This window comes from Rhipicephalus microplus, chromosome 9 (assembly GCF_043290135.1).
Source record: "Rhipicephalus microplus isolate Deutch F79 chromosome 9, USDA_Rmic, whole genome shotgun sequence".
Taxonomy (NCBI): Eukaryota; Metazoa; Arthropoda; class Arachnida; order Ixodida; family Ixodidae; genus Rhipicephalus; species Rhipicephalus microplus.
The window spans coordinates 128267674-128339762 of record NC_134708.1 but is presented as its reverse complement, the minus strand read 5'-3'; the positions used below and the strand labels follow the sequence as shown (position 1 = coordinate 128339762).

Genomic DNA, 72089 nt, shown 5'->3' with positions numbered 1-72089 from the left:
ACGTCTTGTGTGTTCGTTCAACCCATATGTAGTGCCACGCTAGATTTGGCCAGCTGGCAGCGCCAAAAAAGAAGCGAGCCGCGAGACTCGTGTGGTGCGAGACATAAGAAATTTCAGAATACCTGAGCTCCTTGTCTGGCTGGACGCTGCAACGGCGAGTCCGCCTGCGCCTGTGTCCCAACTAAAGGCTGTGATCTCGGCACGGGCTGATCACAGCCGTCTCGCCTCTCCTTCCTCAACATCCTCTCCTTCTCTTCCTTCAGCAGCTCGCTTCCCCCTGTACGTCTCGTCCGTTCATTTAACGCATATTTAGCGCCACGCTAGATTTGGCCAGCCGGCCGTGCCAAAAAAGAAGCGGGCCGCGTGACTCGTGTGGCGCGAGACATGAGAAATTTCAGAATGCCTGAGCTCCTTGCCTGGCTTGACGCTGCAAAGGCGACACCGCCTACGCCTGTGTCTGAACTAAAGGCTGTGATCTGGGCACGGGCTGATCACCGCCGTCTCGCCTCTCCTTCCTCAACATCCTATGCTTCCCTTCCTTCAGCAGGTCACTTCCCCCTGTACGTCTCGTCCGTTCATTTAACGCATATGTAGCGCCCCGCTAGATTTGGCCAGCCGGCCGTGCCAAAAAAGAAGCGGGCCGCGTGACTCGTGTGGCGCGAGACATGAGAAATTTGAGAATGCCTGAGCTCCTTGCCTGGCTTGACGCTGACGGCGACACCGCCTACGCCTGTGTCCTAAATAAAAGCTGTGATCTCGGCACGGGCTCATCGCCGCCGTCTCGCGTCTCCTTCCTCAAACTCCTCTCCTTCCCTTCCTTCAGCTTCTCACTTCCCGCTGTACGTCCTGTCCATTCATTTAACGCATATGTAGCGCCCCGATAGATTTGGCCAGCCGGCCGCGCCAAAAAAGAAGCGAGCCTTGTGACTCGTGTGGCGCGAGACATGAGGAATTCCAAAATGCCTGAGCTCCTTGCCTGGCTGGACGCTGCAACGGCGACTCTGCCTACGCCTGTGTCCCAAATAAAAGCTGTGATCTCTGCACGGGCTCATTGCTGCCGTCTCGCCTCTCCTTCCTCAACATTTTCTCCTTCCCCTCCTTCAGCAGCTCACTTCCCCCTGCACGTCTCGTCCGTTCATTTAACCCAAATGTAGCGCCACGCAAGATTTGGCCATCTGGCCGCGCCAAAAAAGAAGCGAGCAGCATGACTTGTGTGGCGCGAGACATGGGAACTTTTAGAATGCCTGAGCTCCTTGTCTGGCTGGACGCTGTAACCGCCACTCCGCCTACGCCTGTGTCGCAACTAAAGGCTCTGATCTCGGCACGAACTGATCATCACCGTCTCGTCTCTCCTTCCTCAACATCCTCTCCTTCCCTTCCTTCAGCAGCTCACTTCCCCATCCACGTCTCGTCCGTTCATTTAACGCAAATGTAGCGCCACGCAAGATTTGGCCATCTGGCCGCGCCAAAAAAGAAGCGAGCAGCATGACTCGTGTGGTGCGAGACATGGGAATTTTTAGAATGCCTGAGCTCCTTGTCTGGCTGGACGCTGTAACCGCGACTCCGCCTACGCCTGTGTCCCAACTAAAGGCTGTGATCTCGGCACGGGCTGATCATCACCGTATCGCCTCTCCTTCCTCAACATCCTCTCCTTCCCTTCCTTCAGCAGCTCACTTCCCCATGCACGTCTCGTCCGTACATTTACCCCACATGTAGCGCCACGCAAGATTTGGCCATCTGGCCGCGCCAAAAAAAAAGCGAGCAGCATGACTCGTGCGGCGCGAGACATGGGAATCATTAGAATGCCTGAGCTCCTTGTCTGGCTGGACGCTGTAACCGCGACTCCGCCTACGCCTGTGTCCCAACTAAAGGCTGTGATCTCGGCACGGGCTGATCATCACCGTATCGCCTCTCCTTCCTCAACATCCTCTCCTTCCTTTCCTTCAGCAGCTCACTTCCCTCTGTACGTCAAGTCCGTTCATTTAACCCAAATGTAGCGCTGCGCTAGATTTGGCAAGACGGCCGCGCCAAAAAAGAAGCGAGCCTTGTGACTCGTGTGGCGTGAGACATGGGAAATTTTAGAACGCCTGAGCTCCTTGCCTGGCTGGACGTTGCAATGGCGAATCCGCCAGCGCCTGTGTCCCAAATAAAAGCAGTGATATCGGCACGCGCTCATCGCTGCCGTCTCGGCTCTCCTTTATCAACATCCTCTCCTTCCCCTCCTTCAGAAGCTGACTTCCTCCCGTACGTATTGTGTGTTCGTTCAACCCTTGTGTAGCGCCACGCTAGATTTGGCCAGCTGGCAGCGCCAAAAAAGAAGCGAGCCGCGAGACTCGTGTGGCGCGAGACATAAGAAATTTCAGAATGCCTGAGCTCCTTGTCTGGCTGGACGCTGCAACGGCGACTTCGCCTACGCCTGTGTCCCAACTAAAGGCTGTGATCTCGGCACGGGCTGATCATCACCGTCTCGCCTCTCCTTCCTCAACATCCTCTCCTTCCTTTCCTGCAGCTCACTTCCCCCTGTACGTCTCGTCCGTTCATTTAACCCAAATGTAGCGCCCTGCTAGATTTGGCCAGCCGGCCGCGCCAAAAAAAGAAGCGAGCCGCGTGACTCTTGTGGCGCGAGACATGAGGAATTTCAGAATGCCTGAGCACCTTGCCTGGCTGGACGCTGCAACGGCGACTCCGCCTACGCCTGTGTCCCAAATAAAAGCTGTGATCTTCGCGCGGGCTCATCGCCACCGTCTCACCTCTTCTTCCTCAACATCCTCTCCTTCCCCTCCTTCGGCAGCTCACTTCCCCCTGTACATCTCGTCCATTCTTTTAACCCATATGTAGCGCCACGCCAGATTTGGCCAGCTGGCCACGCCAAAAAAGAAGCGAGACGCCTGACGCGTGTGGCACGAGACATAAGGAATTTCAGAATGCCTGAGCTCCTTGCCTGGCTTGATGCTGCGAAGGCGACACCGCCTACTCGTGTGTCCCAAATAAAAGCAGTGATCCCGGCACGGGCTCATTACCGCCGTCTTGCCTTTCTTCCTCAACACCCTCTCCTTCCCCTCCTTCAGCAGATGACTTTCTCCCGTACGTCCCGTCTGTTCGTTTAACCCATATGTAGCGCCACGCTAGATTTGGTCAGCTGGCCGCTCCAAAAAAGAAGTGAGCCACATGACTCGTGTGGCGCGAGACATGAGAAATTTCAAAATGCCTGAGCTCTTTGTCTGGCTGGACGCTGCAACGGCGACTTCGCCTTCGCCTGTGTCCCAAATAAAAGCTGTGATCTCTGCACGGGCTCACTGCTGCCGTCTCGCCTCTCCTTCCTCAACATTTCCTCCTTCCCCTCCTTCAGCAGCTGACTTCATCCCGTACGTCTCGTCCGTTCATTACCCCAAAATGTAGCGCTACGCTAGATTTTGCCAGCTGGCCGTGCCGAAAAAGAAGCGAGCCGCGTGACTCGTGTGGCGCGAGACATGGGAATTTTCAGAATGCCTGAGCTCCTTGTCAGGCTGGACGCTGCAACGGCGACTCCGCCTACGCCTGTGTCCCAAATAAATGCTGTGATCTCGGCACGGGCTGATCACAGCCGTCTCGCCTCTCCTTCCTCAACATCCTCTCCTTCTCTTCTTTCAGCAGCTCACTTCCCCCTGTACGTCTCGTCCGTTCATTTAACGCATATGTAGCGCCACGCTAGATTTGGCCAGCTGACCGCACCAAAAAAGAAGCGAGCCTCGTGATTCGTGTGGCGCGAGACATGAGAAATTTCAAAATGCCTGAGCTCCTTGCCTCTGTCGGCGCTGCAACGGCGACTCCGCCTGCGCCTGTGTCCCGAATAAAAGCGGTGATCCCGGCACGGGCTCATTGCTGCCGTCTCGCCTCCCCTTCCTCAACATTTTCTCCTTCCCCTCCTTCAGCAGCTCACTTCCCCCTGCACGTCTCGTCCGTTCATTTAACCCAAATGTAGCGCCACGCAAGATTTGGCCATCTGGCCGCGCCAAAAAAGAAGCGAGCAGCATGACTCGTGTGGCGCGAGACATGGGAATTTTTAGAATGCCTGAGCTCCTTGTCTGGCTGGACGCTGTAACCGCGACTCCGCCTACACCTGTGTCGCAACTAAAGGCTTTGATCTCGGCACGAACTGATCATCACCGTCTCGTCTCTCCTTCCTCAACATCCTCTCCTTCCCTTCCTTCAGCAGCTCACTTCCCCATGCACGTCTCGTCCGTTCATTTAACCCAAATGTAGCGCCACGCAAGATTTGGCCATCTGGCCGCGCCAAAAAAGAAGCGAGCAGCATGACTCGTGTGGCGCGAGACATGGGAATTATTAGAATGCCTGAGCTCCTTGTCTGGCTGGACACTGTAACCGCGACTCCGCCTACGGCTGTGTCCCAACTAAAGGCTGTGATCTCGGCACGGGCTGATCATCACCGTATCGCCTCTCCTTCCTCAACATCCTCTCCTTCCTTTCCTTCAGCAGCTCACTTCCCTCTGTACGTCAAGTCCGTTCATTTAACCCAAATGTAGCGCTGCGCTAGATTTGGCAAGACGGCCGCGCCAAAAAAGAAGCGAGCCTTGTGACTCGTGTGGCGTGAGACATGGGAAATTTTAGAATGCCTGAGCTCCTTGCCTGGCTGGACGTTGCAATGGCGAATCCGCCAGCGCCTGTATCCCAAATAAAAGCAGTGATATCGGCACGCGCTCATCGCTGCCGTCTCGGCTCTCCTTTATCAAGATCCTCTCCTTCCCCTCCTTCAGAAGCTGACTTCCTCCCGTACGTATTGTGTGTTCGTTCAACCCATGTGTAGCGCCACGCTAGATTTGGTCAGCTCGCCGCTCCCAAAAAGAAGGGAGCCACATGATTCGTGTGGCGCGAGACATGAGAAATTTCAAAATGCCTGAGCTCCTTGTCAGCCTGGACGCTGCAACGGCGACTCCGCCTACGCCTGTGTCCCAAACAAAAGCTGTGATCTCGGCACGGGCTCATCGCCACCGTCTCGCCTCTCCTTCCTCAACATCCTCTCCTTCCCCACCTTCGGCAGATGACTTCCTCCCGTACGTCCCGTATGTTCGTTTAACCCATATGTAGCGCCACGCTAGATTTGGTCAGCTGGCCGCACCAAAAAAGAAGTGAGCCGCGTGACTCGTGAGGCGCGAGACATGAGAAATTTCAGAATGCCTGAGCTCCTTGTCTGGCTGGACGCTGCAACGGCGACTTCGCCTTCGCCTGTGTCCCAAATAAAAGCTGTGATCTCTGCACGGGCTCATTGCTGCCGTCTCGCCTCTCCTTCCTCAACATTTCCTCCTTCCCCTCCTTCAGCAGCTGACTTCATCCCGTACGTCTCGTCCGTTCATTACCCCAAAATGTAGCGATACGCTAGATTTTGCCAGCTGGCCGTGCCGAAAAAGAAGCGAGCCGCGTGACTCGTGTGGCGCGAGACATGGGAATTTTCAGAATGCCTGAGCTCCTTGTCAGGCTGGACGCTGCAACGGCGACTCCGCCTACGCCTGTGTCCCAAATAAATGCTGTGATCTCGGCACGGGCTGATCACAGCCGTCTCGCCTCTCCTTCCTCAACATCCTCTCCTTCTTTTCCTTCAGCAGCTCACTTCCCCCTGTACGTCTCGTCCGTTCATTTAACGCATATGTAGCGCCACGCTAGATTTGGCCAGCTGACCGCACCAAAAAAGAAGCGAGCCTCGTGATTCGTGTGGCGCGAGACATGAGAAATTTCAAAATGCCTGAGCTCCTTGCCTCGCTCGGCGCTGCAACGGCGACTCCGCCTGCGCCTGTGTCCCGAATAAAAGCGGTGATCCCGGCACGGGCTCATTGCTGCCGTCTCGCCTCCCCTTCCTCAACATTTTCTCCTTCCCCTCCTTCAGCAGCTCACTTCCCCCTGCACGTCTCGTCCGTTCATTTAACCCAAATGTAGCGCCACGCAAGATTTGGCCATCTGGCCGCGCCAAAAAAGAAGCGAGCAGCATGACTCGTGTGGCGCGAGACATGGAAATTTTTAGAATGCCTGAGCTCCTTGTCTGGCTGGACGCTGTAACCGCGACTCCGCCTACGCCTGTGTCGCAACTAAAGGCTTTGATCTCGGCACGAACTGATCATCACCGTCTCGTCTCTCCTTCCTCAACATCCTCTCCTTCCCTTCCTTCAGCAGCTCACTTCCCCATGCACGTCTCGTCCGTTCATTTAACCCAAATGTAGCGCCACGCAAGATTTGGCCATCTGGCCGCGCCAAAAAAGAAGCGAGCAGCATGACTCGTGTGGCGCGAGACATGGGAATTATTAGAATGCCTGAGCTCCTTGTCTGGCTGGACGCTGTAACCGCGACTCCGCCTACGGCTGTGTCCCAACTAAAGGCTGTGATCTCGGCACGGGCTGATCATCACCGTATCGCCTCTCCTTCCTCAACATCCTCTCCTTCCTTTCCTTCAGCAGCTCACTTCCCTCTGTACGTCCAGTCCGTTCATTTAACCCAAATGTAGCGCTGCGCTAGATTTGGCAAGACGGCCGCGCCAAAAAAGAAGCGAGCCTTGTGACTCGTGTGGCGTGAGACATGGGAAATTTTAGAACGCCTGAGCTCCTTGCCTGGCTGGACGTTGCAATGGCGAATCCGCCAGCGCCTGTATCCCAAATAAAAGCAGTGATATCGGCACGCGCTCATCGCTGCCGTCTCGGCTCTCCTTTATCAACATCCTCTCCTTCCCCTCCTTCAGAAGCTGACTTCCTCCCGTACGTATTGTGTGTTCGTTCAACCCATGTGTAGCGCCACGCTAGATTTGGTCAGCTGGCCGCTCCCAAAAAAAAGGGAGCCACATGATTCGTGTGGCGCGAGACATGAGAAATTTCAAAATGCCTGAGCTCCTTGTCAGCCTGGACGCTGCAACGGCGACTCCGCCTACGCCTGTGTCCCAAACAAAAGCTGTGATCTCGGCACGGGCTCATCGCCACCGTCTCGCCTCTCCTTCCTCAACATCCTCTCCTTCCCCACCTTCGGCAGATGACTTCCTCCCGTACGTCCCGTATGTTCGTTTAACCCATATGTAGCGGCACGCTAGATTTGGTCAGCTGGCCGCACCAAAAAAGAAGTGAGCCGCGTGACTCGTGAGGCGCGAGACATGAGAAATTTCAGAATGCCTGAGCTCCTTGTCTGGCTGGACGCTGCAACGGCGACTTCGCCTTCGCCTGTGTCCCAAATAAAAGCTGTGATCTCTGCACGGGCTCATTGCTGCCGTCTCGCCTCTCCTTCCTCAACATTTCCTCCTTCCCCTCCTTCAGCAGCTGACTTCATCCCGTACGTCTCGTCCGTTCATTACCCCAAAATGTAGCGCTACGCTAGATTTTGCCAGCTGGCCGTGCCGAAAAAGAAGCGAGCCGCGTGACTCGTGTGGCGCGAGACATGGGAATTTTCAGAATGCCTGAGCTCCTTGCCTGGCTTGACGCTTCAACGGCGACACCGCCTACGCCTGTGTCCTAAATAAAAGCTGTGATCTCGGCACGGGCTCATCGCCGCCGTCTCGCCTCTCTTTTCTCAAACTCCTCTGCTTCCCTTCCTTCAGCTTCTCACTTCCCCCTGTACGTCTTGTCCATTCTTTTAACGCATATGTAGCGCCCCGCTAGGTTTGGCCAGCCGGCCGCGCCAAAAAAGAAGCGAGACTCGTGACTCGTGTGGCGCGAGACATGAGGAATTCCAGAATGCCTGAACTCCTTGCCTGGCTTGACGCTGCAACGGCGACTCTGCCTACGCCTGTGTCCCAAATAAAAGCTGTGATCTCTGCACGGGCTCATTGCTGCCGTCTTGCCCCTCCTTCCTCAACATTTTCTCCTTCCCCTCCTTCAGCAGCTGACTTTATCCCGTACGTCTCGTCCGTTCATTACCCCAAAATGTAGCGCTACGCTAGATTTTGCCAGCTGGCCGTGCCGAAAAAGAAGCGAGCGGCGTGACTCGTGTGGCGCGAGACATGAGAAATTTCAGAATGCCGGAGCTCCTTGTCTGGCTGGACGCTGTAACGGCGACTCCGCCTACGCCTGTGTCGCAACTAAAGGCTGTGATCTCGGCACGAACTGATCATCACCCTCTCGCCTCTCCTTCCTCAACATCCTCTCCTTCCATTCCTTCAGCAGCTCACTTCCCCCTGCACGTCTCGTCTGTTCATTTAACCCAAATGTAGCGCCACGCAAGATTTGGCCATCTGGCCGCGCCAAAAAAGAAGCGAGCCGCATGACTCGTGTGGCGCGAAACATGGGAATTTTTAGAATGCCTGAGCTCCTTGTCTGGCTGGACGCTGTAACCGCGACTCCGCCTACGCCTGTGTCACAACTAAAGGCTGTGATCTCGGGACGGGCTGATCATCATCGTCTCGCCTCTCCTTCCTCAACATCCTCTCCTTCCTTTGCTTCAGCAGCTCACTTCCCCCTGTACGTCTCGTCCGTTCATTTAACCCAAATGTAGCGCCGCGCTAGATTTGGCCAGCCGGCCGCGCCAAAGAAGAAGCGAGCCTCGTGACTCGTCTGGCGTGAGACATGGGAAATTTTAGAATGCCTGAGCTCCATGCCTGGCTGGACGTTGCAATGGCGAATCCGCCAGCGCCTGTGTCCCAAATAAAAGCAGTGATCTTGGCACGGGCTGATCATCACCGTCTCGCCTCTCCTTCCTCAACATCCTCTCCTTCCTTTCCTGCAGCTAACTTCGCCCTGTACATCTCGTCCGTTCATTTAACCCAAATGTAGCGCCCTGCTAGATATGGCCAGCCGGCCGCGCCAAAAAAAAGAAGCGAGCCGCGTGACTCTTGTGGCGCGAGACATGAGGATTTTCAGAATGCCTGAGCACCTTGCCTGGCTGGACGCTGCAATGGCGACTTCGCCTACTCGTGTGCCCAAATAAAAGCTGTGATCTCGGCACGGGCTCATCGCCGCCGTCTCACATCTCCTTCCTCAACATCCTCCCCTTCCCTTCCTTCAGCAGCTCACCTCCCCCTGTACGTCTCGTCCGTTCATTTAAAGCATATGTAGCGCCACGCTAGATTTGGCCAGCTGACCGCACCAAAAAAGAAGCGAGCCTCGTGATTCGTGTGGCGCGAGACATGAGAAATTTCAAAATGCCTGAGCTCCTTGCCTCGCTCGGCGCTGCAACGGCGACTCCGCCTGCGCCTGTGTCCCGAATAAAAGCGGTGATCCCGGCACGGGCTCATTGCTGCCGTCTCGCCTCTCCTTCCTCAACATTTTCTCCTTCCCCTCCTTCAGCAGCTCACTTCCCCCTGCACGTCTCGTCCGTTCATTTAACCCAAATGTAGCGCCACGCAAGATTTGGCCATCTGGCCGCGCCAAAAAAGAAGCGAGCAGCATGACTCGTGTGGCGCGAGACATGGGAATTTTTAGAATGCCTGAGCTCCTTGTCTGGCTGGACGCTGTAACCGCGACTCCGCCTACGCCTGTGTCGCAACTAAAGGCTTTGATCTCGGCACGAACTGATCATCACCGTCTCGTCTCTCCTTCCTCAACATCCTCTCCTTCCCTTCCTTCAGCAGCTCACTTCCCCATGCACGTCTCGTCCGTTCATTTAACACAAATGTAGCGCCACGCAAGATTTGGCCATCTGGCCGCGCCAAAAAAGAAGCGAGCAGCATGAATCGTGTGGCGCGAGACATGGGAATTATTAGAATGCCTGAGCTCCTTGTCTGGCTGGACGCTGTAACCGCGACTCCGCCTACGTCTGTGTCCCAACTAAAGGCTGTGATCTCGGCACGGGCTGATCATCACCGTATCGCCTCTCCTTCCTCAACATCCTCTCCTTCCTTTCCTTCAGCAGCTCACTTCCCTCTGTAGGTCAAGTCCGTTCAGTTAACCCAAATGTAGCGCTGCGCTAGATTTGGCAAGACGGCCGCGCCAAAAAAGAAGCGAGCCTTGTGACTCGTGTGGCGTGAGACATGGGAAATTTTAGAACGCCTGAGCTCCTTGCCTGGCTGGACGCTGCAATGGCGAATCCGCCAGCGCCTGTGTCCCAAATAAAAGCAGTGATATCGGCACGCGCTCATCGCTGCCGTCTCGGCTCTCCTTTATCAACATCCTCTCCTTCCCCTCCTTCAGAAGCTGACTTCCTCCCGTACGTATTGTGTGTTCGTTCAACCCATGTGTAGCGCCACGCTAGATTTGGCCAGCTGGCAGCGCCAAAAAAGAAGCGAGCCGCGAGACTCGTGTGGCGCGAGACATAAGAAATTTCAGAATGCCTGAGCTCCTTGTCTGGCTGGACGCTGCAACAGCGACTTCGCCTACGCCTGTGTCCCAACTAAAGGCTGTGATCTCGGCACGGGCTGATCATCACCGTCTCGCCTCTCCTTCCTCAACATCCTCTCCTTCCTTTCCTGCAGCTCACTTCCCCCTGTACGTCTCGTCCGTTCATTTAACCCAAATTTAGCGCCCTGCTAGATTTGGCCAGCCGGCCGCTTCAAAAAAACAAGCGAGCCGCGTGACTCTTGTGGCGCGAGACATGAGGAATTTCAGAATGCCTGAGCACCTTGCCTGGCTGGACGCTGCAACGGCGACTCCGCCTACGCCTGTGTCCCAAATAAAAGCTGTGATCTTGGCGCGGGCTCATCGCCGCCGTCTCACCTCTTCTTCCTCAACATCCTCTCCTTCTCCTCCTTCGGCAGCTCACTTCCCCCTGTACGTCTCGTTCATTCTTTTAACCCACATGTAGCGCGACGCCAGATTTGGCCAGCTGGCCACGCCAAAAAAGAAGCGAGACGCGTGACGCGTGTGGCACGAGACATAAGGAATTTCAGAATGCCTGAGCTCCTTGCCTGGCTTGATGCTGCGAAGGCGACACCGCCTACTCGTGTGTCCCAAATAAAAGCAGTGATCCCGCCACGGGCTCATTACCGCCGATTTGCCTCTCCTTCCTCAACACCCTCTGCTTCCCCTCCTTCAGCAGATGACTTCCTCCCGTACGTCCCGTCTGTTCGTTTAACCCATATGTAGCGCCACGCTAGATTTGGTCAGCTGGCCGCACCAAAAAAGAAGCGAGCCACATGACTCGTGTGGCGCGAGACATGAGAAATTTCAGAATGCCTGAGCTCCTTGTCAGCCTGGACGCTGCAACGGCGACTTCGCCTACGCCTGTGTCCCAAACAAAAGCTGTGATCTCGGCACGGGCTCATCGCCACTGTCTCGCCTCTCCTTCCTCAACATCCTCTCCTTCCCCACCTTCGGCAGATGACTTCCTCTTGTACGTCCCGTATGTTCGTTTAACCCATATGTAGCGCCATGCTAAATTTGGTCAGCTGGCCGCACCAAAAAAGAAGTGAGCCGCGTGACTCGTGAGGCGCGAGACATGAGAAATTTCAGAATGCCTGAGCTCCTTGCCTGGCTTGACGCTTCAACGGCGACACCGCCTACGCCTGTGTCCTAAATAAAAGCTGTGATCTCGGCACGGGCTCATCGCCGCCGTCTCGCCTCTCTTTTCTCAAACTCCTCTGCTTCCCTTCCTTCAGCTTCTCACTTCCCCCTGTACGTCTTGTCCATTCTTTTAACGCATATGTAGCGCCCCGCTAGGTTTGGCCAGCCGGCCGCGCCAAAAAAGAAGCGAGACTCGTGACTCGTGTGGCGCGAGACATGAGGAATTCCAGAATGCCTGAACTCCTTGCCTGGCTTGACGCTGCAACGGCGACTCTGCCTACGCCTGTGTCCCAAATAAAAGCTGTGATCTCTGCACGGGCTCATTGCTGCCGTCTTGCCCCTCCTTCCTCAACATTTTCTCCTTCCCCTCCTTCAGCAGCTGACTTTATCCCGTACGTCTCGTCCGTTCATTACCCCAAAATGTAGCGCTACGCTAGATTTTGCCAGCTGGCCGTGCCGAAAAAGAAGCGAGCGGCGTGACTCGTGTGGCGCGAGACATGAGAAATTTCAGAATGCCGGAGCTCCTTGTCTGGCTGGACGCTGTAACGGCGACTCCGCCTACGCCTGTGTCGCAACTAAAGGCTGTGATCTCGGCACGAACTGATCATCACCCTCTCGCCTCTCCTTCCTCAACATCCTCTCCTTCCATTCCTTCAGCAGCTCACTTCCCCCTGCACGTCTCGTCTGTTCATTTAACCCAAATGTAGCGCCACGCAAGATTTGGCCATCTGGCCGCGCCAAAAAAGAAGCGAGCCGCATGACTCGTGTGGCGCGAAACATGGGAATTTTTAGAATGCCTGAGCTCCTTGTCTGGCTGGACGCTGTAACCGCGACTCCGCCTACGCCTGTGTCACAACTAAAGGCTGTGATCTCGGGACGGGCTGATCATCATCGTCTCGCCTCTCCTTCCTCAACATCCTCTCCTTCCTTTGCTTCAGCAGCTCACTTCCCCCTGTACGTCTCGTCCGTTCATTTAACCCAAATGTAGCGCCGCGCTAGATTTGGCCAGCCGGCCGCGCCAAAGAAGAAGCGAGCCTCGTGACTCGTCTGGCGTGAGACATGGGAAATTTTAGAATGCCTGAGCTCCATGCCTGGCTGGACGTTGCAATGGCGAATCCGCCAGCGCCTGTGTCCCAAATAAAAGCAGTGATCTTGGCACGGGCTGATCATCTCCGTCTCGCCTCTCCTTCCTCAACATCCTCTCCTTCCTTTCCTGCAGCTAACTTCGCCCTGTACATCTCGTCCGTTCATTTAACCCAAATGTAGCGCCCTGCTAGATATGGCCAGCCGGCCGCGCCAAAAAAAAGAAGCGAGCCGCGTGACTCTTGTGGCGCGAGACATGAGGATTTTCAGAATGCCTGAGCACCTTGCCTGGCTGGACGCTGCAATGGCGACTTCGCCTACTCGTGTGCCCAAATAAAAGCTGTGATCTCGGCACGGGCTCATCGCCGCCGTCTCACATCTCCTTCCTCAACATCCTCCCCTTCCCTTCCTTCAGCAGCTCACCTCCCCCTGTACGTCTCGTCCGTTCATTTAAAGCATATGTAGCGCCACGCTAGATTTGGCCAGCTGACCGCACCAAAAAAGAAGCGAGCCTCGTGATTCGTGTGGCGCGAGACATGAGAAATTTCAAAATGCCTGAGCTCCTTGCCTCGCTCGGCGCTGCAACGGCGACTCCGCCTGCGCCTGTGTCCCGAATAAAAGCGGTGATCCCGGCACGGGCTCATTGCTGCCGTCTCGCCTCTCCTTCCTCAACATTTTCTCCTTCCCCTCCTTCAGCAGCTCACTTCCCCCTGCACGTCTCGTCCGTTCATTTAACCCAAATGTAGCGCCACGCAAGATTTGGCCATCTGGCCGCGCCAAAAAAGAAGCGAGCAGCATGACTCGTGTGGCGCGAGACATGGGAATTTTTAGAATGCCTGAGCTCCTTGTCTGGCTGGACGCTGTAACCGCGACTCCGCCTACGCCTGTGTCGCAACTAAAGGCTTTGATCTCGGCACGAACTGATCATCACCGTCTCGTCTCTCCTTCCTCAACATCCTCTCCTTCCCTTCCTTCAGCAGCTCACTTCCCCATGCACGTCTCGTCCGTTCATTTAACACAAATGTAGCGCCACGCAAGATTTGGCCATCTGGCCGCGCCAAAAAAGAAGCGAGCAGCATGAATCGTGTGGCGCGAGACATGGGAATTATTAGAATGCCTGAGCTCCTTGTCTGGCTGGACGCTGTAACCGCGACTCCGCCTACGTCTGTGTCCCAACTAAAGGCTGTGATCTCGGCACGGGCTGATCATCACCGTATCGCCTCTCCTTCCTCAACATCCTCTCCTTCCTTTCCTTCAGCAGCTCACTTCCCTCTGTAGGTCAAGTCCGTTCAGTTAACCCAAATGTAGCGCTGCGCTAGATTTGGCAAGACGGCCGCGCCAAAAAAGAAGCGAGCCTTGTGACTCGTGTGGCGTGAGACATGGGAAATTTTAGAACGCCTGAGCTCCTTGCCTGGCTGGACGCTGCAATGGCGAATCCGCCAGCGCCTGTGTCCCAAATAAAAGCAGTGATATCGGCACGCGCTCATCGCTGCCGTCTCGGCTCTCCTTTATCAACATCCTCTCCTTCCCCTCCTTCAGAAGCTGACTTCCTCCCGTACGTATTGTGTGTTCGTTCAACCCATGTGTAGCGCCACGCTAGATTTGGCCAGCTGGCAGCGCCAAAAAAGAAGCGAGCCGCGAGACTCGTGTGGCGCGAGACATAAGAAATTTCAGAATGCCTGAGCTCCTTGTCTGGCTGGACGCTGCAACAGCGACTTCGCCTACGCCTGTGTCCCAACTAAAGGCTGTGATCTCGGCACGGGCTGATCATCACCGTCTCGCCTCTCCTTCCTCAACATCCTCTCCTTCCTTTCCTGCAGCTCACTTCCCCCTGTACGTCTCGTCCGTTCATTTAACCCAAATTTAGCGCCCTGCTAGATTTGGCCAGCCGGCCGCTTCAAAAAAACAAGCGAGCCGCGTGACTCTTGTGGCGCGAGACATGAGGAATTTCAGAATGCCTGAGCACCTTGCCTGGCTGGACGCTGCAACGGCGACTCCGCCTACGCCTGTGTCCCAAATAAAAGCTGTGATCTTGGCGCGGGCTCATCGCCGCCGTCTCACCTCTTCTTCCTCAACATCCTCTCCTTCTCCTCCTTCGGCAGCTCACTTCCCCCTGTACGTCTCGTTCATTCTTTTAACCCACATGTAGCGCGACGCCAGATTTGGCCAGCTGGCCACGCCAAAAAAGAAGCGAGACGCGTGACGCGTGTGGCACGAGACATAAGGAATTTCAGAATGCCTGAGCTCCTTGCCTGGCTTGATGCTGCGAAGGCGACACCGCCTACTCGTGTGTCCCAAATAAAAGCAGTGATCCCGCCACGGGCTCATTACCGCCGATTTGCCTCTCCTTCCTCAACACCCTCTGCTTCCCCTCCTTCAGCAGATGACTTCCTCCCGTACGTCCCGTCTGTTCGTTTAACCCATATGTAGCGCCACGCTAGATTTGGTCAGCTGGCCGCACCAAAAAAGAAGCGAGCCACATGACTCGTGTGGCGCGAGACATGAGAAATTTCAGAATGCCTGAGCTCCTTGTCAGCCTGGACGCTGCAACGGCGACTTCGCCTACGCCTGTGTCCCAAACAAAAGCTGTGATCTCGGCACGGGCTCATCGCCACTGTCTCGCCTCTCCTTCCTCAACATCCTCTCCTTCCCCACCTTCGGCAGATGACTTCCTCTTGTACGTCCCGTATGTTCGTTTAACCCATATGTAGCGCCATGCTAAATTTGGTCAGCTGGCCGCACCAAAAAAGAAGTGAGCCGCGTGACTCGTGAGGCGCGAGACATGAGAAATTTCAGAATGCCTGAGCTCCTTGTCTGGCTGGATGCTGCAACGGCGACTTCGCCTACGCCTGTGTCCCAAATAAAAGCTGTGATCTCTGCACGGGCTCATTGCTGCCGTTTCGCCTCTCCTTCCTCAACATTTTCTCCTTCCCCTCCTTCAGCAGCTGACTTCATCCCGTACGTCTCGTCCGTTCATTACCCCAAAACGTAGCGCTACGCTAGATTTTGCCAGCTGGCCGTGCCGAAAAAGAAGTGAGCCGCGTGACTCGTGTGGCGCGAGACATGGGAATTTTCAGAATGCCTGAGCTCCTTGTCAGGCTGGACGCTGCAACGGCGACTCCGCCTACGCCTGTGTCCCAAATAAATGCTGTGATCTCGCCACGGGCTGATCACAGCCGTCTCGCCTCTCCTTCCTTAACATCCTCTCCTTCTCTTCCTTCAGCAGCTCACTTCCCACTGTACGTCTCGTCCATTCATTTAACGCATATGTAGCGCCACGCTAGATTTGGCCAGCCGGCCACGCCAAAAAAGAAGCGGGCCGCGTGACTCGTGTGGCGCGAGACATGAGAAATTTCAGAATGCCTGAGCTCCTTGCCTGGCTTGACGCTTCAACGGCGACACCGCCTACGCCTGTGTCGCAACTAAAGGCTGTGATCTCGGGACGGGCTGATCATCATCGTCTCGCCTCTCCTTCCTCAACATGCTCTCCTTCCTTTCCTTCAGCAGCTCACTTCCCCCTGTACGTCTCGTCCGTTCATTCAACCCAAATGTAGCGCCGCGCTAGATTTGGCCAGCCGGCCGCGCCAAAGAAGCGAGCCTCGTGACTCGTCTGGCGTGAGACATGGGAAATTTTAGAATACCTGAGCTCCTTGCCTGGCTGGACGTTGCAATGGCGAATCCACCAGCGCCTGTGTCCCAAATAAAAGCAGTGATCTCGGCACGGGCTGATCATCACCGTCTCGCCTCTCCTTCCTCAACATCCTCTCCTTCCTTTCCTGCAGCTAACTTCGCCCTGTACATCTCGTCCGTTCATTTAACCCAAATGTAGCGCCCTGCTAGATATGGCCAGCCGGCCGCGCCAAAAAAAAGAAGCGAGCCGCGTGACTCTTGTGGCGCGAGACATGAGGAATTTCAGAATGCCTGAGCACCTTGCCTGGCTGGACGCTGCAATGGCGACTCCGCCTACTCGTGTGTCCCAAATAAAAGCTGTGATCTCGGCACGGGCTCATCGCCGCCGTCTCACATCTCCTACCTCAACATCCTCTCCTTCCCTTCCTTCAGCAGCTCACCTCCCCCTGTACGTCTCGTCCGTTCATTTAACGCATATGTAGCGCCACGCTAGATTTGGCCAGCTGACCGCACCAAAAAAGAAGCGAGCCTCGTGATTCGTGTGGCGCGAGACATGAGAAATTTCAAAATGCCTGAGCTCCTTGCCTGGCTCGGCGCTGCAACGGCGACTCCGCCTGCGCCTGTGTCCCGAATAAAAGCGGTGATCCCGGCACGGGCTCATCACCGCCGTCTCGCCTCCCCTTCCTCAACACCCTCTCCTTCCCCTCCTTCGGCAGTTGACTTCCTCCTGTACGTCAGGTCTCTTCGTTTAACCCATATGTAGCGCAACGGTAGATTTGGCCAGCTGGCCGCGAAAAAAGAAGCGAGCCGCGTGACTCGTGTGGCGCGAGACATGAGAAATTTTAGAATGCCTGATCTCCTTGTCAGCCTGGACGCGACAACGGCGACTCCGCCTACGCCTGTGTCCCAAATAAAAGCTGTGATCTCGGCACGGGCTCATCGCTGCCGTCTCACCTCTCCTTTCTCAACATCCTCTCCTTCACCTCCTTCGGCAGCTGACTTCCTCCTGTAGGTCACGTCTGTTCGTGTAACCCATATGTAGCGCCACGCTAGAATTGGCCAGCTGGCCGCGCCAAAAAAGAAGCGAGCCGCGTTACTCGTGTGGCGCGACACATGAGAAATTTCCGAATGCCTGAGCTCCTTGCCTGGCTTGACTCTGCAATGGCAACTCCGCCTACACCTGTGTTCCAAATAGAAGCTGTGATCTCGGCACGGGCTCATCGGCACCCTCTCGCCTCTCCTTCCTGAACATCCTCTCCTTCCCCTTCTTCAGCAACTGACTTCCCCTGTACGTCACGTCTGTTCGTTTAACGCATATGTAGCGCCACGCTACATTAGGCCAGGTGGCCGCGCAAAAAAAGAAGCAAGCCGCGTGACTCGTGTGGCGTGAAACATGCGAAATTTTCGAATGCCTGAGCTGGTTGCGTTGCTGTACGTTGCAACGGCGACTCCACCTACGCCTGTGTCCTAAATAAAAGCTGTGATCTCGGCACGGGCTCATCGCCACCGTCTCACCTCTCCTTCCTGAACATCCTCTCCTTCCCTCCCTTCAGCAGCTCACTTCCCCCTGCATGTCTCGTCCGTTCATTTAACCCAAATGTAGCGCCACGCAAGATTTGGCCATCTGGCCGCGCCAAAAAAGAAGCGAGCAGCATGACTCGTGTGGCGCGAGACATGAGAATTTTTAGAATGCCTGAGCTTCTTGTCTGGCTGGACGCTGTAACCGCGACTCCACCTACGCCTGTGTCGCAACTAAAGGCTGTGATCTCGGCACGAACTGATCATCACCGTCTCGTTTCTCCTTCCTCAACATCCTCTCCTTCCCTTCCTTCAGCAGCTCACTTCCCCATGCACGTCTCGTCCGTTCATTTAACCCAGATGTAGCGCCCTGCCAGATATGGCCAGCCGGCTGCGCCAAAAAAAAAGAAGAGAGCCGCGTGACTCTTGTGGCGTGAGACATGGGAAATTTTAGAATGCGTGAGCTCTTTGCCTGGCTGGACGTTGCAATGGCGAATCCGCCAGCGCCTGTGTCCCAAATAAAAGCAGTGATCTCGGCACGGGCTGATCATCACCGTCTCGCCTCTCCTTCCTCAACATCCTCTCCTTCCTTTCCTGCAGCTAACTTCGCCCTGTACGTCTCGTCCGTTCATTTAACGCATATGTAGCGCCACGTTAGATTTGGCCAGCTGACCGCACCAAAAAGAAGCGAGCCTCGTGATTCGTGTGGCGCGAGACATGAGAAATTTCAAAATGCCTGAGCTCCTTGCCTGGCTCGGCGCTGCAACGGCGACTCCGCCTGCGCCTGTGTCCCGAATAAAAGCAGTGATCCCGGCACGGGCTCATCACCGCCGTCTCACCTCCCCTTGCTCAACACCCTCTCCTTCCCCTCCTTCGGCAGAGGACTTCCTCCTGTACGTCAGGTCTCTTCGTTTAACCCATATGTAGCGCCACAGTAGATTTGGCCAGCTGGCCGCGAAAAAAGAAGCGAGCCGCGTGACTCGTGTGGCGCGAGACATGAGAAATTTTAGAATGCCTGAGCTCGTTGCGTGGCTGTACGTTGCAACGGCGACTCCGCCTACGCCTGTGTCCCAAATAAAAGCTGTGATCTCGGCACGGGCTCATCGCTGCCGTCTCACCTCTCCTTCCTCAACATCCTCTCCTTCACCTCCTTCGGCAGCTGACTTCCTCCTGTACATCACGTCTGTTCTTTTAACCCATATGTAGCGCCACACTAGAATTGGCCAGCTGGCCACGCAAAAAAAGAAGCGAGCCGCGTGACTCGTGTGGCGCGACACATGAGAAATTTCCGAATGCCTGAGCTCCTTGCCTGGCTTGACGCTGCAATGGCGACTCCGCCTACACCTGTGTTCCAAATAGAAGCTGTGATCTCGACACGGGCTCATCGGCACCCTCTCGCCTCTCCTTCCTCAACATCCTCTCCTTCCCCTTCTTCAGCAGCTCACTTCCCCTGTACGTCACGTCTGTTCGTTTAACCCATATGTAGCGCCACGCAAGATTTGGCCAGCTGGCCGCACCAAAAAAGAAGCGAGCCTCGGGAGCCGTATGGCACGAGACATGACAAATTTCAAAATGCCTGAGCTCCTTGCCTGGCTGGACGTTGCAACGGTGACTTCGCCTGCGCCTGTGTCCCAAATAAAAGCAGAGATCCCGGCACGGGCTCATCGCCGCCATCCCGCCTCTCTTTCCTCAACACCCTCTGCTTCCCCTTCTTCAGCAGCTCACTTCCCCTGTACGTGTCGTCCATTCATTTACCCCAAATGTAGCGCCACGCTAGAATTGGCCAGCTGGCCGCGCCAAAAAGAAGCGAGCCGCGCGACTCGTGTGGCGCGAGGCATGAGAAATTTTAGAATGCCTGAGCTCCTTGCCTGGCTGGACGTTGCAATGGCGACTCCACCTGCGCCTGGGTCCCAAATAAAATCTGTGATCTCGGCACGGGCTCATCGCCGCCATCTCGGCTCTCCTTCATCAACATCCTCTCTTTCCCCTCCTTCGGAAGCTGACTTCCTTCTCTACGTCTCGTCCGTTCATTTAACCCATATGTAGTGCCACGCTACATTTGGCCAGCTGGCCGCGGCAAAAAAGAAGCGAGCCTCGTGACTCGTGTGGCGCGAGACATGAGGAATTTCAGAATGCCTGAGCTCCTTGCCTGGCTTGACGCTGCAAAGGCGACACCGCCTACGCCTGTGTCCTAAATAAAAGCTTTGATCTCTTTACGGGCTCATGGCTGCCATCTCGCCTCTCCTTCCTCAACACCCTCTCCTTCCCCTCCTTCAGCAGCTCACTTCCCCTGTACGTCTCGTCCGCTCATTTAACCGAAATGTAGCGCCACGCTAGATTTGGCCAGCTGGCCGCGCCAAAAAGAAGCGAGCAGCGTGACTCGTGTGGCGCGAGGCATGAGAAATTTTAGAATGCCTGAGCTCCTTGTCTGGCTGGACGTCGCAATGCGACTCCACCTGCGGCTGGGTCCCAAATAAAATCTGTGATCTCGGCACGGGCTCATCGCCGCCGTCTCGGCTCTCCTTCATCAATATCCTCTCTTTCCCCTCCTTCGGAAGCTGACTTCCTCCTCTACGTCTCGTCCGTTCATTTAACCCATATGTAGCGCCACGCTACATTTGGCCAGCTGGCCGCGCCAAAAAAGAAGCGAGCCTCGTGACTCGTGTGGCGCGAGACATGAGGAATTTCAGAATGCCTGAGCTCCTTGCCTGGCTTGACGCTGCAAAGGCGACACCGCCTACGCCTGTGTCCTAAATAAAAGCTTTGATCTCTTCACGGGCTCATCGCCGCTATCTCGCCTCTCCTTCCTCAACACCCTCTCCTTCCCCTCCTTCAGCAGCTCACTTGCCCTATACTTCTCGTCCGTTCATTTAACGCATATGTAGCGCCATGCTACATTTGGCCAGCTGGCCGCGCCAAAAAAGAAGCGAGCCGCGTGACTCATGTGGCGTGAGACATGACGAATTTCAGAATGCCTGAGCTCCTTGCCTGGCTTGACGCTGCAACGGCGACACCGCCTACGCCTGTGTTCCAAATAAAAGCTGTGATCTCGGCACGGGCTCATCGCTGCCATTTCACCTCTCCTTCCTCAACATCCTCTTCTTCCCTTCTTTCGGCAGCTCACTTCCCCCTGCACGTCTCGTCCGTTCATTTAACGCATATGTAGCGCCACGCTAGATTTGGTCAGCTGGCCGCGCCAAAAAACAAGCGAGCCTCGGGAGCCGTATGGCGCGAGACATGACAAATTTCAAAATGCCTGAGCTCCTTGCCTGGCTGGACGTTGCAACGGCGACTTCGCCTGCGCCTGTGTCCCAAATAAAAGCAGAGATCCCGGCACGGGCTCATCGCCGCCATCCCACCTCTCTTTCCTCAACACCCTCTGCTTCCTCTTCTTCAGCAGCTCACTTCCCCTGTACGTGTCGTCCATTCATTTACCCCAAATGTAGCGCCACGCTAGATTTGGCCAGCTGGCCGCGCCAAAATGAAGCGAGCCGCGCGACTCGTGTGGCGCGAGGCATGAGAAATTTTAGAATGCCTGAGCTCCTTGCCTGGCTGGACGTTGCAATGGCGACTCCACCTGCGCCTGGGTCCCAAATAAAATCTGTGATCTCGGCACGGGCTCATCGCCGCCGTCTCGGCTCTCCTTCATCAACATCGTCTCTTTCCCCTCCTTCGGAGGCTGACTTCCTCCTCTACGTCTCGTCCGTTCATTTAACCCATATGTAGCGCCACGCTACATTTGGCCAGCTGGCCGCGCCAAAAAAGAAGCGAGCCTCGTTACTCGTGTGGCGCGAGACATGAGGAATTTCAGAATGCCTGTGCTCCTTGCCTGGCTTGACGCTGCAAAGGCAACACCGCCTACGCGTGTGTCCTAAATAAAAGCTTTGATCTCTTCACGGGCTCATCGCCGCCATCTCGCCTCTCCTTCCTCAACACCCTCTCCTTCCCCTCCTTCAGCAGCTCACTTGCCCTGTACTTCTCGTCCGTTCATTTAACACATATGTAGCGCCACGCTAGATTTGCCCGCTGGCCGCGCCAAAAAGAAGCGAGCCGCGTGACTCGTGTGGCGTGAGGCATGAGAAATTTCGGAATGCCTGAGCTCCTTGCCTGGCTAGACGTTGCAAGGCCGACTCCGCCTGCGCCTGTGTCCCAAATAAAAGCTGTGATCTCGGCACAGGCTCGTCGCCGCCGTCTCGGCTCTCCTTCATCAACATTCTCTCCTTCCCCTCCTTCAGAAGCTGACTTCCTCCTGTACGTCTCGTCCGTTCATTTAACCCATAGGTAGCGCCACGCTACATTTGGCCAGCTGGCCGCGCCAAAAAAGAAGCGAGCCTCGTGACTCATGTGGCGCGAGACATGAGGAATTTCAGAATGCCTGAGCTCCTTGCCTAGCTTGACGCTGCGAAGGCGACACCGCTTACGCCTGTGTCCTAAATAAAATCTGTGATCTCGGCACGGGCTCATCGCCGCCGTCTCGCATCTCCTTCCTCAACACCCTCTCCTTCCCCTCCTTCAGCAGCTCACTTCCCCTGTGCATCTCGTCCGTTCATTCAAACCAATTGTAGCGCCACGCTACATTTGGCCAGCTGGCCGCGCCAAAAAAGAAGCGAGCCTCGTTACTCGTGTGGCGCGAGACATGAGGAATTTCAGAATGCCTGTGCTCCTTGCCTGGCTTGACGCTGCAAAGGCAACACCGCCTACGCGTGTGTCCTAAATAAAAGCTTTGATCTCTTCACGGGCTCATCGCCGCCATCTCGCCTCTCCTTCCTCAACACCCTCTCCTTCCCCTCCTTCAGCAGCTCACTTGCCCTGTACTTCTCGTCCGTTCATTTAACCCATATGTAGCGCCACGCTAGATTTGCCCGCTGGCCGCGCCAAAAAGAAGCGAGCCGCGTGACTCGTGTGGCGTGAGGCATGAGAAATTTCGGAATGCCTGAGCTCCTTGCCTGGCTAGATGTTGCAAGGCCGACTCCGCCTGCGCCTGTGTCCCAAATAAAAGCTGTGATCTCGGCACAGGCTCGTCGCCGCCGTCTCGGCTCTCCTTCATCAACATTCTCTCCTTCCCCTCCTTCAGAAGCTGACTTCCTCCTGTACGTCTCGTCCGTTCATTTAACCCATAGGTAGCGCCACGCTACATTTGGCCAGCTGGCCGCGCCAAAAAAGAAGCGAGCCGCGTGACTCATGTGGCGCGAGACATGAGGAATTTCAGAATGCCTGAGCTCCTTGCCTAGCTTGACGCTGCGAAGGCGACACCGCTTACGCCTGTGTCCTAAATAAAATCTGTGATCTCGGCACGGGCTCATCGCCGCCGTCTCGCATCTCCTTCCTCAACACCCCCTCCTTCCCCTCCTTCAGCAACTCACTTCCCCTGTGCATCTCGTCCGTTCATTCAAACCAATTGTAGCGCCACGCTAGATTTGGCCAGCTGGCCGCGCCAAAAAGAAGCGAGACGCGTGGCTCGTGTGGCACGAGACATAAGGAATTTCAGAATGCCTGAGCTCCTTGCCTGGCATGACGCTGCACTGGCGACTCCACCTGCGCCTGGGTCCCAAATAAAATCTGTGATCTCGGCACGGGCTCATCGCGGTCGTATCGCCTCTCCTTCCTCAACATCCTCTCCTACCCCTCCTTTGGCAGCTTACTTCCTCCAGTGCGTCTCGTCCGTTCTTTTAACCCATCTGTAGCGCCACGCCAGATTTGGCCAGCTGGCTGCGCCAAAAAGAAGCGAGCCGCGCGACTCATGTGGCGCGAGACATAAGGAATTTCAGAATGCCTGAGCTCCTTGCCTGGCTTGACGCTGCAACGGCGACACCGCCTACGCCTGTGTCCTAAATAAAAGCTATGATCTCGGCACGGGCTCATCGCCGCCGTCTCGCCTCTCCTTCCTCAACATCCTCTCCTTCCCCATCTTCGGCAGCTGACTTCCTCCTGTGCGTCTCGTCCGTTCTTTTAACCCATATGTAGCGCCACGCCAGATTTGGCCATCTGGCTGCGCCAAAATAGAAGCGAGACGCGTGGCTCGTGTGGCACGAGACATAAGGAATTTCAGAATGCCTGAGCTCCTTGCCTGGCTTGAAGCTGCACTGGCGACTCCACCTGCGCCTGGGTCCCAAATAAAATCTGTGATCTCGGCACGGGCTCATCGCCGCGTCTCGGCTCTCCTTCATCAACATCCTATCCTTCCCCTCCTTCGGCAGCTTACTTCCTCCAGTGCGTCTCGTCCGTTCTTTTAACCCATATGCAGCGCCACGCCACATTCGGCCAGCTGGCTGCGCCAAAAAGAAGCGAGCCGCGTGACTCATGTGGGGCGAAGCATGAGAAATTCTAGAATGCCTGAGCTCCTTGCCTGGCTTGACACTGCAACGGCGACACCGCCTGCGCCTGTGTCCCAAATAAAAGCTGTGATCTCGGCATGGGCTCATCGCCGCCGTCTCGCCTCTCCTTCCTCAACATCCTCTCCTTCCCCTCCGTCGGCAGCTGACTTCCTCCAGTGCGTCTCGTCCGTTCTCTTAACCGATATGTAGCGCCACGCCAGATTTGGCCAGCTGGCTGCGCCAAAAAAGAAGCGAGACGCGTGTCTCGTGTGGCGCGAGGCATGAGAAATTCTAGAATGCCTGAGCTCCTTGCCTGGCTGGACATTGCACTGGCGACTCCACCTGCGCCTGGGTCCCAAATAAAATCTGTGATCTCGGCACGGGCTCATCGCCACCGTCTCGGCTCTCCTTCATTAACATCCTATCCTTCCCCTCCTTCGGCAGCGGACTTCCTCCAGTGCGTCTCGTCCGTTCTTTTAACCCATATGTAGCGCCACGCCAGATTTGGCCAGCTGGCTGCGCCAAAAAAGAAGCGAGACGCGTGACTCGTGTGGCACGAGACATAAGGAATTTCAGAATGCCTGAGCTCCTTGCCTGGCTTGACGCTGCAACGGCGACACCGCCTACGCCTGTGTCCTAAATAAAAGCTGTGATCTCGGCACGGGCTCATCGCCACCGTCTCGCCTCTCCTTCCTTAACATCCTCTCCTTCCCCACCTTCGGCAGCTGACTTCCTCCTGTGCGTCTCGTCCGTTCTTTTAACCCATATGTAGCGCCACGCCAGATTTGGCCAGCTGGCTGCGCCAAAATAGAAGCGGGACGCGTGGCTCGTGTGGCACGAGACATAAGGAATTTCAGAATGCCTGAGCTCCTTTCCTGGCTTGAAGCTGCAACAGTGACACTGCCTACGCCTGTGTCCCAGATAAAAGCTGTGATCTCGGCACGGGCTCATCGCGGCCGTATCGCCTCTCCTTCCTCAACATCCTCTCCTTCCCTCCTTCGGCAGCTGACTTCCTCCTGTGCGTCTCGTCGGTTTTTTTAACCCATATGTAGCGCCACGCCAGATTTGGCCAGCTGGCCGCGCCAAAAAAGAAGCGAGACGCGTTGCGTGCGATTATGTCGTAGATGGTAGAGCCGAGTGTGGATTGGTGATGCAGCTCAATGCGAGAACCGTGTTTGTTGACTAACTCCTCATTGTTCTCTTCTTCGAAAGGCACAATCCCTTCGTTTCTTCATTTCCTGCGCAATTATAACATTGCATTATGTATTACAACTATGACTAGACCAATTTTATTTGCCCCAACACAAATGGAAATAAATATATCTCTTCATGTCTTGTATTACGTATTTCTAAACATTTGCATCTGGTCTCACTCAGCTGCGTGATTTCGTTTCGTCGCAACAGGCGGCGTGCGTGCACCGGTTGACCACGTACGTGCCACCCGTGTACATGAACTCACCGATTCCTCGCCAGTACAAGGCACTCGCTTGGGTCGTGGGTGGCGCTGGCCTGCTCCAAATTCCCATGGGCATCTTCTCTTGCATCGTGGAGAACATACGCGTAAGAACTGAAAAATCTATATACGCATGTACCTACAGGCGTTGTAGGTAGCAAGCATATGCTGTCTTTCAGAACAGCTCATAAGCAGGGTAACACTTCAATGAGAACGTTTTTTTGCGTGTCCGTTTTACCCACTCTTATACACGTTCCAACTGCTGGCTGCTTTGCCTTAACTCATATCTAATGCATTATAAGCATGAGGGTTCGTTCTCAAAGTTCTTATAGCGAAGCGAAACTGGCTAGGCTCTTTTGATTCTTTAGCTACGCGCAGCTGATTGGTTGCTCTCCTGCCGACGAAACGAGTTTGGTATACAACGCAGTACAATCCACCAAGCAAAGCCAAGAAGCGTATGTTGAAAAAATAAATGAAAAAAATATAGCTGTGCCTAAGACGAGACACCAGAATAAAAGGGAGCAACACGGTGGCTGTTATCGGCCAGTGCACTTCGTTTCTGGTGTCTAGTCTTTAGGGCAGTTATACTTTTCAATTAAGCAAAGCCATCACAAGAAACCTCAATACATGTTATGATTAAAAAACGGAGAGCTGCGGCTTAGCTCAGCAAGGCCCGGTTGGGAAATGAAAAGCTTTTTGACCTGGTTACGCTTGTTTAGAATCGTAGCAGAAGCACAATTCACCAACCATACGATATTGCTACCTGAACGTTGCGTATGCGTACCGTTCTCAATATCGTCGCTTCATCAGTTTTCGAAGCCATCGACGCAGTCGCATCCAAGTCAATCTCTGCCATTCGCAAGACTTGTTGCTGTCTTTCTGCACGCTTCTTTCATCATTTCACGTGCCCACTTACGAGGTAGACAGTGCACTCTGGCGCTTGATCAGGCCAGAAGCCGCAGCGACGACTGCTTTTATGCCCATGTCACAATAAAGACTAAGACGATGGCACGGCTTAGTCAGCCGATGTCACTTCTCTTTTTTCCTTTTTTGGTGACCTAAGAAGCAAGAATCAGCAACCAGCGCTTAATCCCTGCCGCTTAGCCGCTGTTACAGCCTTGATCAACACTACTGAAAAAAACATCCATCATAGGAATGGTGGATTCCACCATCCAACATTTATGTGGATTATGGTGGTGGAAATGTTGGTGGCACATGGTGTATGGTGGCGTACGGTGGAGCGTACGGTAGATGGCGAGCTCCAGCCGGGAAAGGTGGAGTGCGAAGCAGCGTCAGGTCCACTGTGGCGAGCTGCCACTAAAGAAATATTAAAAATATTTGTATAAAAACGATGTAAAAAGCACTCGTGAAAAATAAGGTGCGACCACGCGGAATCTAGCCTGCCAATTTCAGATTTTCAACTGAGCACACTAACCATTGCGCCACGCCGACTGATGGCAACCTCGGTGTTAAAGGAGTAGTCAACTCGCAAACTTACTGTTTAACTTCAGTTCTGATTGTCGCTTACTCGAGATGAACGGGATCTGCACCTGCTCCTAAAATTTACACATTTGGTAAACACAAACAACTGCTGCCTGTAACGATTGCCACTGCGATAATGGCGACAGCGCTATGTGTTTGTTCAATTTACAACCGCAAGGACAAAAAAGCAACTCAGTGGACAGAGGAGCAGATAGAGTTTATCGGCGGTTACTGCCAACATTAATATCCATTTCTCGCTCCTTCCAAAGGGCAATATCTGTTCAGGCTTCCTAATGCTTCTATGCGCATTCGATAGATACGCCCACACAATTGATTGTGACGTTTTTCGCGCAAAGTTTAGCGCTGTCGTGTCAGTTCAACGTTCTTGTTCTGTTGTTATTTAGGAGCAACTATATAACGACTTGGCCAAAATGAATGCAGTGTGCCAGAAACAATATGCAATAATATTGGTTCAGTGAGCATACAATTTGACAAATCTGTGCTCTCGCATAAGAGCCAGCGAAGCGCCAGCGAGTGCGACCGGCGGCTGTCGGTGAGGTGAGGCGTATTTTTGGTGGAAGTGCTGCAAGCGCGTCGCTTCGATGTTTGTCGCAACTTGGTGGGACACCACACTCAATAAAAAAAGGCTTCATTTAGGTTAAATGATATTACAGCTTTTTAGACGAGTAAAAATTGTCATTTTTACTCGTCAAAATTGTGTATTCTGAAATTCAAAAGCGCTGATAACACTTGTACGGCCTCAGTCGGTAGGACTAAACTTTGGTGGTAATCGTGGTCGTAGAACAGAAGGGTGAAAGTCAAATTCGCTGGGGCTCGTCTCGACGCATGTCGAAAGTGAAAGATTATGCACATTCACACACACTTTGTTGACTAGAAAGTATGGCCCAAGCAATGGAGTGTGCAAAAATTACCAGAGTGGCGTTTCTAGTGTGGCGACATCGAGTGACCACTGAGTGCTGCTCTAAAATTTAAAGAGCGATTGCGAACTGGAGCTCACTTGTACCTTGACAATTGCGCACTGATGCACATCATTTATTGTCACTGTTCACAGTGGCACCTCTAGTCTTCCATCACCCATTAAAGAACGATCAAACATATATGGTCGCGTGTTGCCTTACGCAAACGCAGTGGCCCCCACTGATTCGCAAGGGAACAATTGTGGCGTAATAAGCCCTTTACAGTTGTATTTAGATTAGAGATTCTACGATAATTTCAAGCAGCTGGTCGGGCACAGTTCATTCACGGCACGGTTGAGGCATGCACCAAGACCGACGCTAGGTTAATTGAGAAGGTGACTCGAACCGCTATCAGTTCGCACGCTTGAGGTCGAAGCTCAAGCACCCTTCCTGTTTTGTTATTGTGTTTGTAGCTGTTGTATAAACGTTCTCACCAAATCTATATAATACTCAGCAGCGGCACTTCCACCATATCTGCCAAATCATGTCGCATATAATAATAATAAAAATACTAATATTACAATCTAATGGCTATTTTTGTGTGAACGACAATAGGACCTCTCGGATAGTGTGCAAGCTATAGGAAAATTTCCGACGATCGTCCGTCTTCTAGCTCGAAACTGCCGGGTGAAAGAGACCGGGGGCCATAAATATGCGCTGCTCAAGCTGTTCATAGCAACTCCTATTTAGGGCCCTGCAACTGCGTAACCATATTTAAAAGGAAATAAATTAATTAACAAACAAACCAGGTGCGTCAAGGGTAGTCGTCATACTGCGGTCACCGCTGTTGAAACCCGGCACAAAGCAAGTCGGCGTACCTCCCTGTAGATAAATATGCTCCTCCTCACTACGGTTAATACATTAGAAACGCATTTTCGTGCAAGCAGCCGCGCAGTGCCAAACAGCCTGAAACGTGACGTGTGAATACGGCGCACCGTTCGCGGTAACCGCTTGTCGCCGCCGATCAAAACATGTGTTGGCCGAGGGAGCAAAATCAGAGCGCAGCGCTGCTGGTTCTCGCTACCACAATGCGCCCCGCCTTTCCGCTGGACCTCTGTAACCGAGTTGTTTTTTTTACAGTAACGTTGTGGCAGCTGTTATAGACGTCAGACTCTGAGGCGGCACTGTGAAAAACGCTGCCACCAGCGCCCCCATCACCACGCTGGTCATAAATGGGTAGTGCAAAGAGTGCCATCTACAAGAGAACGTGCCCAGACCCTGTCTTGTTGGTCTTGAAGCGTGGTTTCGTGAAAATTAAGGAACTGGCAAGCTCCTTCTTTCAATTAGATCACGGTGTTTGGCACGCGAGTTTCAGAATATCGTGACAAGTCGCACTTTTTCTTTGCACATTTCGTCCCTCGGGAAGTGTGGAATAATAATTTACTCACGTTAGAAACGTCGCTTTTCTCTTTAAATTAATTAGAATTTCTTAGTGGAGTACATTTTTTCTTCTTTCTTCTTCAGTCCTAAGCATTCTGAAGCATCATCTAACCGTTGTTGTACTGCCTGCGGTATCGGCCTATCTGAATTTCGCTACCATTCGCGTTGATTGCACTGTGTCACAGAACGAGCGCTAAAAATAGGCGCGCCGCCAAATTCTTGCGATAACGCGCGGGAGAGACGTCGCGAGGACAAAAGAAAAAAAAGAAAACAAACATCCAAGGCTCCCCGGGCGCGCGCTCTCCCCTCGGAAGCGTGGCTTCGCTGACGAACCTCCTCACCCCACATCGGCGGCCAATAAGCCCTAGAAAGTTCCAGAAGGAAAGGGGCGTGTATGCCGGGTTGAGTCATCCGTCGGGGACGGCCCCCGTACAGTCTCGCGCCTCTCCCCAGCCTTCGCTGCGTATCGCGCCGACGAAATGACGAGAACTTTCTGGAATGTCACGCGGAAGGTATTTAACCGAGCAGCTGAGACGAGAGATCAGGAGAAGACGGAAGTTAGCGCCAGAGCGCGTAGGGATTCCGCCGTGTAGTCGGCGAAGGTTTTGTCCGTAGCGACAAAGCAGGAGAAGAAGAAAATTTCCACCTTAGGGGTGAAGTCTCGAGCTACAGGCAAGAGCGTGCGTTTACCGCTATCGAGCGAAGACGTGTGGCAACAGCTGCGTGTGTGAAGCCGACGTGTTTCCGGCGAAGAAGTTTGAAGCTTGGATAGAGGCCAACTGAAGACGCGAGGTTTCCTGGAAGAGAAACCTCGGCGAGGTTTCCTAAAGAGAAACTTCAGGGGGCAGCGGAACGACAACAACGCTCGACTTTGAGTGAGTGATTCTCGGAAGAGCATCATTCAGACTTTTGTTCCAAAGACTTTGGACTGAATAGGTTTTCTATCTCTTTAGTCTTTAGGTGTCTTGGTTGTTCAATGCATGCGACTGCATTCTAGTGTGTATTGTTGTCTGTGTCCGTTGTTTTGAGTGTGGCTGATTGTACTGTGTAGTACGTTGGTTGATTGGTGACATATTGTACTCAACTATTGAGGAGTGTGCATACTTGTGTATTGTTTTCGATCTGCAAATATTGAGAATATACATTTGTTTGTTTATCAACTCTCGGCTCTGACTTGTTCTTTGGGCCACAGCCGGCGTCTGCTGGCGTGCCAATAAGGACCACTTCTAAATTGTCCACGCTTTCGTGGTGCGGTTCGGGGGGCCGATACTTCGGCCCTTGGAATTAGCCCGGCGATCGCCTCCCTAATTAACGGGACCTGTGTGTGACAATTAATCTGGCGTCCGTGACAGGACCTTTTGGTGCACAGTGTGTCCAAAGTAGTGAGAAAGAGCCTCGAGTTGTTGATAGTGCTATCGGAACGATTTTGTGTGTTGCTCAGTGTTCTCGTTAACGAGTGCAGGAGAGTGTTTTGATAGACTGATTTAGAGCAGATACTTTTTGCACGCGGCAAGGTTTTATTTGCGAGACACAATGGATCTCAAAAAGTTAGTCGCTCTTGGTGAGAAGATGGGTCTTTCTGGCGCCGAACTACGGAAGTGGGTCACCCAGAAAGAAAAAGAAGAAAAAGAGAGAGCCAAGGAAGAAAAAGCAGCTGAGTTGGAACGAGAGAGGTTGGCAGCTGAGAGGGCGAAGGAAGAAAAAGCAGCTGAGTTGGAGAGAGAAAGGCAGGCCGCTGAAAGGGCGAAGGAAGAAAGAGAGCAACAATTGAAGTTGGAGTTGGAGAGAGAAAAGCTTGCAGCTGAAAGGGCGAAAGAAGAAAGAGAGCAGCAATTGAAGTTGGAGCTGGAGAGAGAGAAGTTGGCAGCCGAAATGGCGAGAGAAGAAAGAGAAGCGAGGGAGAGACAGCTGAAGGAAGAAAGAGAAGCGAGGAAGCGACAGCTGAAAGAAGAAAGAGAAGCGGAGATGGCTGAAAGGGAACGGCAGCGGCAGCACGAGATGGAACTCGAGCGGCTCCGTTTGCAACAGCAAAGTGAAACTCCCATCCAAGCTAGAGTTGAAAGCAGCGAACGGGGAGATCACGGCTTCCGCTTGAACCCAAGCAAGCTGCTCGTAGCGTTTGATGAAAGGAAGGACGACCTAGACACGTACCTCCACAGATTTCAGACGATTGCGAGGAGCCAGAATTGGCCTGAACAGCAATGGGCAACTGCTTTGAGTACTTGCTTGAGTGGTGAAGCGCTCAGTGTGTACGGTAGGCTGACGCCGACCGATGCAGCCAACTATTCCTAGGTGAAAGCTGCTTTGCTAAAGCGATTTAGATTTACTGTGGAAGGATTCCGGGACAGATTTCGGACAGGAAAGCCAGCTGATGGTGAGACGGCTACGCAGTATGCCGCCCGACTTTGCCATTATTTCGACAGATGGATTGAACTTTCAGGGACAGCACAGGAGTACGATGAGCTTAGAGAGCTTCTAATTAGAGAACAATTTCTTACTAGTTGCCACCCAAGCCTGTCGCTGTACTTGAAAGAGAGGAGAGCTAAGTCACTTGAAGACATGCTTGAATTAGCTGATCAATTCTTGGAAGCGCAAGGTGGCACTAATTTGGCCAAAATCAAGAAGGAGTGTCCCGAGGATTCGAAGAAATCGGCTCCCGAGGAAAAGAAGCGTGCACCGGAGAACATTTCACGATGTTTTCTGTGTACCGAGTGGGTCACCGTGCTAGCCACTGCCAACTAACTTCACGAGCCCCACGGTTGTAAAATGTTTCAAATGTGGTCAGACTGGGCACAAAGCATACGCATGTCGAAACGGAGCGAGTCAAACTCACCAGGTATCCTGTGTGCAAGCGGCACCGAAATCCGGTGATAATGCCGTCACCGATGGATTTGTAGAGTTGAAAAGTGGGGAGAAAATTCCTATTGTGGGTGCGGTAATGGCAAAACAGCCAACCGGTGTTTCGAAGGGAATGCCAACGCTACCTGGAAAAGTTGCAGACAAAAAGATTACGGTGTTAAGAGATACCGGCAGCTCCACTGTTATCGTGCGGAGAAATCTGGTGCGGGAAAGTGAGTTAACTGGCAAAATGAAATCGGTTTGCCTAATTGACCGTACGGTTCGGATGCTTCCCGAAGCAGAGATTGAGGTGGAAACCCCGTACTTCAGCGGGAAGGTTACCGCTCTATGTATGACGACCCCCTTTACGACCTTGTCATCGGAAACATTGACGGGGCGCGAGGACCGAATGATCCGGAATGTTTGGGAGAAGACCCTAAGATAGAGCCCTCGCCAACCCAGCGACCGCGAGATACAGTGGAGGAGCATCCCGTGACGGATCTCACTAGAGCCCAAGGTGAACCCGCGGCGCAAGAGACAGCGAATGAGAAGATGATCGAGTTGAATGAGTTCACGTGCTGGGCAGCTGGACGTACGTCGGCCCGACCTCAACCGACAGACAGTGTAAAGGTGACGAAGTCGGCCAGCCAGGCCCAATGTCGTGACATGAACAAGCGGGTGACAGGATCGGTTGAGCGTTATCACCTGTTAACAGTGTACGAAGTGACAACGATGGCTGAGACGCCGCCTCAGACCCCGTCGTTGGAAAAGGCTCGCCGAAAAAGAACAAGAAAAACCAAGAAGAGATCGAGCGAGCACCGCAAGAAAGGACGCAAGCGCAGCTCGAAATACACAGGATAGGTGCTGAGGTGGAATCGGAGTGTGTTTGGCAGGGCTGGGTGACATATGTTGTGTTAATGTTCTTGTTATCCTGTGTTACGAGTGTATGTCGAGCGAGTCAAAGTGTTCTGTGCGATGATGTAATGTATAGTGTTGTATATTTGTTGTAAATACAGAACTTTGAACGTTTGTATTGTTTGGAATGTGTGATGAAGTGTTGTAGTCATGTACCTGTGGCTATATTTCATGTGTTGTGGAATTGAACTACAATGTACAATTGTATTGAGTGATCTATTGTGAATGTGAAGTGTCATGAGCGACGGTTTGTGTTACAGTCTTTCAGAATGTGTGGTGACTGTTCGCGCTCGTTTGTGTGGTTTTGAATATTATGAGATAATATTCTTAAAGTGGGGGGCAGTGTCACTCAACGAGCGCTAAATATGGGCGCGCCGCCAAATTTTTGCGATAACGCGCGGGAGAGACGTCGCGAGGACAAAAGAAAAAAAAAGAAAACAAACGTCCAAGGCTCCCCGGGCGCGCGCTCTCCCCTCGGAAGCGTGGCTTCGCCGACGAACCTCCTCACCCCACATCGGCGGCCTAGCAAGCCCTAGAAATTTCCAGAAGAAAAGGGGCGTGTATGCCGGGTTGAGTCATCTGTCGGGGACGGCCCCCGTACAGTCTCGCGCCTTTCCCCACCCTTCGCTGCGTATCGCGCCGACGAAATGACGAGAACTTTCTGGAATGTCGCGCGGAAGGTATTTAACCGAGCAGCTGAGACGAGAGATCAGGAGAAGACGGAAGTTAGCGCCAGAGCGCGTAGGGATTCCGCCGTGTAGTCGGCGAAGGTTTTGTCCGTAGCGACAAAGCAGGAGAAGAAGAAAATTTCCACCTGAGGGGTGAAGGCTCGAGCTACAAGCAAGAGCGTGTGTTTACCGCTATCGAGCGAAGACGTGTGGCAACAGCTGCGTGTGTGAAGCCGACGTGTTTCCGGCGAAGAAGTTTGAAGCTTGGAGAGAGGCCAACCGAAGACGCGAGGTTTCCTGGAAGAGAAACTTCGGCGAGGTTTCCTAAAGAGAAACTTCAGGGGGCAGCGGAACGACAACAACGCTGGACTTTGAGTGAGTGATACTCGGAAGAGTATCATTCAGACTTTTGTTCCAAGGACTTTGGACTGAATAGGTTTTCTATCTCTTTAGTCTTTAAGTGTCTTGGTTGTTCAATGCATGCGACTGCATTGTAGTGTGTATTGTTGTCTGTGTCCGTTGTTTCGAGTGTGGCTGATTGTACTGTGTAGTACGTTGGTTGATTGGTGACATATTGTACTCAACTATTGAGGAGTGTGCATACTCGTGTATTGCTTTCGATCTGCAATTATTGAGAATATAATTTTGTTTGTTTATCAACTCTCGGCTCTGACTTGTTCTTTGGGCCACAGCCGGCGTCTGCTGGCGCGCCAATAAGGACCACTTCTAAACTGTCTACGCTTTCGTGGTGCGGTTCGGGGGGCCGATACTTCGGCCCTTGAAATTAGCCCGGCGATCGCCTCCCTAATTAACGGGACCTGTGTGTGACACACTGGATACGTGATTTGTTATATCGTGAGCCGTAAACGCTTTCACCATGAGAAGTCATAGTTATGCAGCGCCCTTCAACTGCTTCAAGGGATTTACTAGTGTGGCACACTTGCGGCAGTCGAATAAACCCGAGAATTCAATCAAGTATCTTCATATTTCTCATTGAGACCGAGCATTGCGGTCAAGCAAGTGTGAACTTCAAGTGATTAGGTGAAGATGAAGTCTGCAGAGTTGATTTTTTTTTCAAACAAAAACCGATGTCTATGAGACGTGGCCCTTGCCGGGCGTCTCGCTAACTTTCTACCCCCGCATCACCGACCGTCATCCAGGTTCCAGTTATATAGTCGCTACTCGGCGCCACCACACTCCACGGGACTTAGGCCAACTGACGCACCCCGTGGCGGCTCTTCATCGATCGTGAGCCTATACCACAGCCTATTCAGCGCCTATGCTCACAAGTGCTCCTGGTCGGGAAATGTGACGACCAGCCACTGACGGCGGCTAGTGGTAGGGGTCCACAATTTATGCCGCCTTTTCTATGTTTCTAATAAGAACAGTGGCCCCGCCGTGGTGGTCTAGTGGCTAAGGTATTCGGCTGCTGACCCGCAGGTCGCGGGTTCAAATCCCGGCTGCGGCGGCTGCATTTCCAATGAAGGCGGAAATGTTGTAGGCCCGTGTGCTCAGATTTGGGTGCACGTTAAAGAACCCCAGGTGGTCAAAATTTCCGGAGTCCTCCTCTACGGCGTCTCTCATAATCATATGGTGGTTTTGGGACGTTAAACCTCACATATCTATCTAATAAGAACAGTGGCGCCCACTTCCTATTCGACACTGGAGCCCATAATAGCGTCATACCGGCCTCGTGTGCAGATCGCCGTCGCAACGAACAGCCGTTTCAACTCCAAGCGATCAACAACTCCCTCATCCTCAGATACCACCAATGGTTTCTTAAACTTACCCTTGGACTACGCCATACGTTTCGCTGAAATTTCATCCTCACTGACGTCTTGCAAGCTGTTCTTGGGGCTGGCTTTCTTAGTTTCTCAAATCTCGCAGCGAACATGCACTCATCGCCACGTCGATGTTAGTACGCGCCTCTTCATCGACGGTTTACCCTGTGCTTCTCGGTCGATGGGACCTCGAGCTCTGATACCAGCTTCATTGTATGCGAAAGTATTCGCCGAGTTTCCCGACATTACGAAGTCGTACACAAAAGAGTCATCGGTGAAGCATTCCATCACTCACCATATTGTCACCACAGGACCTCCCGTGTTTACTCGGCCCTGTCGACTGCTTGAACAATGCCTCGCCATCGCCCGCCGGGCGTTTGAGCAAGTAGCGCCACACTAGATTTGGCCAGCTCACCACGCCAAAAAGGAAGCGAGCCACGTGGCTCGTGTGATGCAAGCCATGAGAAATTTCAGAACGGGTGAGCTTCTGGCCTGGCTGGACGCTGCAGCTGTGGCTCCACCTACGCCCGCGTCCCGAATAAAAGCTGCGACCTTGGCGCGGGCTCGTCGCCGCCGTCTCCCCTCTCCTTCCTCAACATATGGTGACCACTGACCGACGTACAGGCGCCCAGCACTGCACCGCTGCCTCTGAGCTTCGCAGCCAGGTCTCAGCCACCTCAAGCCTTGAAGCGGCACTTTGACCCGCCTCTGCCACCATTCCTGACCTGAAGGACCTGCTGATCTGAAGCACGGGCCCTTCGACGAGCCATCGGCTGCCATGTTTCCGTGACTCTGCCCGGCAGTGCCACCGTTCCTATCGACCTATACCAAGGTATGATTTATGCAGCTCGACGCCGTTAGTGCGGTGAATGGCGTCGCGGACCAGACGCTGTTGCACGCCAGTCTTCTCGACGCCCTTCCGGTAGAACTGCGTCAACTTGCTGCCACTTCAAGCTCCAGCCCGCAGCGTTACGATGACCTCTGCACTGTGGTGCTCACCCACTACGACCACACGTACCGCCCACTTCCATTTACCATCGCCTGGAAGGTTTCCCGGTGTCGCAAAACAAGGTATCGACCGGCCATCATCCCTGCCTCGACCAAGATTTGAGTTCTCTGGCTACATCTCTTACAACCTCTCCTCCGGCCACTAGTGACGCGAGTCTCACGTCTGACTGCCCATCTGACGATGTTCACGACATTCGTGCTGCATGCGACCAGTCAGCCACGAGGTGCGTTTTTTCAACGGCCTCGGCGGACGATACTGTAGGCATGCTAACCACCTGCGCGTCTTGGCAGACCTCCACTTCCAACAACATCTCTGACGCGTGAGGCACCACGATAGCAACACCGCCTCACGCGCTGGATCCTGCTGCAGACTCTGTCATCATCAAACCTGTCATCGATACATCCGACATTTTATCGAACTAGACGCTCTGTCCGATTTGTAAGCAGCGGCCAGCCTCGCCCTCGCAGTCTCTCGGAGCCGAAGCTAAAGCCACGAGCAATCAACTATGGCCAAACGTCCGTGACGCTGCGACTATGACCGACGCTTCTGAAGACGAGACGACGAGCCTGGTCCACATATGTCACCGCCGACCGCACACGACACGCCTGAAAAAACAGGCAATCATCTACGATACCGACCTGCGCAAGAACCCGCGCGCGCCTACAACCGAAGGTGCTTCCCTAAGTCAAGGGGCGCACACTCAGCCTTCTCTGGAGTCTACACATGCTTGATCCCATGACACGCCGCCTACCGAGTTCTTAACGGCAACCGCGGGCCAGCAAGCGTGTAGCTGGAATGTAGGCACGCCCTTTTACAAGCCGCAAACGTCATATATCTCTACCCGACGTGTAGGATGCTACTTACCCACTGCCAACGTAGGCGGTCAAGTCCACTCATATTCGGATACCGCTCAAGTCACGACACCTGCGTACGGACATCGCCGTCAGCGCTGTGCACACACGCGAAAGCACCATCAAAGCCGTTGCTTGTCAATTGGTTGTCTGAAAGACTTCACTGCACTACTTTTCTTTGCTTGCGCGCAAGGGCCAGATCGGCTTTTGTACAACCGCCCTCACCTCAATCTGAACGCATCTTTACCTGCAATGCTCAATCGCAACACCATTTGCGCTCCCTGGTAGCCCCAGCTGGTCATCCTGTAACCCACTTGTGTAGGACACAGCGACGCGACGCTTACTTCTTCGTCCACTGCGCAACTTCCAGTATCACCCACCAGAGACCCACTGGTTCCCGATGGTGACGTCATGTTAAAAATGGCAGCATATCTACGGAGTGAATGATGGAGAGTGGGGCGAAGCATCCGTCCGTCCATTCGTTCTTGCTTCCATCCGTCCATGCGTCCGTCTGTGTGACCATCCGTGCGTCCATTGGCCCGTCCGTGCGCGCGTCTGTTCGTGCGTCCGCACGTCCATCTGTGCGTCCGTCTCTGCGTTCGTCCATGCATCCGCCCCTGCATCCACCCATGCGTCCATCTGTCGGTGCAGCCATCCGTGAGTCCATCCATGCATCTGTCTGTGTGTCCGTTGGTCCATCTATTCAACACTTACCACCATCTCGCATCTTTTCATCATATATTCCCGATATAGAAGCACCGCCATCCAGCGGACATTCCAAGGACTAAACGAGAAGTGGCACCCGCACACTTTCTTACGGCTTGCGCTTCGTGTCTACTTGCCACCTTTAACCACCTTGAGTTCATGGCATATACTACTTCACTATATTCATGGCACAACGGCTCAACGCTTGCTAAACCTTTACCAAGGAGGCTACGCCCAGCGAGTATAACGTAGCAATCCTTTCTTGTCAGATAGTGCTCAATGTATATGCCAAAGGCTGCTAATGGGGAATGAGAGACAGGAGACTGCGCCTTTTAGTTAACGCGGACGCCACGAATTTTTTATTTTTCAACAACGCACAGGAGAAATCTCCCACCGGCACCACCTTGCAGGTGAAAACTTTAGACTTGTTACACAGTACAACTATGACTACGACTACGACTACGAGGGATGAACGGGAGCCGCTATAAGGAGCTTCACCCGTAAAACGCGGACTTCGTAAACAGAACCTTACAGATTGTCGTTCAAGTGCATAGATCTGTCTCTCTCCTTTTTAACCCTTTAACCCGCAGATCAACAATATTGTAGACCCAAAAAAAAAACACTTCTGTTCAAAATGCACGCAATGTAAGCTTGTGTTGCTAAATTTACCGGCAAAAGAATATGTGCTCTTGATTCTAATTTGTAAATAAGGCAACAGAGAGCGCCAGTTGATACTTTGTTGACAAGAAGGTAGCACGTGCGATTCGCTGACGTTATCTTCCGACGACGGATTTTGGCCTGACGTTTCAAGAGCTCTAAAAAGGTAAGCAAATTGAGATTTTAAAAATACGTAGGAGGAGGTATGAGGAACCTGTGGTGTGAATGTTATAGCGTTGTTTAGTTGAGACGCTGCGAAAGAAACCCGTTACCGCGATCCACAATATAGTTGAGCTGCCAGGCAAGGGTTGTGGAACACCACGCGCGTTGTAGAAATGCATGGCTTCTTGACGCTTCGGGTCGCACGCTTTTAGCGTTGTAATTGTTTGATGCTTTAACATTTTCATCGCAAATAAAACCAGACAAGCTATAGCGTGTGAAGTCGGAGCCATGAATACCGAGTACTTTTCCCCCATAAAAACTTCAAGCCAGGAATATGGAATGTTTCAAGTGGAACGACGCGAGTGTATTTTCATAGAATGTACTGATCTTATTCTTTGCAGGAATGGATAAAGACGTCGTCTATGGAAAGTGTGGCACGGACAATGTGCTAGAGTGAGTGATGGACAGATGGACAGACAGGTAGACATAGAGACGGACGGATGGAAGAAAGAACGAGCGGATGAACGGAAGCACGGACGAACAGATGGCCTCACGGACGGAAGCAAGAACAATTGGATGAACAGGAATATGAATGAACGGAAGCGTGGATGCACGGGCAGGTGGAATCATTGAAGCACGGACAGACGGAATCACAGAAGCACGGACGCATGGAGAAACAGAAGCATGGGCCGAGGGAAGCACGGACAGACGAAGGCATGGACAGGTGCAAGCACGGTCGGACGCTTCGACCCACTCATTCTTTCACTCCTTATACATGCTGCGATTCTTTTCGAACACCGCCCATTACCGTTAACTGGCAGATCAACAAAATTGTTGACCTCCTCTAAATTTTTAGTTTTTTACAAAAAATCGTGAAAATTGTTTTTGTGGTTCTGTGGTGGTTTTAAAGAAGAAATATATCAGCGAGAACTTGTTTCCCCTGTTTTTTCTCATCTTGCCAGTGAAAAAGTTAAATGCAAAGCATTCCTTAGCAAACTTCGGCGACCTTGAGCGTATCTATCTATCTATCTATCTATCTATCTATCTATCTATCTATCTATCTATCTATCTATCTATCTATCTATCTATCTATCTATCTATCTCGCCGCCTACGACTTCTAGCTCTTTCGATAATTGCATCGATACGAAACTTGGTATGGCATGACATGACTGTATGACGATCATGAGTCATCATCATCATCAGCCTGACTACGTCCACTGCAGGACAAAGGCATCTCCCATGTTCCGCCAGTTAACCCGGTCCTGTGCTTGCTGCTGCCAATTTATACCCGCAAACTTCTTAATCTCATCTGCCCACCTAACCTTCTGTCTCCCCCTAACCCGCTTCCCTTTTCTGGGAATCCAGTCAGTTACCCTTAATGACCAGCGGTTATCCTGTCTACGCGCTACATGCCCTGCCCATGTCCATTTCTTCTTCTTGATTTCAGCTATGATATCCTTAACCCCCGTTTGTTCCCTAATGCACTCTGCTCTCTTCTTGTCTCTTAAGGTTACACCTACCATTTTTCTTTCCATTGCTCGCTGCGTTGTCCTCAATTTAAGCTGAACCCTCTTTTTAAGTCTCCAGGTTTCTGCTCTGTAGCTATGTACCGGCAAGATACAGCTGTTATATACCTTCCTCTTGAGGGATAGTGGCAATCTACCTGTCATAATTTGAGAGTGCTTGCCGAATGTGCTCCACCCCATTCTTATTCTTCTAGTTACTTCAATCTCGTGGTTCGGCTCTGCGGTTATTACCTGCCCTAAGTAGACATAGTCTTTTACAACTTCAAGTGCACTATTACCTATCTCGAAGCGCTGCTCCTTGCCGAGGTTGTTGTACATTACTTTCGTTTTCTGCAGATTAATTTTAAGACCCACCTTTCTGCTCTCCTTGTCTAACTCCGTAATCATGAGTTGCAATTCGTCCCCCGAGTTACTCAGCAATGCAATGTCATCGGCATAGCGCAGGTTACTAAGGTATTCTCCATTGACTCTTATCCCTAACTGTTCCCATTCTAGGCTTCTGAAAACCTCCTGTAAGCACGCGGTGAATAGCATTGGGGAAATTGTGTCCCCCTGCCTTACACCCTTCTTGATTGGTATTCTGTTGCTTTCTTTATGAAGCACTATGGTAGCAGTTGATCCCCTGTAGATTTCTTCCAGAATGTTTATATATACTTCATCTACGCCCTGATTCCACAGTGTTTGCATGACGGCTGATACTTCTACTGAATGAAACGCCTTCTCGTAATCTATGAAGGCTATGTATAGTTGTTGGTTATACTCTGAGCATTTCTCTATTACCTGATAGATAGTATGAATGTGGTCAATTGTTGAGTAGCTTGTTCGAAATTCTGCTTGTTCCTTTGGTTGATTGAATTGTAATGTTTTCTTTACTCTGTTAGCAATTACCTTTGTGAATAGCTTGTATACTACAGAGAGCAAGCTGATCGGCCTGTAATTCTTCAAGTTCTTGTCATCTCCTTTCTTATGTATTAAGATGATGTTAGCGTTCTTCCAAGACTATGGTACTCTTCCCGTCAGGAGACACCTCGTAAACAGGGTGGCCAGTTTTTCCAACACAATCTGTCCTCCAACTTTCAGCAGATCTGATGTTACCTGATCCTCGCCAGCAGCTTTGCCCCTTTGCATGCTCTCCAAAGCTTTTCTGACTTCTTCTTTCATTACTGGTGGGGTGTAATCTGGGTTACTGCTAGTTCTTATAGTATTAAGGTATTAAGGTCGTGGTTGTCTCGGCTACTGTACAGATCTCTGTAAAACTCCTCCGCTATTTTAACTATCCTATCCATATTGGTAGTTATTTTGCCTTCTTTGTCCCTTAGTGCATACATCCGACTTTTGCCTATCCCAAGTTTCCTCTTCAATGCTTTGACACTTCCTCCGTTTTTCAGACCGTGTTCAATTCTCTCCATGTTATACCTTCTTACATCGCATACCTTATGTCTATTAATCAACTTCGAAAGCTCTGCCAGTTCTATTTTGTCTGTTGTACTTGACACTTTCATGATTTGACGCTTCTTAATTAGGTTCTTCGTTTCCTGGGAAAGCTTGCCAGTGCCCTGTCTAACTACCCTGCCTCCAACTTCCACTGCACACTCCGTAATGATACTCGTCAGATTATTATTCATTGTATCTACGCTAAGGTTGGTTTCCTCACTAAGAGCCGAGTACCTGTTCTGCAGTGACACTCTGAATTCCTGTACTTTCCCTCTCAGTGCTAGCTGATTGATTGGCTTCTTGCATACCAGTTTCTGTCGTTCCTTCTTCAAGTCTAGGCGAATTCGAGACCGTGCCATTCTATGGTCACTGCATCGTACCTTGCCAATCACTTCCACATCCTGCACGATTCCAGGGTGTGCACTCATTATGAAGTCTATTTCGTTCTTATTATCGCCATTAGGGCTCCTTCATGTCCACTTGCGGTTTTCTCGTTTTCCGTAGAAGGTATTCAAAATCCGTAAATTATTGCGTTCTGCGAATTCTACTAGTAGCTCTCCTCTCACGCTCCTAGTACCGATGCCATAATCTCGTACTGCCTGGTCTTCAGCCATCTTCTTCCCTACCTTTGCATTAAAGTCGCCCATCACTATAGTATACGGTGTTTTTACCTTACTCATTGCCGATTCCACGTCTTCATAGAAGCTTTCAACTGAAGCGTCATCATGGCTGGATGTAGGCGCGTAAGCCTGTACTACCTTCATCTTGTATCTTTTATTCAGTTTAATTACAACACCTACCACCCTTTCATTAATGCTATAATATTCCTCTATGTTGCCAGCTATGTTTCTGTGAATTAGGAACCCCACTCCCAGTTCTCTTCCGTCAGCCAAGTTCCGATAGCAAAAGACATGCCCATTCTGTAGCACCGTATAGGCCTCATCTGTCCTCCTAACCTCACTGAGCCCTATTATATCCCATTTAACACCCTCTAGCTCCTCGAATAGTACAGCTAGACTTCCCTCACTAGATAAGGTTCTAGCGTTAAACGTTGCCAAGTTCAGGTTCCAATGGCGGCCTGTCCGGATCCAAAGATTCTTAGCACCCTCTGCTGCGTTGCAGATCTGACCGCCGCCGTGGTTAGTTGCTTCGCAGCTGCTGGGGACTGAGGGCCGTGAGTTATTTGACGTAAGCATGTGGGAGGTAGTGGCCAGATACTGCACCAGGGTGGCCAATCCTTCTCTGGTGAGGGAGTGCGTTCTCGGCGGTGTTTGCCGGTGAGGCCGCACCCCAGGCCTCTTAATGCAGTTCCATCAACACGCGGATTTTTTGTTTATCCGGTTGGGAACTGCTCTACACATGAGGGGTTTAGTGATTTTAGTGAGAATGCCGGTGTCAGCTTTACAACGTTGTTCTGCTGAGCGTCATAGAGACCAGCCAAAGATCTAAATGATGCCGTGAGAATAGGAGGCTTTAGGTCATTGCTTTTGGGATCATACGTTCTCTCCACTCTTTCTCCCACTCCTCAAGTTACTCATTATCAATTTGAAAGGGTGGAAATGGTTCAAAATAAATGACAGTGGACGAGAGGAATCGGCTGGATGTAGGTAAGCAACACTGGCTTTAGGGTGGCCAGCGAAAAATGTCATGTATTTTCCGTTTAGAGCATTGTTGTCATAAACAACTGCCAGAATCTTGATTTTGAGTGATTCGAAGTCAACAGTGAGCTTAAGACAAAATTGATGCAATGCTGATGCTTCGATCAGGGTGACTGGTAAAAAGATAGCCACGTCTTTGTGGCTCGACGAAAGGATCTGCAACATAGAGAGATAAGCTGTTTTAGCAGGATTATAAATAATGACTCAATAACTTGGCCCATTTCATCATTAACGACTTCAAAAAATAATATTGAAAGTGACTTTGTATATATTTGCTTAACGTTCAATTTATCCCAAGTGATAACATTCCCTACACGAACAACCAATAATTCAACAAGCCTGCTAGATTTACTCCTAACGTCTGAACGTGATAAAATTTCGTTGGTTTCTAATCTAACCAGCTTGAGCGATCACTCAGTCATTCATGCCAGTTTCCAATACAACTTGCCTAACCCGCCCCCCCCCCCAAATTAAAAAAAAAGAATGACACTATACGACAAAGCTAAATAGCGACACTATACGACAAGTATGAATAGCGAACTTTCCTCTTTTCACGATGGGTTTCTCAAAGATTTTATCGAAAACGGTCTGTTGACAAAAACTGGGAGCTTTTCAAAGAGAAAATGCAAAAATTAATAAACACCTATATACCTACCATCACCATTACAGAACGTCCGACTTCTCCGTGGTACAACAACGCAATAAAACGCCTTAACAACAAAAAGAAGAGACGTTTCCGCTCGCCTAAGCATCGAATTCTAAGCAAGCATGGCAAAAATATCGTAAAACTGAAAAGCTTTACGAATCCATGATTTCAAATGCTAAGCGAGCGTCCTTATCGTCTACCCTTCCAGACATAATACGCACTAACCCCAAACCGTTCTGAAAGGCCATTAACCAAACTCGTGTGAAACCTATCTTGTTATGCGATCCACAAAATGTAACAATCCCCGAGTCCTGTGTCGCATAAACACTAAGTTCTACATTTTGTTCTGTCTTTACTGATGAACCCAAAGATATATTTCCTTGTGCTTCCACTCATGATTTCCCTGTTATACCTACCATCATCTTCGAACTTCGCGTATCATTAAAGGGATCAAGTCATTAAAACTGACATCATCAGCTGAAATTGACTGCATAAATTCTAAAGTCCTGATAAACACTAAACATTTTTTTGCTGTTATACTTTCTCATATTTTTCAGCCATCACTGTCATCTTGAGTGATGTCACGAGAGTAGAAGGTCGGCAAGATCATTCCAATTCCCAAGAAAGGTCCGTCATCCTCTCCTTCCAGCTACCGTTCAATATCACTAATATGCATATGCTGTAAGCTTATGTAACATATTATCTACTCTCAAACCGTGAATTTTTTTTCGTCTATACATATTTTCCCCCTAGTCAGCACGGTTTTCAGAAAGGCATCTCATGTGACAGCCAACTCGCGCGTTGTATAACGATCTCAGCACATGTCTGGATCATAATATTCCTGTTGATGCTCTCTTTCTAGATTTCGAAAAAGTACCCCATAAACGCCTCTTTCTAAAACTTTCGCGCTTCAACCTTGAACCTGCTGTTTTAACTGCATCCAAAATTTTCTTTCGAACCGTGAACAATTTGTTTGTGCCAATCAGGTACCATCATCACGTCGTCAAATAGTCTCAGGTGTACCCCAAGGTACAGTCCTCAGTCCCCTCCTGTTATTAATTTATATACACAACCTCCCTAACAAATAATCGTCAAGTATCCTTTTATTCGCAGATGACTGTGTTATCTATCACCCATTAATGACCCTATTGACTCCTGCATTCTACAAAACGATCTATTAACAATTGAAACGTGGTGCAGAACTTGGCTAATAACTCTAAACAATAACAAAACGTATGTAGTTTCTTTTCACCGTAGGACACATTACCTGGCTCCAACATACTTTATTTTCGGGTCTAAGCTGTACCCATGGACTCCTATAGGTATTTAGGTATAAACATAACTCCCGATCCTAATTGGGCTCCCCACATAATAAACATTTGTAAGGAAGCAAATAAAGTTCTTGGCTACCTCAGACGAATCTTACGCGTTGTCCCTCCTCCTGTAAAACATTTAGCCTACCTAACATTAGTACGCCCGAAACTCGAATACGCTTGCGCCGTCTGGGACCCGCACCATCTAATCTATCCAAATTTGTTAGTAACTATTCAGAATAGAGCAGCAAGGTTCATTTACTCTGAATATTCATATCACTCAAGTGTCACTAGTCTGAAAGACCTAGCCCAACTTCAGAATCTAGAATTGCGATGCAAGGCCGCTACACTAACCTTTTTTCACAAATTCTTTCATTCATTGTCTTATGCACCCAGTATCTTGCCCGCACATCGAATCTCTTCTCGTACTAGCCACCGCAACACTGTTTATCCTGCACATACCCGCACAACTGCCCAGCCCCGCTCGTTCTTTGTTGAAACAGCAAAGGGTTGGAATGATCTTCCTTCTGAGGTCGTGCACCACACAAGCCCAGTTCTGTTCAGAGCCCACATTGAAATAAATTCGTACCACAGCCCATCCCTCATGTAGCACCCCCACTGGGGCATTTGAGGTATAATACATAATGGCTGCGGCACCTGTAACATAGTCTACCTTGTATTCAAAGTAGGTTTGAAGTTAGATCTCGTACATCATAAATGTCACTGTGCGCTTATGTTCCACCGCTTCTTGCAAAACAGATTTAGCATAATTCACAAAACAAATATCTTGCTGCTCAAGAGCTCGATTTAAGTGGTTTGACAAAGATAAGCGTCGAATGGTGTCTGTGTGTAGCAGCTTAACTTTATGAGAACTTCTAATACACTTGTGCGCATGCGAATAAATCGTATAAAGCAGTCCCGAGAACACGAGTGCATCAGGGGAATATTGTGAAACATTTTTGAATGCCAGCTCGACTTGGCTTCTCGGAAAATGAGGTGCCTGTAGATAGCACGCCTGGCGTTCTGGAGCTCATAATCTTTGCTCACTTCGTCCAGGAGCATCAGCACAGTTGAAAGTACTTGGTATTCTTAATCCGTTTCACTGACAGCACAAACGATTTGCAGTTTTTTTACATATTGTAGCACTTGGTCGAGCTCACTTGAATATTTCAATTCTGATGCCACACGCACATCCAAAAAACTATGAAGGTGGAACCTTTCGAGGAACACCTGAACAGACGGGTCCTCTAACACATGGACTGATGAAAACACTCCAGGAGCATAGTCGAAGGAGAGATCAAGAAGCAAAACCAATGACTCCATGTTGATCATAGTCCAGAGCATTGATGTCTTCAGCTTCGGAAGGGCATGATGAAGTTGCTCGAAACTGCAAATTTTGTTCCTGTGATCTTCGTGTTCTTGCGCAGCACTATACGCCTCTACCGCTTTTCGGAGCGATGCTGCTTCGAGTCAAGCTTTCGTTTCGGCAGGAGCTTCCCGCTTTGGTGTTGGTTGAGATATGTGTTTCGGGCCGCCAGGGAAAATACTGGGGACAGCAGTCGGCTTAAAGGAGCACTGACAGTTAATTTACTCATTCCAAGATTTTTGCATCAGCGAGTAGCTATAGACCCCGTAGCAGCTATTCGTGACCTAAAATGCAACTGAGGGATGAATAACTATCACTTTTATTGATTTAGATTACTGGGATCTAGCACTATTCAAAAAACGGCTGGCAATCCCAACATTTTTAGCGCTGGGAGCACCAGCAGTGGCGCTACCTCGCGGTCACCCCCAGATCACGCCGCAGCTAGAGTGGCTTGAATGGGGAGGTGTGATGAGTGCGGCGCTTTTTGCTTGCGAGTGCGTTTATTCTCTTCGGCGCCAGTCGGCGCCACGACAAAAACACTCGGATCGTACACGTCATTGCTACTACGGCATCATCACTCAGGATGGTATTTGTGGAATCTATCACACCGAAGACGTAGCACTAGTGACGATGTCGCAGGGCAGTCTATTTTTCGTTTTTTCTCCTTAGCTTTTCCACGCTGTTTGACATCGAATTAAAATAACCTACACACGACGAACGTCGTTCAAATTTGGCTAAGAAAACCTATGCATACCAAGTGATCGAATGATGGGCGCATCTCGATCTTGAAACTCGATGTCAGTGTTCATTTAAGGCGAACATGCTCCAGCGGTGCTTCAAGAACTTTTCCAGTCTTCACGTCTATGTACGTTGCAACACTGGCAAACTCACTCGTCAGCAAATGTTTTTCATGCACCTGAAAAACAAGTGAAGCGAGGGTCAGGTAGGTTTTCAAGACATGTGAAAAATGCGGCTTGCGAAATAGCATAAAACCAGTCGAATCTGCGTATAAAATAATAAACGAGACATGGTATGCAATAACATAGAGAATATTTGGCACTGAAAAACACAGAAAAGTGAATTTAGAAAGTGAAGCTAATACAGTGCAAACGAAGGAATCGCTAGAAGTAAACACTAATATTTATTTCAGAAGAACAAGAAAGTGTCGGGTAAGAACAGCTACACAGCTAAGCAAGTTCGTGTATGACGTTGTCAACACATTCAAACCTTTTAGCCGTATGGTTTCCGAATAGGTGCGTTTCGTACGGTCTTCAGCGTTTGCTTGCTTGCACAAGCGGCGCAGTGGAAAAAACATTTGGCAGATCCCGCGTGCCTTGGGAATCGATGTTACGCTATTGGAGGGAAGCTGTGTTGTAACTTGTTATTGCGATGGCAATTATATAGACACTCTTGGCTGGATTTTGCCCCCGACGTCGGCGTCAGTGTCATGCACCATATATGTATACGTATCTGTATATATGAAAACTCAAGAAAGAAAAAAAATCTAAAAAAAAGCCCATTGGCGCGCGAAATCGATAGTAGGACCTCTGCGTCGTGAAAGCGAGGCTGAAACCACTGAGCCATACCGGAGAATTTTTTTTCTTTATTACTGAGCCATACCGGAGAACGTTCTTCGCCATTCAAACGGCGAGCTATTTATATCTACCACTACCGGTGCTGCGTTTTCGGCATTACCAGAAAGATGGCGCAATGAGCACGCGTCGCCACATCGCGCAGCGGCACCCGCTCTATTCTACTACGCGTAATTTGCCCGGCTTAGAGAAGGAGAGCTACGCTCCCTTGCGCACCCTTATCCCGCGGTGGCGAGGAAGGGAGGATCATTCGTGAGCACGAGTGAGTTCGTGTTGGTTCATAGTTATGATAAGCCGGAAAAAAAACATGGGACACAGACGAAGAGAAAACATAGACATAACTCGGAAAATAATCGAGACTTGACACAGTTCCGACATTTACTGATGTATCAGTGATTCATGTATCGACCGAAAAAAGATATCTTATTTGAATAGCAATTTTTGACAAGCCCTTTCTGCTGTTTTAGATGATTTTTACAACCACGTCTCTGTGTATATGTGTGAGTCGACGAGAATGAAAGTTAGTTGCAAGTCCAGTGCCTGTACCTTTGTAGTTTTGCTTCATCTCGGACCCATGCCTTTTTTGCACCATTCAATACATGAGCTTCAATGTGTTGCGCTTTGCTACAATTGTTGCCGACTCAGCTGTATGATAGGAGTAAGAGTTTACTGTTTTTCAGAATGGATGGGCCGCTCTACAATCAGAATTGAGGTTTCACTAACATTACTGTCTGCTTGAACCGCAGTTCTGAGACTCGGCTCGGCTATTTGGTAAAGTACTTGGATGTCACGCATAATGCCGGGGGTTAAATTCCTGCTGGGAGCAGCATATTTATTGTATGCGTTTGTTGGGGCAGCGCTGGCGATGTCACCTTTTAGGTGCGAAGCTCTTCAGGAGAAACCTAACTGGCGTTCATCCGGCACGAAAAAGCCCGAACCAGAACAGAATACCTGCACAACTGCAACAACAACAAGAAAAAACGAAAATATGTCTAAATATCCCACTTTATGTGTACGTTATCAACAATAGCAAGCACAGTACATAATCACGTGTGCCGTTCGTCTTTCCGTGCGTGCATGAATCTGTCAACGCGTTCATTCAATCATCTGTCCGTCTATCCATCTCTTCGTCCGCCCATCTGACGGTCCGTTCACCGTGCTTCTGTCCTTCCACGCATCCTTGCGTACATACATCTCTTCATGCGTGCGTCCCTTCGTATCTATTCATCCTTTACACTAGTTGAGGACTTCAATGTATTTCAGAACCGTTATTTTCGCCCACTCATCGCCACGCACCTAATGAAGATGCGGTGATTTTTATTTACGCTTTGAAATAAAATTACCAATGCCTGTTTGCGCCGTTCCGTGATTGACGTATACTACAGTTGATCTTAACCCTCACTTCACGACTGTATTGTAGGAGCACATATCTAATCATTATGAAATTGGACAGCCATCACTGCATTCGTAATGAATGCTCCATGAACATCACGGTCTATTTAAAAAGCTGTTACGAGACCTGGCGCAGATCTGTGGTAGAATACATCGTTGCCATGAACAACTCCTAGGTTTGATTTCTGCTGTAGCACTGACATTTTAAATGCGAAGCATTTCTTAGCAAACTTCAGTGAATTGGAGCGTATCTATCTATCTAGCCGTCCACGACTTTTAGCTCTCCTGGCCGTTTCGAAAACGGTATATATAGCGAAATTCATAAGGCATAACGTGATTGTATGATAGCCATATATGACTAGTCATAACAATAAAATCATGATACGTAGGTCAGGAATGTCATGATTTAAGTTTTATGGTCTCACGGCTCTTCCGGTAGTTTCGTACACATCATGTTTTGCTAAACTGCTATAGTATGACATGACTGCATGGCGAACAGAAGTGACAGACCCTAACCTGGATATTATGACATTCATGTCATAACTTTCACGTTATGACTAGTCATGATTACATGCCACGGTCATGGTGCGCTCGCAGCCGTTTCGCTAGCTTCACACATACCAAATTTGTTATTACGGAACGTGAATGAACGACGAAGGAACATGACTGGTGCGAACATGGTAATCATAAGATTCGTGTCATTTATTTAGAACATGACTACATGCCACGCTCGTAATGCGCTCGCGGCCATTTCGATAGCTTTACAAACACCACATTTGGTGTTACGTGACCTAAATAGACGACGAAGGTAAATAACACGCCTAAACATGATAATCACGATATGCGTGTCATGTGGAACATGAAGACATGCTGCGCTCATGGCGTGTTTGCGGCCATTTCACTAGCTCCACATATGCCATATTTGGTATCAGGTGGCGTGAATGGACGACAAACGTACATGACTGGTGCAAACATAGTAATCTTCAGATTCGTGTCATGTAGAGCATGACTGCATGCCACGCTCGCAATGCCCTCACGGCTGTTTCGCTAGCTTCACAAAGACCACATTTTGGGTTACGTGACTTAAATAGACGACGAAAGTAAATATTAAGTCTAAACATGATAATCATAATCATGACAAGCGTGCCATGTAAAAAATGACTATGTGCTACGCTCATAGCGTGCTCACGGCCCTTTCGCTCACTCCACATATACGAAGTTTGGTACAGCACGACGTGAATGAAGGACGAAGGTAAATGACAAGTCTTGGCATGATAATCGTGATGTGCGCGTTATGTAGAACATGAACACACATGCCGCGCTTATCATGTGCTCAAGCCTCTTTCGCTTGCTCCACATATACCAAATTTGACCCCGCCATGGTGGTCTAGTGGCTAAGGTACTCGGCTGCTGACCCGCAGGTCGCGGGATCAAATCCCGGCTGTGGCGGCTGCCTTGCCGATGGAGGCGGAAACGTTGTAGGCCCGTGTACTCAGATTTGGGTGCACGTTAAAGAACCCCAGGTGGTCGAAATTTCCGGAGCCCTCTACTACGGTGTCTCTCATAATCATATAGTGGTTTTGAGACGTTAAACCCCACAAATCAATCAAATCAATCATCATATACCAAATTTGCCATCACGTGACGTGAATGGATGACGGAGATAAGCGACACGTCCAAACACGGTAATCATGACATGCGTGTCATGTATAACATCACTTCACGCAACGCTCATAGCTCACTCGCAGCCGTTTCGCTAGCCCCACGTATCAAGTCACGTGAGACAACAAAGAAAAATGACACATCCAAACATGATATTCATGGCACGGAAGTCATGTACGACATAAGTCACGATGCCTCCTAACGTTATGCTTTCTTCAAAGTGACAAATCAACCTTCCTCAACCATGCTCCGCGTATCATTGACGTACGTAGGATGTTCCATTTTCTTAAAATTCGTCGGGTCAACGCAGCTGATGTCAGCTGTATCATAATGGTCATGCGTGAAAATTACTCATGTTTGTACTCCCTGTTGATATAAACTGTCAATCACCTGAGGCACATAGCAGCATACCAGTGGTACTGTCCAGCGGTAAGTTTTTTACGACGAACGGGATGGGATTGCTAAAGTCTTCGTGTCATGACCAGAAAGTCTTATTCGTAAGACAATCTTACCCTCACATATTAATTTTGGTTCACCAAGGTTAAGCCGGGGGTGATAATGAGAGTACCAAGTCGTAGATAGTGTCGTGGAGGAGAAAGACACAACGCCCGTTCGTCGGGCAAGCTGTTCCATTCTCCTCTTCCTTCGCTTCTTCCTTGCTCTAGCTACCCGCACGCCACAGCCCCAGCCTCTTTCTTGGTCGTGACACTCGGCTACAACTGCGCGCACGGAGATACTGACAGCTTTCTTGTGGGTGGGGTGGGCTGCTTCATTTGGGTGGGTCCTAACCCACAGCATCGTGGATCTGGTATCTCCGAGAAACGTCCCTGGGGGGCAGCTTAGGCTGCATCAGAGTGGTTGGTCCTGGAGACCTGCCCGAAGTGCATCCAGTGGGCGATGTTGGCCGCCTTGGAACGGTGGGTCTTCGTGATGCTGACTTGGCTGGTGGATCTCCTATATGCGGGTCTGACAGGAGGGCCTGACTAAATAGCAGTGGTCTGCCTCGACAACACTGTGAATTTGTATGATCCGCAAGACATGCTTCTGACGATCGGCTCTGGGTTTGTCGCCAAGGTATCGGGGAATGCGGCATACCCGTGAAAAAATGCCGGAACAGTATTCTTGGAGGCTCTGTGGCTGGCATGGCCTCTCGGTGCTTCCTTTCGGTGACACCCGCATGATTGTCAGTGCGGAGAAGACGGTCAAGACTGTCGGCGAGAGTTTTATCAATGGGCTGCTCCCTCTTTTCGGTTCGTTGACCTCCGACGGCTCTGGAAGGGGTCTAGATGGCTCTTCCGGTGCCGTGGCTTCAAAGTCCAGCGCAGGTTTTATTCCGTCGGCAGACCGTGGGAATAGCGAGATGGCAACTTTTCTGCGCTAGTTCCATGAAACCTCCCCGAACTCCCGTGTGTTCAACCCATGGCACTACATCTCGTCCACCTATTGATGGTCCGCCGCGAGGTACTGTGCTTTTGATTCTATCTGACCAGCGGCTCTTCTCAGCATGTTTTAGCATCTGCCAGAATGGTGTCACTGATTAACATGGCATTGGACTCGTCTGGCGTCTGGAGTGACTGCACAATGAGTACGAGTATATCCGGCACATCCAGGTAACCGAGGGAAGATGAGCTCGGGCTACGCTTGTCGTTTTTGTACTGTGTCGGACACCGGCACAGTGTAAGAGCGCTGCCCGAGTGTATTGTCTGTATGGGGGCAGGGTGAGAAGCTTGCTGTCGACACGTTGCACTGTGCAGTATCAGCCTCGAGGTGATGCCTCTCCAGAGCTGAAGCTAGTTTGCGGTGAGGTTGGAATGGGCGGTGGAAGTGTGGTCGTAGCCAATGCGCCCGAAGGCTGCAATGAGCTTTGTGCTCCAGTCCGCCCAAGACTGCTGCCGCGTGCATTCATATTTGTGCAACTCCGCGGCACCATCTCGAAGGCGGCCAATAGAAACACAGCATTTCTGTTGGTCCGTCCAATTCTCGCGAGCTCCGAGGGCGTAGATGGTCGCCACTCAGTCGGCTTCATTTTTCTGGGACCCGTGGACTTTGGGTATTTCACTGGTGGCTTGTGAAAATAGAACCATAGGTTCAAAGGCACAGAGTGGCAACGCGAAGCCACCCCGCTGGAGCTCGAGTTGTCAGAGGCTGTAGCAGAACTCTCTGCGTTGCTCGGGTGTGCTCGCCTCCAGGTAGTATTTTATTTCATTTTATTTCACCTTCAGGACCGAAGTGTTACAGAGGGGAGTGGTTAACACAACATACAAGTGTAAAACAGAAACAAAGCAGCAAAAGTGGTTATAGGCAATACAAGAAATAATTTGTCAGTTGAGTCCTGGAGTGATGATCTCCTTAATGGCCAAGCAAAACTTTAAGTGGTCCTTGATAGAAACAATAGTGCCGGTAAGGTGGTTCCATTCGTGAGACGTCCTGGGAATAAATGATTCGTGACGAGTTCTGGTATGGCAGTGCATTATTCCAACCTTATGGACATGATCCATGCGAGAGGAAACGTAAGAAGGAGATGATAAAAGGTTTTCACGCAGGTAGGAATCCTAGAAATGTAAGTTATAAAATAAAGCAAGGCGAAAAAACTTACGTCGGGATGAAAGGGGAAGAAGTAGTAAGAAGTTTTTCATGGAAGTTACGCTTGATGTTCGGCTGTAATGGCTATAAATGAAACGAGCGGCGTTATTTTGGATTAGTTCAAGCGATTGAATATAGCTTGCGAAGGGAGGGTCGCAGATGGATGATGTGTAATCCATTTCACTCCTAATGATTGTTTTATATAAATTTAATTTTAATGAGAACGCAACAGAAGAGAAAATTCGCCGGATATATCCTAACATGCGGTGAGCATTGCTATTTATCCTATTAATGTGTAGAGGCCAGGAAAGTGTCAAGGTTATGTAGACGCCAAGTTGCTTGTAGAATTTTACGGCTTCTAGGGGAATGTTATTAAGATAGTAGTTTGGCGGAGGGACAATTTTACGGGTTACAGGCATTGTTTTACATTTAGAAACGTTCAGTTGCATCAGCGTCACACCAGTTAGAGATAGTGTTAATGTCGTCTTGTACGGATTTGTTATCGTTGTTATCTTCTTATCGTTATTATTTATTTATTTAATTATTGATTGATTTATTTATTTATTTATTTTATTTGAACATGCTGCAGGCTTTTGACGGCTCATGCAGGAGTAGAAACAAGAAGATACATACTAATTATCGAAAGAAAGTACATACCGGAAGAACAAGAAAGAAGATGTATTTACAAACAGCTCATAATTCAAAATGGACACACTGTATTAAGTTCATAAATGATTGAATAGTGTTACAGCACACAATGTTGAAGTGGCTGTAACAATCTTAACACACAATTACAAAGTGGCTACGTCCAGCATAGCGTCTGCGGCGCTCGATTCTGGAAGAATGTCGAGGAAGACGGTGGTGCTCGTCACTGTCACGGCGTTTACTTTGATGCGAAGTCGCATGGTTGTACGCGGCAGGTGCGCGGCGCTCTACGAGGCACCAGAACAGTGCTGGTTCACGTCCGCGGAATGTGCGATACTAGTAGTACTCACGACGGTGACATGCACGTCCAAGGAAGCATGAACAGCGTTTCTTAGTGGTTCATGTGTAGGGAGAGTACCGGCAACGGAATGCTACCGTCGTAAGCTTGAACAGCATTCCCGCAGGACAGGAGCCCGTACGTATTACGGCCGCGAAGTGGTTGCATGGAGTCCGTTTGTGCATCTTGGTACCGCAGCGGAGGCATGAACGCCGTCCACTGATGGTCCGATGGACAGCTGAAGTGGCGGCCGGGTTGATGACTCCATCGCCAAGGAAGCGTGAACGGCGATCCTGGATAGAGAAGTCCGCGCTGCCAACGACCCACGAGGCTACGGACTCGATCCACAAGGTTCAATTGTTGAGCTTCGCCATTGTCGTGAGCGAAAAAGACACAACACCCGTTCAACGGGCAAGCTGTTCTGTGCTCTTACTTGTTTTGCTTGCTTTAGCTACCCGCGTGCTGAAGCCCCAGCGTATTTTTGTTCTTGAGTATAGACCCATTTCATGTTTGTAAACACAGGTAGACCGTCGTCGACATTATGAGTAGAATTATAGCTACGTACGCACGTAACTTTCGCCGTAAGCGCTGAGGGTTGCGATGTGCGCCAACAAAACGACGTTATGAGACGCCATAAGCGTTGTGAAAACCATAAGCGCTGAAGGCTGCGATGTGCGCCAACAAACAATAGTAAGTTGTGAGACGCGCCTCACATCCAACCGCGACACCACTAGTCGGAATACTGTTCTTTTTTTCTCGTTGCTTGACTGCGAAAACCACATGCACCATTGAAAATCCAGCAGAAACTGCGGTAGGCAGAGCGTCTTTTGCCTACCAAGACAGCGCCACCACATTTTCTTGACGTAAGTCCGGTGGCATATGTCTATAGATAGATAGATAGATAGATCAATATATATATATATATATATATATATATATATATATAGATATATATATATATATATATATATATATATATATATATATATATATATATATATATATATATATATATATATATATATATATATATAGATAGATAGATAGATAGATAGATAGATAGATAGATAGATAGATAGATAGATAGACGCAAATGAATTATTCGCATTTTTAAAACAAGTCATACGCCCGCTTTGCATGCGGTCTTCTTGAGCATGTTCCTTACGATTTGGACGTGAGGTGTCACGGAAGTTTATAACAATCATGTGCTGTGTTTTAGATTTGAAGAAGCTTATGAACGAGGCACGTTATATCTCGCACTGTCGCCGCCGCTGGTACTCTTAGCGGCAACTAGATGGCTCGGCGGTAGAGCGCTCACTCCGGTGCCTCTCGTAAGACCAGAGACCGCTAGGGCCGCTGTGCTGGGCTGCTCTATATTTTTGTAGTGGCACTCAAGTCCATGCAAGCGTTTTGCTCTTTGATTCTCCTCGAATTTTTACTCTACTGGCTGGCGCGGTGCTGAATTCTTCACTTGATTGTTGTAGTCGCAATAAAATCAATTTGCGCGCTTGTTTATTTAGCTCCTTGGCGCATTTTACGAGGTTCTGTCTTGAAAAAAAAACCACCAGGATGAAATCAGGATTAGGTAGAACACAGTGACTGATATTGTTTTTTGTGCTTCGATAGATACATGCTAAAATACTAAAACAATGAGTACCAACTATCGGTTCAGCGCTTTACTCTGTCTACGCTTCCGCTGTTAGAAAGGCGCAGGCGTAATAAGCGCTCTAATGTAACCGCATAAGCTCTACACTGAATTTTTATCATATATTGTGGTCCTCACAAGCTCAAAGAAGGTAGCCTAGGAATAATGTGGCGCTTTACATAATGAATTCACTGGTAGACCTGACGCCCTTATATACCAACACCCACGCGAAAAACCCATGTCACCTTACCAAAAAGCCTAAATGAAACTAGTGCGCGTCCCTGTATTCCGTCCCAATGAAACGAGGAGGTATTGTATTTCGTTACCTCTGTGACTTACCACCATCTCCCAGAAAGAAAAAAAGGTTGACTGCACGTTAAAAGCTTCTACTACCATGTCATCTTATAATTATAGTTTAGACACGTACCAACAGACACACGCTGGTGCTCACATACACTCAAGAAATGCGTGTGCGAAGGCATGCCCAACTGCACGCACACGATTACGCACACAGGCATGCTCGCATTCAGATATACACAAAGGAACGCACACGTAGGCATACTCCTACAGAGACATACAGGCGAGCGCACACGCACACACGTGCGTCAATACAGACATGCCAAACGTACGCGCCTACATAAACATACACATAAACTCCCACACGTACACACATCGGCGCAAATACTGCAGGAGATAATCGCAAGCAAACGCAGGCACACACGTGCACACATGAACGAACGCAGGCGCACACACATATAAACGAGGATGCACACACCCGCGCGCACACACATTCGTTAACAACTACAAATTTTAAACCACACACGATGGCTTACAGAGTGAATATTTTGAAAATAACGGACACGCGAGAACCCAACAAAGCTTTCTCACAGCACAGAGGAAACAGCATAGCATAAGTGACTCACTTAGAAAAAAATGGCAGCATATCCACAGAGTGAATGATAGATAGTGGGGTGAAGCAACCGTTCGTTCATTTGTTCTTGCTTCCGTCCATCCATACGTGCGTCTGTGTGGCCACCCGTGCGTCCATTCGCCCGTCCGTGCGTGCGTCTGTTCGTGCGTCCGCAGGTTCATCTGATCATCTGTCCCTGCGTTCGTCCATGCATCCGCTCCGGCGTCCATCCATGTGTCCATCCGTCCGTGCAGCCATCCGTGCGTCCGTCCATGCATCTGTCTGTGTGTCCGTTCGTCCACCTATTCAACACTCAAGTGCCACCATCTCGCATCTTTTCATCATCTATTCCTCATATAGAAGCACCGCTACCCAGCGGACATTCCATGAACTGAGCGAGAGGAGGCACACGCACACTTTCTTACGGCTTGCACTTCGTGTCTACTTCCCACCTTTAACCACCTCGAGTTCATGGTATTTACTAGATCACTGTATTCATGGCACTGCGGCCCAACGCTCGTTAAACCTCTCTAAAACCTAGGAGGTTACGCCCAGCGAGTATAACGTAGCAACCCTTTCTTTTCTTCTTTGCGTTCTTGAACAATAAAAAATTCGCAGCGTGCGCGTCAAATAAAAGTCAAACTATCCTGTCTCTCATTCCCCCTTAGCAGCCACTGGCATGTACATTGAACACTACCTTTTATTGTTCAACAACGCACAGAAGAAATATCTCACCGGAACCACCTTGAAGGTCAAAATGTTACACTTGTTGCACACTACTACAACGGCTACGAGGGACAAACGGGTGCCGCTAAAAAGAGCTTCGCCCCTAAATGCAAAATCCACGTTTATATGTACTCATTATGAAACTTAACGGACAGTGCAGAAATGCAATGGGCTCAACGCGATATAGTCTCCATGCAACTTCATCCAGATATGCTAGTATATGTAAGAAAATGGCTAACAATTATCTAGTAAAGAGCGCCGTGTTTGGAAGGAACGAAGTTATTTTTACGTTGTTTTAAAGGCACTGCCTCCTGCGAACGGCAGTTTTTTTCGCTTTGGGGGAATGTAAACTCATTTTACTCTTTTCTCTGACATTGTGCTGCACTCAAACGCGCTGCAGTCAATCATCGCCAAAAAGAACGAAACCCGGACTAAAACTCTAAAATACATTCGGAACGATGCGCCTGCAGGATTCACAGCGTGCGTGGTGGACGACAAAATTTGCAGCCTATCCACGGAGTGAATGACGGAGAGTGGGGCGAAGCATGTGTCCGTCCATTCGTCCTTGCTTCCATTCGTCCATGCGTCCGTCTGTGTTAGCGTCCGTGCGTCCATCCGCCAGTTCGTGCGTGTGTTTGTTCGTGTGTCCGCACGTCCACCTGTGCGTCCGTCCCTGCGTTCGCCCATGCATCCGCCCCTGCGTCCGTCCATGCGTCCATCCGTCGGTGCAGCCATCCGTGAGTCTGTTCGTGCATCTGTCTGTGTGTCCGTTCGTCTGTCTATTCAACACTCCAAGTACCACCATCTCGCATCTTTTCATCATATATTCGGCATATGCACCGCCATTCAGCGGACATTCCAAGGACTGAACGAGAGGAGGCACACGCACACTTTCTTACGGCTTGCGCTTCGTGTCTACTTCCCACCTTTAACCACCTCGAGTTCATGGTATATACTAGTTCACTGGTATATACTAGTTCACTATTAATGGCACTGCGGCCCAACGCTCGCTTAACCTTTCTAAAACCAAGGAGGTTATGCCCAGCAAGTATAACGTAGCAACCCTTTCTTGTCAAATAGCGCTCAATGTATATGCCAATGGCTGCTAAGGGGGAATTAGAGACAGGAGAATTCGGCTTTTAGTTAATGCACATGCCGCGAATTCTTTACCGTTCAACAACGCACAGAAGATATCTCTCACCGACACTACCTTGGAAGTCAAAATGTAAGACTGGTTACGCACTACTACTACGACTACGAGGGACAAACGGGCACCGCTATAAGAAGCTTTGCCCCTAAAAGTGACAGCTTTGACGTAAAGACGAAGCAATGAACGTGATAGCAACCAATTGGGAGGTCACGCGCAGAATGGCAAGCAGATCAATACGTGCCCCGCATTTTACACTCGAAGCGTACTCACAGGTACAGATGAACGCGATTAAGCGTCTCAGCTGTTACTTCGTTGTGCCTGAAAAGCGCACCCCTTTTCGCAAACGGAGATTGTGCAATGATTGCAGTCACCTTTGTGCACCCGGTAACTACAACAGAATTGTTCCAGGTCAAGCCAGAGGCCAGCCAAGACGTGCAATCCTCCCCACCGCGAGATAAGAGCTTGCAAGGGAGCGTCCATCACCCTCCTCTCCGCGGGGCAAAGCACGCGAAGGAGATGAAAGCACACGCCGCCGTAATCTGACGATGGGGCGACGTGCGCTCAGTGCGCCGAACTGCTAGTAATGCTGAAAACACAACAGTCCCCCGAGCTGCCCGTCAACAGTGATGGAGGGTAGATATGAGAAGCCTGCCGTTTAAACGTTGAAGAAGGTGACCCTTTGTGGCTCAGTGGATAATGTCCGGCAATCACGATGCAGAAGTCCCACATTCGAATCCGTACGCTGGGGTGTTTATTTTTTCTATTATTTTTCTTGCTTGCGTTTAGATACATATAGATATGTATGCAAGTATTGTGAGCGATGCCGACGCTAGCGGCAAAATTCAGCGGAGTCTGTCCATATATTTACTTACGCAATAAAACCGCGGGAAGCTAGTTTGCACACTCTTCACCTGATGTCAGGTTCACCTGAATGGCTGGTAGCGCGCTTCCCAGTCATTCAGCGCTGCGGATGCGTCGGCTACGCAATAGACAGGTGCAAAAAGAGGAGGTCAGAGGCACGGTGAGAGTGAGATGGCATAGATTCAGGAGTGGAGCTATTTTCCAAACTAAACAGATTTTATTCCTTTGTCACGGCCGCTTTTTGATCCAGAAGCCGTGGCTCTGTATAATGAAAGCGCTTACTGCTCTCTCCCTAACACACACAGCGTAGTAGTATGAACGAAGACAGAAGGGGAGGGCTCGCAAAGTGGCTGCAGCATGGCTGAATCAGTTGAGTCAGCGCTTCCTCCACAGAGGAAGCAAAGGTAGGAGAGGCTTTGACGTCACTCGTTGTGAAGCCGCGATGAAGCTGGAAGTCGGCCATATTGACTGGGCAAATTCTCCTCTCTTGTTTACATCCGAGTGTAAAGCAGAAGGCACGACTCTCTCTCTCTCTCTCTCTCTGGTTCGGAAAGCACGTGAGCTGCGCAGGGCGCGTGTCATGACGATCCGAAACTAATGGAACGGGGCTCAAGACTCTGGGCCAGCGCCCCACCTTCAGTGAAATCATTTCGTCCGAGTACAGCGAGTAACAGCTCACCGACAAAGAAGCAAGTACAAGAGAACGCGCGCTAGATGCACTGACAAAGGCGAGTGTTTTTATGTCATTTATTCAGCAACTGTACAGACAACACGATCGATCGTATGCCTTCTACAGTTGCCTTCCGCCACGCGGCCGACGCAGCGCCCGCAGTTCCCTCTAGTGTATATTAGGAAACTCTATGACCATAGCAACGCCGTCATTGTGCCGAGTGAGTATGGCCGCCGTGATGTAATTTCCTCCACACTTTTCACATAGCGCGCTAGTTGGGCATGCTCTCTTCTACCTTTTCTTCCTCCGTGGCTTCCTCTACTGCTTTGAGTGCCCAGGCAAACGCTCTCTTCAGGTAATCGAGTGCGCGTTCCTCCTCTGCTATCCACTGCCGCATGGTGGCGCTTTGCGAGTAGACTACAGGCTGCTGGCGCTGAACGGGCACACGCATTAGGAAGCTCCCAAATTCCTGTTCTCATGGGGGTTTATTAGCAGTCGTGCTTCTTGACGGCTTCACGGATACAGAGAGGATGGGAAGTAGCACGAACGTAGCGGCGGGCTGTTTTCACCATGCTCTGTGAGGCCGTGCTACCGGCTTTATATATGTGTTCGAGTCATATAGCAGTCGTGTTTTACCCATTATTCGCATGCCTCAGTATATATTATTGCTGTGTACCAGTCTGTATATCTGACAAAAAAATCAGATTGTCTTATTTTTCACTTCTCATCAGCCCAAGGAAAAAACTCCCCTGTCCTCTTATGGATTCACCTGAGACGACTTGTTTGTAGCTGGGAACCCATGGCAGATATCCACTCGGGTGTAGTGGCCAAGAAAACATGTAGTATCCCATACACGGTTACGGCATTATTGCTTACGAAAAAAAAGTTGTAAAAGGAACCCAATTTCGAAAAAAAACAAAGATTCAGAAAGTGAGAAAAGAACAATAAAATAATCACTAATATAATAACTATACCTTGATTTTGGGAGCCGTCTAGACAGCTGAGTGTGTCAAACCAGGTTCTATGGAATGTGTGTCTCATATTTATTGACATTTAGAAAATTACTTCCCGACTCTTCTTTTTCTGAGTATTTGATAAAGCGGGCCTTATGTTGAAATATTTTAGTGTGTGGAATGAAACTGCACACCACTTCGTTTATATCTTTGTGGCGATTTCTCAAAACAAAGGCACTAAAATTTAGAGCAGTTCCTGTGGTTAACATAAACCTAGCTTTGCAGACAAAAAAGCTAGTAGTGCTTTCCTAATTACTGCATAGTTACGAGATGAGACAAAATAAATTCTCATACTTTCCAATTCTTCGCAGAACTGACAAAGAGGGGAGAGTGTCAGACCAGCTATGTGTAAATAAAAATTTAATGGGGGAAACACGGCACCGAAATTTCGAGATAGTAAATTCAAGTTTTTTCGACTGACTCCACTAAGATTTGCATGCAAATTAGAGACGACTGAAAGAAAAAAAAACTATCCTCGTTTTCTTCTGATTCAGTGCACTAGATGTTTTCTACTTGCTTCCGGGGTATTTCTGCCCCTAACATGGTATTCTTACTGCCTCATGGATTGGACACATAGCTAGCTTTCTGCCCCTCAGCTGGTTATGCACTGCCCTCGAGATCAGCCCATTTCAACCAAGCGAAGATGTTAGATGATGCCATCAAGTTAAGTGACCTTCCGATAGGTCCCAAACATGTATTATATGTGAAGTCATGTGATGACGTTTTCACGTAAGGATGATTTCTGCATCACTCGTGTTCACGCCGCAGGCGCCAGAAGACGCTGGATGTCGCCGGCGATCAATTATTGCCTTTGATGAGACATTTAAAGCTATCGCCTCAATGCACTGTACGGTTGTAGCTTTGTGAAATTTCAGTTCGGGGGAGCGGGCTGACAGTAATCTTTGTACTACACTCTAATATGTAGCCGTCATTTACAACCCGAGTATTTTATAGACTATTATTAGTGGCGTCTGAAGACTACTCGTCACGTTTGGCACCATGGCAATCGGAATCACTAAATGGGAGCGCGCTGCATCCGAAATGCGAATAAATGAGTTTATCAGTAGCAACGCTGCCTCGCGATCGCTTGCGTGTGAAACGCTAACATTCGAACCCCGAAGCTTAATGGTAGCCCATGGGCACCACATAGCCATTTGGCCCCTACTCTCCCCGCTACCGAATTAAGATGCCAGAGAGAAGCAGAAAGAAACAGAGCTGGACAGCCGGATATTAAGGCTTCAACAATCCGTCCACGAATACACAGACAAGCTTAAGCAACTGACCACCAGGCTGCATTTTAGACGCGCTCGCTCGATTCCGTGCCGACGGGTTGTGTCCTCACAAGCTCCGACGACAGTGAAGGTCTGGCCGACTGGGTTGATCTTACGGCACCTCCTCACGCCGGTTTCCGACGACGACGACAGCGTAGCTGTGTCCGACTGGACTAGCCCTACGCCATCTTCGGTTGCCGACAAGAACTCTCGCCAGTGGTGCCCCATCCTCGGACTGCTGCGACCGTGTTCATCTTTCCTATCTTTACTTCCGTCGCTCCCCATCCCTGCGCCTCTCCCTCTATATATATATACATTTTAATCCTATCATTTGAAACTCTCCTTACCCCCATCGCTTGTGAGCTACTGTTGAGATGTCGTACCAGATGTAGACAGTTACATGGCTCACTTTTCTCTACTTTTTCCTTTAATAACCACATAAGAACCACACCAGACCGCATTTTTCATGCCTGTCACCTTGGCTGAAGTTCAGTGTAGGCTTCAGACTTCAGACTTTACCAGCACCTGTTCAAAGTACAGGCGAATATCGCAGAAATCGTACCACGTATGGAGCTGTTCTGGTTTATTTTATGATGGTTCCATTGTTTAAGCTCTCAAATGGTGAAATCACCTTCCATAGTTCCTCATTTTCTGACACTTGCTTTTTTTCTTGGTGGCAACACATGTCAGGCTTTGCGACGGAAACGGATGATGACCCATAATGCTAGAAGCAGTCTAGTGACATTTTGTAGGACTTAGTGCATGAACTCCAGGTTTGCGCATAATGTGCTTCGCCACTAGAGAGTAGCATCGGAAAACATTAGGCACCCAAGCTTTTATTATTAGCTCATGGCTAATGCTTCTCTCAAAAATCGACTTTCAGTTTGTCAAAAAAGCAACTCTGAGTCTAACGAACGTTACGGTGAAAAAACGGTCCTCCGAAGATTATTTGCATGAGCTATCTGGTTTGGGCCTAGCTAGCAGACGACGCGCGAGCGCCTCGATCAAGTAGTCGTGAACGACTTAGGCCTTTGAAATCAGCTGAGTGCCCAGAACAACCAGTGCTTCACGATTCTCGTTTCCAAGTTTTCATTACACCTTTAACAATGCGACTACAGCTGAAAACTCATCTTTACAGCAGCTTCGAATGCAACCGCGGCATTCGTTTCCGTGAGAGACGACGCGGCGGCATCTCTACTCCCCTTGTGGTGCCTGACGGCGAAACACCGCACTGGCACTGACGGCCACTTCCCATTGAAATCCGCTCCTTCGACCGGGCACTCAAACAATTGAGGAGGCGCTGGTCGAGCTGAAGCGAGACGCCAGCGCCGGCAAGCTGACCCTTGTGATCTGTTGCGTCAATGGACCTGCAGATGTTAAAGCTTAAAAATGGTGATGTAGGAAACGCAACCATGGAGGTCTACGGTGATTAATAAAGAGCGCCTCTTTATAGAGTTTTATGTCAACGGATTACAGCATCCCATACTACTCCGGGTTCCCTTTACAGGGAGATGAATACGATATTTTCTTTAATGCTCACTGCGAAAAGCTCGCTTAGTTAGCTTCGATGCCAAGGCCGACAGGACCTCTTGAGTTCACTTCTGAGGGCACCTGTGGCCACTCTGTTTCACGAGTTCTGTTGGTGCCGAGTTTATAGGGTGAAGCCCCTTCTGGAACAACGGCGCCCACTCGTAACATGTATGCCGACCACTGATACTCATATCGATGTCCAAAAACATCAACCGTCCGCACGTGGCAATCGGTTAGTTAATATGAATCTGCCGAAAATGTCATCAAATACGCCAAAAATCATTTCCTCTTTTTGATTGATTGAACTGTCAAAATTGAACAACTCGAGGAAGCGATCGACAAACTGGAGCATGTTGAGGAGCAGGCATTCTGCAACTGCATGTCAAGGCGAACCAATAGAGATCTTTAGCTGACTGATTTCGCGCTCCGTTCCCCGGTCCATTCAAATGCTCAACGTTACCGAAGCGCAACGCGCGTTTTCAGTTTCAGGCAAGCGTCGTTCAGTCAACGCTCTTGCAACGCCAGTGGCGCATGAAAGTTGCTTTAAAAGGAAATAAACAAAAATCTTATCTTGCAGCAAAATAAAAAACTCTGCTTTAAAGAAGTGTAAACTCATTTAGTGGCGACGCATGAACATTTTTTTTCTTTTTTCTCACCTTCACTTGGAGCTAGACTACAGTCAAATCCTTCAAGGCAGCCCAAGCGAGTTTCGAACCCCCTGCCCTGAAGCAGTGCGTTCACCACGTTGCTTTGTGGCAAATAAAAATAAACAGCTTTACTGATTAGGTGCAACAGCGGCAGCTGTTAAATACTAAATTGTTACTATTGTTACGTAAAATCACTATCGAAGTTAGCAAAATCCATTTGACGTAAATACCCAAGAAGCATGTCGAGACGCTCCTTTATTGTCCCAATTGTGAGCTCTAGATGGTTTCGTGAAACTTCAGCCCACATGCGCAGATTCTCGAAGGAATTGGCTGCAATGATTTCCTGGAAGAGGCACAGATCCTTTTGTGTCTTGAAGGGCCGTCGGTGCTTGCGTGTTTGCCGAACAACCACTGCGTTGCTCAAGCAGCGCGAAATCGCGGCACAGGAGGCTGCCATTTTGGTAATTTCTCCTCGCGTCACGTGATCCTTCGCTCGCTACGATGGTCCGCTCACAGATTCAGGACCTGACCGTATAAGCATACGCAGGGGCGCAACTACCGAGTGGCTGAGGGGAGAAGGAGGCAAAGTACGGACAGCTAAAAGTGCCTAGTAACAAATAGTTCAACACGGGTGCAAAGCATGAACTCAATCTTGCTCAATCACAGGCGTGCGCAGGGTTCTCCTTCAAGGGGGCTAAGTTACCTTTACCTGTTATGTTATTGTATGGAGCTGACTTGCCCACCTCCTTTTCGGAACCATGCTAATGATATCCTTATTGTTATATACACGGCGGATGATCTTTTTCTGCTTGCCACGCACTCATGACATGCTATACGTGTGTTTATGTACGTGAAGCTAATTAAGAGGTCATCAACTCACCGGCACAGTCATGTAGATGAAGTCATACACCACATAAATATCATGATCATTATGTAAATAAGTCCCGTCTTACTCCAACACATTCGGTAAAAATTCTAATAAGTGAGTCACCAGAGCACGAAGTCGTTGGTGGCTAGATAGATAGATAGATAGATAGATAGATAGATAGATAGATAGATAGATAGATAGATAGATAGATAGATTTCTGCACTTTCTGGAAATGCTTGACCTTGACCACAATTCAAAAGTCCGTCCATTCGCAAGCATTCAAAGCAGCAGCCGCATCAAGTTTAACAGAGTACAGTGCTGGGTAATTTGTTGCATTGTGTGCCAATGATATTTGGTGGCAGGTGAAATTCGCAGGCAGAAATAAAGACAAGACAAGGGTACGCCTACCCGATGCGTGACAGCTGGAGCTTGCTGCTTCTTGCGAGGTGTCAACGTAAACTGTTTATAGTATTGGTCGAAATTTGGGTTCAATTTGTACTCGCCTAGATCGAGCTGCATAGAACAAACTCCGTATCAGGGTGCTGAAGACAATATGACACTCCTGAAATTTACTTCTTAACTTGTTCTCAATATTTGCATGCAGGAGCCGCTTCGAGCCTTCCAGCCCGAGTACCTGTGGGAGCCAAACACAGCGAACCGTGTCAACGCCTACTTCGAGGAGCTCGAAGAGATGGGCATCATTGCCGAGGAGTCCTCCGAGGAAGGAGAAGGTATCCTGTACGACGCAACAGAGGCTCTCGAGGTCTCTATCGACCACGACGAGCCTCTTGTATTCCAGCCGGACTTCTGAAGACATCGGTGGTCTTCGAATGAAGTTTTTTACGAGGCTTCTTCGATTGCAACTCGTGAATGACTTCTGCAAATACTTATCTGTTTTTACTCACATTTCCAATGCTTATGCTCCAATTTTCAACGCTGGTAGATCATTGATGCGCAGTTATCACGACCTAGAACCAGCAAAACATTTTTGGCTTATAATAAACAAATCGTCGTCGCGTGCAGTGCGTCTGAGACCTCTTTTTACACTTGAACTTCCCATATTCATATTTTCACTTAGCGAATACTAATCATCTGGTACAACTGTGAGAGTTGTACGCGCATATATTAAGCGCGACACCATCGAAAGTATTGTACGCTTACCGCTGCCGTATTTCCAGGTTGTCTGTGACTATGGTGACAGGGCCCGTCAACTCAGTACTATCGCTAGAGTGAGAGGCCCGTCACCATTGTGAAATAGTAACAGGGATGGGGCCCATCATAATAGAGATGCAGTTATAGCAATGGCCCCATCATAGTAAAGCAATGACTACCGTTAGGGGACCCATCGCTGTACACACTAAACCAATTCTGACCCATAAATATGTAAAAAAAGGGTGCGACACTTTGACCACGCTATTCACCCCTCAGCACCTTAAAGGGGACCAAAAGGGTGCATACACAAAAATATGTCAACTAGGGTGCAAAAAGGGTGCAACAACTAATAGGTGCTAATCAGCAGCCATTAGGGTGCACATTCGCCAACAAAACTTTGTGAGCAACGTGGTCAAAGAGCTTAACCAACAGTTTTGAAAGGTCCCTTAGTTATACAATTGGTCTCATTAGCGCCCCACTGCTGTCGCGGATATTCGAATAGTGGTAGTGCCCGGCTGAACGTAAGTTCTACATTGGTGCTGGCATTCGCGGTGCCTCTTCCTCGTTGCCTCACGGCCGGAGCTGACCACGCTGTGCGCTACCAGCTCACTAGCCGATTGCGGAGTACACAGATTGTAGAGCTACAACAGGATTTTGACTTACACATATAGAGCTCTTCGCCTCATTTGCGCCTAACATTGCAAACAAAACTTTGCTCGTGACTATATGTATAATTTATACACTTTTTAATGCAAAGAAATACAAACGAACAAGACCGTGGTAGAGAAAATGGTTTTTGTGTAGTAAAAATATTTATTAACCTTGAATTGTATCACATTGACATGTGTTACCAATTTTTATGACAGGCTATGGGCTTTGACGTTCCATTACTCTTACAATAAAGGAACGTTTTCTTGCTTTTGTTTACATAAATGTTCTTTAAACCAAGTTAAAATAAGCCTTGACTAGAACCAATTCCTAAAAAATTTCACTAAATATAGCTAAAATAATTTTTGCCAATCGAGTACCAGTACGTTCATTTTGTTGTGACCACTTTTGCTTGCTGCCTGTAATTTGTATTTAAATGCAACGATTTTAACAGTGTTTTTAACAGCCTACCTAACCACTCAACCAATGCATAGATGTTAACAAGGTATCAGTATAAGAAATACGCGAAAAACAAACGTTTCAAATTAGCGCGCTTTAGGACATTTCAAATTTTGCGTGAATACACGTTGTGTGTGTGTGTGTGTGTGTGTTCTGAAGTGAACAAATATTGTATGCAGTACATACTGGCGTATCTTATATTTTCACAAATGTTTGCTATATTTGTAGGTAAAAACAATTTTTTACTTATGATATAAAAATGATGTGCGCAAATGCAGATCGCTTGCGTCAGCAGGGCAGAAATGGCTCAATCTCTCTTAAGACCAAAGCGGCCGTGTGCGGAGCGTTTGAAGTCAATTTTACTTGTTCAACGTGTGCTTGCGCTGTCTGTTGGGTTGTGCTGGTGCTGTTTGTTACGAAGATGCACTATACTCAAGAGAGGACCGGCTGCTTCATATCGTCGACCACTCGCAAAGCTAAACAGGTAGGTGCATGTTCCTGCTGTCGGCGCTTTGTTTAACACCGTGAGTGCTATAATAACGCTGTGAAGAAAGTTTTGCCTCACCAGTAGACTACAAGTGAGATTTTAATAACGTAGCGAGCCTGTTGGCGTGTCTGATTTTATTAGGGTTAAGTCAAAGCTCTATGACGTCACGCGCGGACGGGCTTTTTTATGTGGGAAGGGGGGGGGGGGGCTGTTCGTAAAGCAATGTTCGCTGCGCGGCTGTGAATTGGCGGGCGCCTTTAACAGAGGTGGGGTGATGCCCTGCATGCGATGAATTACTATGTTATCGCAATGCCGTCGGACGCCGTTCGGGGACTGCGCGTTGAATTATATCTTAGGGTACTTAATTTAGAACAACGGAGAAGAAATACGCGGTGTCCGCGTTGGTATTTACCCGGCATTGTTCGTTTCCTGAGTCAAAGAAGTATGTGAAGAAAGATACACATGTGTTGCGTCTTCTTTCAACAGGTACAGTACAGTTAAATCTGTGAGACTACTATAAGGTAAATGTGTTTTCAGGTTGATTATGCATGCGTGAACTTGACACAGTGTGCTGTAGATGCGGCTCACGAAGCTCGCAATGACGCCTGGGTCAATACATTTTGTTTATGAGTGGCCTAATAGTCGTATCTTAGCTGTGCAAGTGCTACGTTGAGCACTAGTTCACTCGTTCGAGCGCAATTGCCAAGGTACACTCTAATTCAGGTGCAAGATAACTAATCCTGTATATAGGGAGCCCAGCAATAAAAAATACTCATGACGTCCGCGCGGCGTAGAGGTCACGCATACAGCCGGTAAGAGCAGGTGCAAAAAGGAAAAAAAATAGAAAAAAGAAGAGAGCCGCCGTCTCCATCACGCGAGCCTGGCGCCAGGAGCCGGCATCAACTTACGCAGTACCGTTCAACCACAAGCACGAGCACGAAAAAAAAAAAGAGAATAAAACGCCCCTCTCCCCCCTGCCACCGCCACACCAGCTGGGCGCCCGGCACCGGCGTCACGTTCACCGTCGCCTGCATGCTTGACATTTGTGTGTCGCCGTTTCATCCCGCTGTCTTGTGATGGTCTTTTTTCTAAAAGACGGTCGAGGATGGAAACATTTTCCACTGGTATATGGCACACTTTATTCAAGATATCATACATCTCTCTGCATCTGGGCACACACTGTGAGGCGCAGTCTCATTGTTACTTTCTTTACTTCAATAAATGAGTACAAACATCTTTCCGCTAATCAGTTGTCGAGGTATGACACTGGGTCATGCACTGAATAAAAGAGTACTAGGGCATGCACGACAGCTTACTGAAACACTGGCCTATGTATGTTAATGCTGATGTTCTACGAAACAAGTTGAACTGGTGATTTTAGAACAGCATTGCAAAAAAGAAACAAACCAAAGGCTGCGAGACCGAAAAACGTCGAAATTGAAAATCGATGGGTTGATGTTTGATTAGTGGTTGCCTAATTTAATGATGAACATCAAGTACAGAAGACAGAAGTCAGGTGCAGAAGTCAGCAGGAGAGCCCCGCCGCGGTGGTCTAGTGGCTAAGGAACTCGGCTGCTGGCCCGCAGATCGTGGGTTCGAATCCCAGCAGCAGCTGCTGCATTTCCGATGGAGGTGGAAATGTTTTGGGTGCACGTTAAACAACCGCAGGTGGTCGAAATTTTCAGAGCCCTCCACTACAGCGTCTCTCATAATCATATGGTGGTTTTGGGACGTTAAACCTCACATATCAGTCAATCAATCGAAGTCAGCAGGAGAGCGCATGCCACCGACATTTGCTCACTGTTTTGAATATAAAATACTGTTCTCATATTCCAGCATGAAACTGTAACAGTGAACCACGACCAAGACAACCAGCGTACCACTGTGGAGCTTATGTACCAGTTATAAAAATCCCTATTTTCTAAAGAGCAACTGCTAGCAGTAACAATAAATATTTTGAGGCTCGTTCTGCACCATTTCTTGACTCAAACTGCACCCCGATGTTCGCGAAAGAGATGTGCAGAGGCATTATTTATATATAGGGAGACCTGTCCGTCGCGAATTTGTGTACATCATACTTGACCTTGGCGCACGTTTCGGCACCACTTGAACAGCGGTGTGATGCTGAATGAAGGTAAGAGTAGCCACTCTCCATAAATCATCATCATCATCATCAGCCTCACTACGTCCACTGCAGGATAAAGGCCTCTCCCATGTTCCGCCAGTTAACCCGCTCCTGTGCTTGCTGCTGCCAGCTTATACCCGCATACTTCTTAATCTCGTCTGCCCACCTAACCTTCTGTCTCCCCCTGACCCGCTTCCCTTCTCTGGGAATCCAGTTAGTTACCCTTCCTGTCTACGCGCTACATGCCCGGCCCATGTCCATTTCCTCTTCTTTATTTCAACTATGATATCCTTAACCCCCGTTTGTCCCCTAATCCACTCTGCTCTCTTCTTGTCTATTAAGGTTACACCTACCATTTTTCTTTCCATTGCCCGCTGCGTCGTCCACAATTTAAGCTGAACCCTCTTTGTAAGTCTCCAGGTTTCTGCTCCGTAGCTAAGTACCGGCAAGATACAGCTGTTATATACCTTCCTCTTAAGGGATAGTGGCAATCTACCTGTCATAATTTGAGAGTGCTTGCCGAATGTACTCCACCCCATTCTTATTTTTCTAGTTACTTCAATCTCGTGGTTAGGCTCTGCGGTTATTACCTGCCCTAAGTAGACATAGTCTTTTACAACTTCAAGTGCACTATTACCTACCTCGAAGCGCTGCTCCTTTCCGAGGTTGTTGTACATTACTTTCGTTTTCTGCAGATTAATTTTAAGACCCACCTTTCTGCTCTCCTTGTCTAACTCCGCAATCATGAGTTGCAATTCGTCCCCCGAGTTACTCAGCAATGCAATGTCATCGGCGAAGCGCAGGTTACTAAGGTATTCTCCATTGACTCTTATCCCTAAATGTTTCCATTCTAGGCTTCTGAAAACCTCCTGTAAGCACGCGGTAAATAGCATTGGGGAAATTGTGTCCCCCTGCCTTACACCCTTCTTGATTGGTATTCTGTTGCTTTC

The 72089-nt window shown here is 49.8% G+C and overlaps 1 protein-coding gene across 1 annotated transcript; it reads left to right on the top strand.

The window, feature by feature from the left end:
* Nucleotides 1–19202: 19202 nt before the first annotated feature.
* Nucleotides 19203–67174, top strand: LOC142772347 (uncharacterized). Its single transcript, XM_075874542.1, has 3 exons — nucleotides 19203–19238; nucleotides 25322–25504; nucleotides 66873–67174. The coding sequence occupies exons 1-3, from the start codon at nucleotides 19203–19205 to the stop codon at nucleotides 67077–67079; spliced, it is 426 nt and encodes a 141-aa protein (XP_075730657.1). The 3' UTR covers nucleotides 67080–67174.
* The last annotated feature ends 4915 nt before the right edge of the window (nucleotides 67175–72089 follow it).

Bases quoted from the DNA above. Each gene is read 5' to 3' on its own strand.
- LOC142772347 (XM_075874542.1), top strand. From the start codon at position 19,203: ATGCCTGAGCTCCTTGCCTGGCTGGACGTTGCAACG. The intron at 19,239-25,321 runs GTGACTTCGCCT...GGTCTCACTCAG, and splicing joins CCTGGCTGGACGTTGCAACG to CTGCGTGATTTCGTTTCGTC. The intron at 25,505-66,872 runs GTAAGAACTGAA...ATTTGCATGCAG, and splicing joins GCATCGTGGAGAACATACGC to GAGCCGCTTCGAGCCTTCCA.